General features: G+C 39.5%; 3 protein-coding genes and 1 pseudogene across 4 annotated transcripts; 2 read left to right on the plus strand and 2 right to left on the minus strand.

The window, feature by feature from the left end:
• Nucleotides 1–6577: 6577 nt before the first annotated feature.
• Nucleotides 6578–8484, plus strand: LOC120461606 (P2X purinoceptor 7-like). Its single transcript, XM_089122669.1, has 3 exons — nucleotides 6578–6775; nucleotides 6881–7225; nucleotides 7783–8484. Exon 3 carries the CDS (start codon nucleotides 7798–7800, stop codon nucleotides 8287–8289), a length of 492 nt encoding a protein of 163 aa, XP_088978795.1. The 5' UTR covers nucleotides 6578–6775; nucleotides 6881–7225; nucleotides 7783–7797; the 3' UTR covers nucleotides 8290–8484.
• A 128-nt stretch (nucleotides 8485–8612) lies between these two features.
• LOC120461605 (uncharacterized) lies at nucleotides 8613–12981 on the minus strand. Of its 2 annotated transcripts, XM_089122541.1 has the most exons (14): nucleotides 12694–12973; nucleotides 12042–12143; nucleotides 11824–11880; nucleotides 11667–11735; nucleotides 11478–11579; nucleotides 11058–11403; nucleotides 10654–10936; nucleotides 10313–10546; nucleotides 10131–10222; nucleotides 9952–10056; nucleotides 9663–9862; nucleotides 9398–9562; nucleotides 9008–9252; nucleotides 8613–8899 (listed from the first exon to the last, which is right to left on the minus strand). In XM_089122541.1, exons 1-14 carry the CDS (start codon nucleotides 12903–12905, stop codon nucleotides 8856–8858), a joined length of 2256 nt encoding a protein of 751 aa, XP_088978667.1. In that variant the 5' UTR covers nucleotides 12906–12973; the 3' UTR covers nucleotides 8613–8855. The 2 variants fall into 2 exon arrangements, 1 of the variants encoding a protein (XP_088978667.1); XR_016147210.1 differs by lacking the exons at nucleotides 8613–8899; nucleotides 9008–9252 and having other exon boundaries at nucleotides 9425–9562; nucleotides 9966–10056; nucleotides 12694–12981.
• A 9434-nt stretch (nucleotides 12982–22415) lies between these two features.
• Nucleotides 22416–35044, minus strand: LOC120464224 (serine/threonine-protein kinase pim-2-like; annotated as a pseudogene).
• A 204-nt stretch (nucleotides 35045–35248) lies between these two features.
• On the plus strand, nucleotides 35249–37012 carry LOC120464179 (serine/threonine-protein kinase pim-2-like). Its single transcript, XM_089122742.1, has 4 exons — nucleotides 35249–35414; nucleotides 35511–35687; nucleotides 35801–35889; nucleotides 36558–37012. Exons 1-4 carry the CDS (start codon nucleotides 35249–35251, stop codon nucleotides 36567–36569), a joined length of 444 nt encoding a protein of 147 aa, XP_088978868.1. The 3' UTR covers nucleotides 36570–37012.
• Nucleotides 37013–60948: the final 23936 nt, after the last annotated feature.

Consider the following 60948-nt stretch of genomic DNA (forward strand, 5'->3'; position numbering starts at 1 on the left):
ACTTCATATAAAACTGTGAAAAGGTATTTGATTAAAAATTTAGAAGTTGTCCTGCATCACGGGGTGTGAGTAACTGAGTGCTAGTGCTCCTTCTTGGGCACACTACTCAAGGCCCAGGTACCCAAGCAACATGCCACTGTTCAAGTTATGTTCCATGTTCAAGTTACTTAGCATCATAAATTAAACTAAAGTGTACCTTAATAGGTGGGACCTGCAACATCTGCTTAGATGTCAGCAAAGCTAACCACTGTATCTGTTATAATGCAGTGCAGGAAGCAGGATCCAAATGCAGCAGTTTTTATTAAATAAACTAGAACAATGACTAAGACTAAGAATAAACTTGAACTATGACAAAGGCTAAGACTCCAGAACAAAACCGACAACATGCAACAGAACAACATCCAGAAAACACAAAGACTGAACTAGACGCATGGCTTAAATACAAAGGCAAACAAGCTAAACGAGATAATGAGGGGAGTGGCTAATCAGAGACACCTAGGAAGACTAATAGACATAACGGGAACTGCTAAACATGGAAAAAGACGGGAACACAGACAAGGAAACATGACAGAACAAATAGTGCCAATGGGCTTTATGCCCAGCTGCACTACTTCCTGAACTTCAGCCAGCTCCTTGTTTCCTGTCTGCCATTATTGGACAAACTGATTAATTCAGGTGTGCCTGACCTCAGTAGTCATGGCAACAATAATCAGACACCTGAATTAATCAAGTTTGCCCAATAATGGCAGACAGGAAACAAGGGGCTGGCTGAAGTTCAGGAAGTAGTGCAGCTGGGCATAAGGCCCATTGTATCACCAGGGAATTCTTAGTTGTCCCTTTGATAAAATTTGCCCTTGATCCATGTCTCTAAATATTTATTTTTAAATGCCTAGAAATATCCTTTAAAGGGCATATTGCAGGTTAGAGGACCCAACGAGTCAATGCATAGAAAACAATGTAGGAACTAGATTTTCTTTAAAATATACGTATAAACACGCTACAGAAGCTTCTGCAGTCGTTTTTGTGAGAAAATTTTACTTCCGCGTCTGAAAATGGGCGTGGCGGGCGTGACGCAATGAGCGGGAGAGCCGTCGATTCACACAACAGGAAAACAATGGATCGCATGACATTTCGGACGCTGAGGAAATACTCGTATGACGGATCAAGCCAGAAAGTTATGAGCCTGCTATGCTAAAGAGATCAGGGACAGGCCAGGATAATGTCAGACAGAACGGTCAGAGAAAAATTGAGCTGTGATGTGAGGAGAACCAGTGGAGAACAGGACAGGTGCCTTTTAGGTGAGAGACGTGCATATAGATATACACGTTCGCTAACGATATACACTGTGCTCACAATATTGTACAGATTCTATAACAGGCCAGCAGACATTAGTATGTTTAGGGTAGATTTATATACTATTAAATGTATAAAAACTTTACTTGAGTATATTTCTATACTAAAAGTATACTCGGGTAAATGTTTAATACATATTTTTCACCTAGGTTATAACATAAACAGAACATTAAAGATTTGAGTATTTAAACAACCAATTTTGTTTTTCAATTACAAGTTTTATTTAGGGCATGACATGACTAAGTTACCTATATAACACTATTTGATGCCATTGGTAGTATACGACGATCAATATTCTTGTTTCGGCATACCATGTTGAACTCCATCATATCGCCGGGATGCTAATCATTTGATCTGAAGTGAACGCTACACACGACCGCGTTTTCCGAGCCGATGCAGAAGAGAAATCCCGTCTCTTCACCTGCTCAAACCGCACCAGGAACGAAAGATAGGCTATATAGCACCGTCCCTTTTATTGTAATGGAAACTTGTGGACTCGATCTTGAAGTCCTGACAGGCTGGAGTTTTTGCAATCTCCACAAACACAATAATTTACCATGACGATGATAAATTAAAATGCAAAAACTAACGATAGCACACTGACTGACGAGCGCTCTCACTGAACACCAGCCTCCTCTCCACTGAGCCGAGGCTGCGGCTCCCTGATATGACGTCAAATGACGCGATGTTGAAAAAAAGCCGTTTTTACTAGCAGTCCAAGAAACGCTCACTTTATCTTCTAAATTAGTGCCCTTATGTTGTTTTAAAACATTTTAAATCCTGCATTAACTTTTCATATGGCATTTTCATACAAGGTTATCTATAAATTTCGATTTTTTTTTTACCTGCAATATGCTCTTTAAAGGTCCTTATACAGTATTTGATGTGGAGAAAGGAACCCTCTTCCCCGTTAACTACATGATGTTTGCTATCCTGACAGACTATTGCTTGCAAGTAATCAGAATATGGACCTGATTGTTGTTCTGGGAAATATTCTCGTTCCTATTATCTTTACCGGTAGTCGTGGAAGACTGGAAAAAACTGGTTAAAGAATGACCACTGCTCAGTAAGACAAAGGACCTTGCTGGAAATGAACATTTGACCTCCCCCTCATACAGTCTCACCTAATCTGCATTTCATTCTCTCTCAAGAAACATATGGTTATAATGTGAATGATTATCATTGAGTATTATGTTTAGTATCATTTAAAATGTCTCAGAGTGAATGGTACAAATGTCTCATTTCCAAATAAGTACAACAAAATGTAATAAGGTTTTTAGAAGTTTTTAGAAAACTGGCACATAAAGGAAGATGGCAAAGGTTTTATTAGATAAATTATTGAAAAGCACACTAAATAGGGTCAGAAATTGTTTGTGTAGGGAAACCCTTTTATTGGTGCATTCTCTATAACAATCATGTCTAGTCTAGTCAATCACTAGTAACTTGGATCGGCGCTCGTAGATCGACTGATAGAGACTATTTTTCAAAGATGGCTTCTTCCTGTATTCGCGATGTTGACTGTGTATAAAATATCTTCTTATTAAACTGTTTGGACACTGACAAAGTTCTCAATGCTTTGGTTTGAATGTAGGGACCCTTGTTATGCTGTCGTGTTGGTGTGGGGCTATTTTGAGCCTTGTTAGTGGTAATAACAAGCGATTTTTATTTGTCATTACTCTATGCCCTATATACTAGCATTATACTAGCGTTATAGGCTAAACTGTTTTTAGAGATACAACTATTTACATTCGGCAATCATGAAAACAAATCTCAGATAACGGTTGACTAGGTAGCAATGTGTAATTAGACCAAAGGTTCATTTTGCGCCGGAGTTGTCCTTTAAGTGATGGCTTGTTGATTGCAATGGTTCTGAAGGGCTTACCGGACTCTTTTAAGCCCTTTTCCATTCACATAACCCAAAGTGATGAAACGATAACTTTCACAGAGTTCAAAACAAAGCTGAGGAGTTATGAGAGCACAGAAAAGTTTAGTGCTGCTTGCTCAGAGGATGACATTGTGATGAAGGTGAAAGCAAGAGATGGGTGGAATACGAAATTGACCTGTTTTAACTGCGGACAAAAGGGACATAAAGCTGTGGAGCGCATTTCTACTACGAGTGAGAACCGAGAACAGCGACAGTGGTGTAATTTTTGTAAAAGTTTCACGCACAGGAATGTGAATTGCAAGTGGAGAAAGCGGGACAACGTGAAACAGGTGATGGATGAGGAGGACCACACTTTTGGCCAAGCGGATGCCGTCATGGCCAGCGGGGTGAAGGAAAAAGGTCTCATGGTTGATACAGGAGCAACGTCGCATATCATCCGGGACATTACACAGTTCAAGGACTTTGATAAAAGTTTTGAGCCACATAAGCACATCTTAGAGCTGGCTGATGGAGAGAGGACCAGCGGTATCGCCCTGAGGAAAGGTACGGCCCAAGTTCGCCTGAGAGACAACAATGGTCAAGTGGTGGACACGATGCTGATGGGGGCGCTGTACGTCCCATCTTTTCCACAGGACATCTTTTCAGTCAAGGCAGCGACGTCCCAGGCAGCGACGGTCATTTTTAAAGAAGGTCAGAACAGACTTGTTCATAACAACGGTGTGACATTTGACATTCAGGTGTATGATAGACTGTTCTATTTAAGCACGGTCACAGATGATGTTGATCAATGTCATGTATGTTACGATATTCACACATGGCAAGAAATTCTTGGTCACTGTAATTATGAGGATGTGTTGAAGCTGGAAAATGTTACAAAGGGGATGAAAATTAAAGGTAAAACGGAAATGTCTAATTTAAAATGTGAAGTGTGCATACAAGGGAAATTTGTTCAGAGCAGGAACAGGGAGGCAGATGAAAAAGCAAAAGTTCCCCTTGGACTTGTGCACACAGATTTAGCTGGACCTATGGAGCCGGTAGCAAAAGATGGGTTCAGATATATCTTGGCATTTACTGATGACTATTCAGGTGCAATCTTTACATATTTTTTGAGAGCAAAGAGTGATACAGTCAAAGGAACAGAGAAGTTCATTGCTGATGTTTCACCTTATGGTAAAATTAAATGTATGAGATCTGATAATGGCACCGAATTTACATCCAGGGAATTTCAGACCCTGCTCAGTAAAAATGCAATTAGACACGAGACCTCAGCTCCCTATTCACCCCATCAGAATGGAACCGCTGAGAGGAGCTGGAGAACTTTGCTTGACATGGCGAGGTGTATGTTAATCCAGAGTAGCTTGCCAAAAATGTTATGGACGTATGCAATCCAGACTGCAGCTGTTATTCGCAACAGATGTTATAACAGACGTGTAGAACAGACCCCATACTATATGCTGACTGGAAAGAAGCCTGATCTTTCAAGAATGAGAATATTTGGGTCAGAGTGTTATGCATACAAACAGAACAAGAAAAAGTTAGACTCTCGATGTGAAAAAGGGATTTTCATTGGTTATGACAAGAATAGCCCTGCATATCTAGTTTTCTATCCAGATTCAGGGAAAGTGAACAAAAGTAGGTTGGTGGAGTTTATCACAAAGAGTGGGACAGAATGCCACACTCAGACAGATCAGTTAATGTGTGAAGATGATGTGCGTAGGGAGAGCGCCAAAACTCACCTACCAAAACCCGAGAAAATAGAACCCCAGGACATAAGAACTGAAACGTGTGACCCAAGCCCCAACACAGGTGAAAAGGAAAGTGTTGAGAGCAGGCGTTATCCACAGAGGGAGAAGAGGCCTCCACAGTATTTGAGAGATTATGAGTGTGGAATAAACAGTGATGATGATCATGCACTAGCCAGTATTGATTATTGTTATAGAGTAGCATGTGATGTACCCCACACTCTAAGAGAGGCTATAAGTTCACCAGAGTCAGAATTGTGGAGTAAGGCCATGCAGGAGGAGATGAACTCTCTTAAGGAGAATAATACGTTTACACTTACAACACTACCTGAAGGTAAAAATGTAGTGGGGGGTAGATGGGTCTACACATTGAAGGAAAACCCAGTTGGGACAACATACAAAGCTCGGTATGTGGCGAAGGGGTATAGTCAAGTTGCAGGTATTGATTACAATGAAACTTTCTCTCCAACTGCTGACATGACATCAATACGTAGTTTAATGCAAATTGCAGCTCAATATGGTTTAGAACTGCATCAAATGGATGTAAAGACTGAATATTTGCACGCCCCCATTGATACTGAATTATATATGGAACAGCCAGAAGGATTTGAGGTCATGTCAGAAACAAGTGAGAAGCTTGTCTGTAGACTTAACAAATCACTCTATGGTTTGAAACAGTAAGGGCGGAATTGGAATAAAATGCTAGATGATTTTCTGATTCAAAATGATTTTATTCAAAATCCTGCTGATCATTGTGTCTACAATAAACAAATTGGAGGTGAGAGAATCATACTGATAGTCTGGGTTGATGATCTCCTTATTGCAGCAAGTGATAGTCAGATGCTCAGAAATGTGAAAAGAATGTTGGAGGAAAGATTTAAAATGAAAGATCTTGGTAAACTTACACATTTCCTGGGTATTGATTTTGCACAAGGAGATGGTGAGATAAAAATGAACCAGAAAAGGTTCATTATTAAGATTTTGGAGAGGTTTGATATGATTAATTGTAAACCAAGGTCAACTCCATGCGAAAACAGAATGCAATTTGATAATGAAGGTGAACGTGTTGATCCAAAACGGTATCGAGAAGTGGTTGGTAGCTTGATCTATCTAATGACTTGTACTAGACCAGATCTAGGCTTCATTGTCAGTAAGCTGTCACAACACTTTTCTGAACCAAAGAACCAACACTGGGTAGCTGCTAAGCATGTATTGCGATATTTAAAGGGAACTGTGAACAAGGAATTGTGTTATAGGAGAAATGATGTAAATCTTAATCTCTTTGCATTTAGTGATGCTGATTGGGCAGCATACCAGAATGATAGAAGAAGCACAACTGGTTACTGTTTTAGTTTGTCTGCCACTGGTCCTGTTATTTCTTGGAGATCTAAGAAACAATCCACAGTTGCTCTTTCTACATGTGAGGCAGAATATATGGCTTTGGCAGCTACTGCACAGGAAAGTCTGTATCTTGTCCAGTTATTAAACAAAATGGACAATGAATGTATTTACACACCAGTGACAATTTATGAGGACAATCAAGGGGCAATTGCTTTGTCAAAGAACCCTAAATGCCGTCAAAGGTGTAAACATGTTGACATTAAAGGAGCAATGTGTGATTTTTAGCGGCATCTAGTGGTGAGACTTGCGAATTGCAAACGGCAAGTCACTCGCGGCCTCTCCCTCCAATTGCAAACTCTATTTTGAAGCTACGGTGGCCAACGTAGGATAAAGTCAAAGAGAATAAACTATGTCGTCGTCTGAGTCTGCAGAGAGTAGCAAGACAAGCAATGAGGTTAGGGTTATATTTATTAAATTCTATTTTCTTTATTTTACAGTAAATCAACATGTTTTTGCGATTGTTATTTGATCATCATTGTGTTGGTGTTTTAATTCACAGACTTTACCATAGTTTCTATGCTATTTAGTTAGAACAAGGTAAGAGCTAAGGGTAAGAGCATCAAATCAGCTACGTAAGGGGAAATAGTTAACGTTATGATTTCCGAGGCATCACTCGGACAGCATTGTTTATACACGTTTTCAGAGTCAGGAACAACCTGAATACGCACCAGAGGTAACTGGAAGAGGGAGAGGGAGAGGAAGAGGAAGAGGACGGAGAGGCAGAGGTGTTGTAGGTGCAGTCAGGGAAGGGAGAGGCAGAGGAGGACCTACCCGCCGGATCGATGGCTCAGAGGATGAAGAAAGAGTGTTAGCCCTCCAAAGGAACCGGAGAGCTGTTACTGAGGTTTGTATTTATAAAGTTATTGTAACGTTATTATATTCTGACCTGTCTGCACTTTATAAAATCCAAGCACACAATGATAACGTTATTTACATAGTAGCTCTGTGCACATGTACCCCTGTTACTGTAACGTTAGTTAATAGTTTAATGATTTCATAGTTTAACCTGTCATTTACTGAGCAACAATGATTATATGAAGCAATATTACACAAGTTTAGCTAATACTGGCCAGACTTTAAACCCCATATGGTACCATATTCTCAACATATGTAATATTTAAAATATGTACATCATTTATCAGAATCAGAAATTGTGTATTGATAACCTATAGGATATTCTGGGTCAAATTTGCTAAGCTTGCATGTCAAGATACTAAGAAAAAGAAATCACTATATAAAGTAGGTAACCAGAAAATATAATACAATAAACAAATTCTAAAATATAATAGTTAATTTTGAGTGGATACTATATTAAAAACAACATTATTGAGACAGTAACCAGAGTATATAAATTGAGAATATTGCATATTGATTATTTTTCCCTGTGTCCCTTTTCTTCAGAGACTTCTACAGGAGATGACCCTAGAAGAACACCGAGAGCTCTCCACCCTTCTGCTTGAGAGACAGCCAGGCCTGGTCTTTGATGCCTTGATAATGCATCAGCGCAGACACGGTGCTCCACCTTCTGCTGGAGTCCCAGAAGTACCTTGGTGTACTTGTGGTAACTGTCGGGAAATGCCTACGGACCAGGAGAGGAAATGCTGTGGCCAGGATCAAGCTAACTGTGTGAGCCTAATGCCTCACTTCTCCCAGTACTGCCTTGAAGAAGGCTTTATTCGCATTCACAGACAGTACCGGGAGGACATTACGGCATTAGGCAACATCAGGGAGCCTGGGGATGACAACCGAGAGTACCGTTATGGAGCCTATAGACACTTTATCTATTGGCAACATGGAGCTTTAGGCCAGGGAAACCGACTTGTCATTCCCAGCTGTTGTGTACGGAGGATCAGGGACAAGTTCCCTGATCCTCAAGGACACTACACTGGTTTTATTCCTGGACTATGAATTTCCTTCCAGGCCCTCTGGCATGTTCATACAGTTTCCACAAGTACTCCCAAATCTGCCTCAGCATCATCAAGGCATCAAACCAATGTACATATTTACCGTTTGATTTATTATTTTTCTATATATATTTATTACTATTGTTCCCATTTTTATGTCATTTTAATTTATGTTTTACAGTTATATATATTGTTATAGTTGTTCATCTGTAGTTCTATGTTATTGAAAAAATAAAAGTTAAGAAATAGAAAAGCATGGTGTTTTATTTTCCATTATATACATTTGAACATGTTTTTTTTAAAAGTATGACAATTTCAAAATTTGCCTTCAAATTATCAAAATCAATTTTATTTTTACATATTTTCAAAACATTATACATCTGTAGCCTTAATTCTCATTATTGATCAAAATTGAACACTTTAATTTGAGCTACCACTGAGAATAATATGCGCTGTTAACACTGTTTTTAACTCGATAAAATGAAACTAGTTGAAATCAATGATTTTGACGTTGAATTGAAATTATTTCCTTTGTGATCCTGCTGACAAGGACACATGCAAGGTGATCTCCTATGGGGATCCTTCCATATCGGATGCTGGTTGGAGTAATGGTCCTGTTGAATACAGTGCAATCACACAATTACAGACTATATTTTAAACCAAATATCATTCATTGACACGTAATAGGGTACAACATAGTAGTCAAATATTTTATTACTTACCTAGACCTCTTCTGACTTGTCTCTGCAACAATTCAGATGTGGCTGGTGCAGGTACAGGGGGCACCAAACCAAGCTGTCTTGGGTCATCTGGTCGAAGGCTCCTCCTTCTAGGCATCCCCACTCCGCTTGTGATTCTGTTATTTACAATCCTTCCTTGCAGCTCGGAAATGTATCTGTATGTTTTTTCTGTTTTCATGGCATATACACTGTATCTTCTAGCGTTCTTCTTATACAGTTTTTTGAAACTGAAAATACACAAATTATAACCATAAACCATCAAATTGTTAGTAGATCAATAGCCAACCAAGAGTGTAAAGACAATCCATTGCTTAAATTATTTTTTCAAATATTGTACTTTCAATATGACTTTAATATTATTGTAAAACATACATTTCTTTCCCATCCAATGTTTTCAGTGTTGGTCGGTTCAGGTGGTAATTGTAGTCCAAAGCAGCAAGCAGAATTCTTGCCTCATAAACTGGAGGGCTGAATGCATAGCGCTTGCTAGCATACATCAGGATGTGGTTATTGAATGACTCTAGGTCTGCAGTCGATCTAATAGAACAAACAAATGTATAGTTCTGTGTAAATGAACAGTAAAACACAAACATTAATAAAATACATTGTTCAAAAAAAAAAAATATAGCCACACTACCTGAATTTCAGATATTTGTGGACATCTTTCTGCCACCTCTTATTTAGGACTATATCCACTAAAGCTTTGTGGGACTGTGAGTCTCTCTGGATCCACGCCTTTTCCCGTATTTGCTCTGATTCAAGGTGACCGTGTTGACAGCTTCCCATAGTCCATGTGTGAATGTTGCAGACATGGTGAAGGATGCCTACCCATAATGCCTTCAAAACATAAAAACGCAATTGTAAGATGTCTTTAATATAGCAATTAATGAGAATACTCAAAGATAATTAAAATAAAGTGTGCTTACAAGAAATTTCTCACGTGTGTCGGCAGTCTTGCAACACCACCAAAAATGGTTGACTATGTCCTTCAGCCAGTTCAAGAGGATGGACTGTCCTTTTATCTTTGCTGCCTTGAAAAGAAAAAAATATAACCGTTTAATACAGGAATTCAAATATAGTCTTTATGTATAGTTAGTACACTTACTGCTGCTATTTTTTTCGCTATGTTCTTTGCACCATGCCACATGTCCAGACTGTGATGAATCCCTAGGGCCTTGTATTTGCCTTTCTCTGGATCTATGAAGTGGTAAATAATGTTATTTTATTGTATTATTAAAATTAATAATATACTTATGCATTCATAAAATATATCACTAGAATACTTACTCATAAGGGCACCAATCTGGGCATGGGCATCCGTGCAGATCTCCACAAGTTTTATCTCTGATGTAAGCTTGTCCACAGTCTGGATGAAACCCTCCTTCTCCATGACGACTGAGTTCCATGATGTTTGCCGCTTGTCTATGGTGGCAACATGTATGATCTCCTTGGTATCATTCTCCATGGCGGTGTAGCTGCAGTATTGTGCACAGTGTCCAGGAGAGTCATTTCTGCCATCCGCTGAAACATAAATATAGTACAATGAAAAAATTAATTAATTGCTTCCATAATGTCATTGCTTAGTGTATTCAATAGCTATGTTACATTATACAGTATCAACTACACACCAAGGACAACAACATCTTTTCCTTTAAGCCGACAAAGAGTCTCTTTCCTTCTCTCTTCCCAGAAGTCCTTTATTGAATTGACGCAGTAAGTGTCCTGAATGGAGAAGAAGGTGTTCCTGTTCACCATCCCCATGTTCATGAATTTGAACAAGAGGGCAACTTTTGCAAAATTGTTGCCAGACAACAAAATGTTGGTGGATAAGAGAAAATCTCCAGCTTGCATTCCAAATTTCATCACAGGCTGGGAATTCCACCTCCACAATCTGTGTCCATTAGGACAGTTCTAAGAATCACACAGAAGAAACATTTTGTTTGGTAATGTACGGTACTGGCTTCGCTTGTTGATTAAACTTTCATTTTATACTATTTGAAATTTGTTGTATTCTGAGATTTTTTGGATTTACCCATTCGATAGAAACTGATGTGCCCCTGGTGGTGATGTTGATCTCAAAGGGTGCAACAGAGTTGCACGGCACACCAGTCCTCAGAAGTCCAGTGCATTTATCCACAGGCAGAACCAGAAATGTAGCCAGTTGTCTTAAGCAGTTCTCATAGACTATGGAGGCTCTGACACCTATAATGTCATCTTCACAAAGGACATTCGGAGGTTCTGGGAAAACAGGGTCATTATCACAAGTAAAAGGCACATCAAGAGGGTCTTCATGTGCAGGCATATCATGAACAGTCTCATCGATTCCAATAACAGGAAGTCCATCGATAGAGTGTGGTTTCTTCAGTGCTCCACCCATTCTGTTGAGGCACAAAAATCTGTAGTAAACAGACAACACAAAACAATTGCAAATAGAGAATGACAAATAACACACCGTATCGAAATTGGTGGAAGATACTCTTCATCCGAGCTGAAACCATTCTGCCCATCATCTCTTTCAAAGGAGTACGGGGAAGCTTCATCTGCCCAATCAATTCTGTACATAATGACAATTTTCAGTTAAAAAAAATAATTAAATAATTTACATGAAAAATTATCAATTTAAGTATAAAGTAATACTCACACACTATTCATTGGGTCATTGAAAACACTTGGCTCCAAATTCTCCTCCAAAATGCTCATGTCATGTAAGCTGGAAAAAAATATATATATGTTAAGAACATTTGGAGAAAAGCAATACATGACTAAAATATTAAAATGTTATGATGTGTACATGTTACCTTTGTTCAAGGCCCTGAATTTCAGTGGCTTCAACAATGACATCAAGATGCTCATCTCTGTAAAGAATTAACAAAGAAAGTTGTGTATATCCCACATATGCACATTCAACACTAGATATAGACCAAATATAAATTCAAATTACACAATAATCATAATGATCTCTTTTATAATTAAAGATAATAGGAAAAAAATCGATAGGACATAATGCATATTTCACCTGTCTGTTCCACTGGAAGCACCTATACTGGACAATGCTGTAGCTGGGACTTGAAAAGGTTTTGTCTTCAAGGGAGTTGATGTTGTAGGACCTGTCTCGTACCTGGAGAAACAACAGCAGCATCAATAAATGAAGTGCTACTTGACACTGTCGTATACGACTGTAATACATTACTGTATTGTAATTCACAATGTGTAGCATCTTTTTATGGTTTGCTCATCGGGCCTTATAAACTGAACATCCCCAAAAATATGACGTCTGGTGCAAGTATGATCACCGACAGACAACATAGCAAACGTAAGCCAATTGTGTGTAACATTATGATTGTTTCTATACAACAGTACATTATAAAAACACATCCTAGATAATGTTTACAAATCCATAATCAGGTAAGGATCAAGGTCCTTAATATGTAGAATAATTATACTGATCAGCTAACTTAATTGTCTCACGAACGTAACCAGCAAATTTCTTCTCACATAGCAAACACATAGCTAATACAGCTAACTTTAGGGAGAAGCACAAAGTTACATGAAACAAACTAACTAACGTTACATATTTTACTATACTGTCTGAAACACGGTGTCAATGACTATGCTCACATTATCAAACAACAGTTTTAATTTTGATCGTTAAAGTTTGAATATCTTACCTGTCTAGCAGAAAACAGGCAACCTCGGCGTCGCTATGAAAGCCCTTTTCCCTCATAAGATCCTTCCATCTAGGAAAGGCCACACCGATGTTGACCCGCGATTTTTGTCTACGATTCTGCCGTATTTTTCTAGCTTCATCATGCTTTCTCTTCTTTGAAGTAGATTTACCCGGCGATATCGGATCTTTACCTGAACAGTAAGTGTGGTCCATCGTTATTCCGGAAATTCTGCAGCGTCTTTTTCTGCTGCTTCTGATTCCGGTTATATACGAAACGCGCTCTGTAAGGATGTTTGTCCGCTGTCGGCTACAGTAGAAATATGACGTCACAACATGGCTGCCTTCATAGAAGGGGATTCCCACCCCTATGTAGATTTAAAAGACTCATTCTAAGGTAATACAAACTTTACGGTTCATTAAGTAAGGTCTTTATACACTACTAAACACATAGTTATGGATTTTATATTGCATTTCTGTCAATAGATCCACAGAATTCTTACACATTGCACCTTTAACTATCATTTTGTTCGATCTGCACTTGAAGATGGAAAGATAACTATTGAATATTGTCCCACAGCAGCCATGGTTGCAGATATTCTGACCAAACCTGTAACCATAAGCCATGCTTGATAGATTTGTGTGTTTATTTTTTGGTGTGATGTAAATGTGCATGATAACTGTATGGTATTCAGCCTAAGAGCAAGTGGGGGTGTTGAATATTGGTGACCTTGAATGTGCTCTTATTATGTATATTGACTAAGGGAGTGTGAGTCTAAGGGGTGTGGTTTGTTCATTATGTTCTTCAGGTGTTGCAATTTAATAAATGACTGCATGCTCGTGTGTGAGTGTGCACGACAGTCAAACGAAATCTGATGGCTACGTGAGTTTATTCATCCATCATGTGTTTAGCCGGTTTTCTACCCTTTATGTTATGATGGCAAAGTTAACACTTCCACACTCCGTCTCTCGCAACTTGCGAAGAAAATTGAATAATGATTGACCGCGGTCGTGAGCTATTCTGGAGCCTCCTTCCAATGTGGTGAACTGTATCGATTTTGTCTGCTAGTTTTCCTCCCTCAGGGAAAGTGGCTTCACAGATACGGATGGATTCTGCCCTCACGTCATCTCTTTCCTTCTCAGTAACACCGTGTAAACGTAGATTCCATCGACGGGAGTATCGTTCCAAGTCAGTGAGACGCTGTTCACAGAATCCCATCTTTTTCTCTTCAGTGTTCAACCGTTTCTCTACGTGAATGACTTGGCCTTTGACATCGTTTAGTTCAGCACAGACGAAGTCCACTGTTTTCTTTAAACCTTCAATTTTAAGGGCATTTTCACTCACCATTTTCTCTATCGCGTCAGAGTGAGTGTTAATCAAGTTAGAGAGCGTCGAAACAGCAGACGAGATTTCATCATCTGCCAATTGCCTTTCTTAGATGGAGGTTTAGCTGGGCTATCTGGAAGTGGTGTTCTGGCCCCAGGCAGAGTTTCTTCCACAGCTACATAGTTGTGAAAGTCCATCTTGTCAGATTGCCGCGAAACACGCGACATGTCTTTCCTTTTGTCAGCGGTCGACTTCATATTTCACATATCAGAGACAGCAGAAAGAAAGATGTGGGTGATTTTGCAAAAAAAAAAAAGTTACTTTAAAAAGTGATATTTATGCCGTTGTTCAAGTTTGTCAGCAGAGCTCGGCGAAAGTTAAGTTAGCAGGACGCCATCTTGGACTCCCCCCCATAATCACATGACTGAAACTGGCACTGGGTGCGCGCTGACGTCACGCACCGTGTCACGCACCCATCCGGGGATATATATATATATATATATATATATATATATAATTATAAAAACAAGAAAACAAGAAATACACAATAAAAACAAGAAAAAGCACAAAAAACAGTATTCTCAAAGACAAAGTAAGCAAGGCAGTAAATAAGGGACAGTCCAATAAACAATAACAAATCACAAAACATGCACATAAATACAGGAGGTGATATTTACAATGAAATCATAAACAAAGAGAGTCATAAAACAATTTTAAATCAACACAAAAAAGTTTAAAGTTGGGCTTATAGATTCAGTTACTTTACATTTATGAAGATGAAATTCACCGCATTAAGTAAGCAGTTTTAATCTGTCATCCATCTCCTTTGACCCTGAGTCCCAAATCAAAAACAACACATTAACAACCTCAAAAGTAAAGAGTTTGTAATAAGCCAGGCTCAAAACTCCTTTACATAATCACATTCAAAAAACAAATGTGGTATTGTTTCAAGGTTAGAGTTACAGAATGTGCAGTGTGAAGAGACGTCCAACTTAAATTTAGAAAGAAGAGAGTTACGGGGATTTTTGTCGAATTTTAAAGTGAAGCTCTTTCCACTTTGGCGTTTGGTCAAATGTAATTTTATGATGCGCTTTATGATGTGCTTATGTTATGTTTATGTTGGTTGGAGTATTTATGTATTTTTTATATTTTTGGAACTGACTGTACAGCACTTTGGTCAGCAGTGGCTGTTTTAAACGTGCTTTATAAATAAAAGTGCCTTGCCTTGCCTTTGTTAGGTAACAGAAACCTATTAATCCCAGTCCATGTTTTAATGGTAGAAAGAGAAGGATAATTTAATTTCCATTTGAAAAAGGCTTTGGGATGACAGCTGATCTTCCTAATAAGAAATCTTCTAATCCAAAAATTGTTACATTTGCCATTGGAAATCTCCAAACCCCCAATAGATAACTGGGGCATTTCACAAATGGATGCTCTGATAGCTACAGTATGACCGTATGCAAAAGTTTAGGAGAAATAGAATTAATAACCCCGTTATAAACTGCAGGTGAGGAATTCGCTCCCAAAAGATTGATAAATTCATTGTAGGAATAAAAGCTGCTATCCTTCTTAAACAAATCCAAAACAAAAATAACACCTTTGTCAACCCAATCCTTAATAAAGATAGATTTTTTTTCCCACGCAGCACATACTGATTATTCCATAGAATACTGGGGAAAAATTGTGGCAAAAGGAAAGCTTACAGGCCTACCATCCGGGGATATGACACACACTCCTTCTCCAGCATGGCGGCTGCAGGTGAGGATTTTTTAGATTTGTGCCTGATGGGCCGGTTGGAAATTTTTGGGTGCGACGTGTCATTTGTGTCGGGGAGATTTCCTTGAGTGTCAGATAAAGTGTGTCCGAGATGGTCTGATTGCAAAAGCTTGCTCTTGAGTCTTGAGTTATGAAGGGACGCTGCGTCGAAACTGCACCAACAGCTGTACGTGCAAATGCGAAAACATATTGATCAGCTTATTTACTTTCTGTTCAGACAACACGCGAGCGCTGTTTCAACGCACACATGAACTCAGAAAACAGAAAATGAAGGACATGCAGCCAAGCCCGTGTCTGCTTTGTGTTGTTTTTGTTGCATTGCAACTATTTTGTTTTTCCTTGTGTGAATGCAATATATATTTGGTTTGTTGACAAGAATTGAATTAAACCGTTGGCTCAAGCGCAGGCGCAGATTTGAGGGAGCTGGGGTTGCTGTAACTTATACATTCACTGAGTTTCTTCACGCGTTTAACTGCAGGTCGCCTTGCATGAGCAAAAAGATCTCATATATGTGGAGCAAAAACATGTTCCTCGTTGAATCGCAAGATTAACTTGTTAGTGATGCTCTCATTGGTCTTCTGCACTGTCCCGGGACAAACGCTCAGGACTGACATCTTCTGCTGTCCCGGAACAGGCAGTTGTCACTGTTTTGAACCCTCTGTTGATTTATTACAATGTTCATTTTACAAATAACTGTCGTTTCCCTCCCTAATGCCTACTTTAACTGTTATATTAACATTAATACACCAACTTAATTTGATTTAATTTTCATTCTTTGACTTTTTAGTACTTTTTTATCATTATTGTTTTGCTTATTTAATTACCGTACTTTATTTTTGCTACTTTTTGATTTTTCTTATTGTTTTTACTTACGTTTATAGTTTTTTCCCGACTTTTATTTTATTTTTTGTTTTTACTTATTTGTATATTTCTGTTATTTGTATTGTTGTTGTTTTTTTTTCTTATGGAGTTGTAAAATCGTCGTAAAATTCGTTGATTTTAAAGTATTACTGGTATATAAATTATTTAATGGGTTAGGACCTCAATATATTGCAGATATGCTCACTGAATATAAACCCAACAGATCACTCAGATCATTAGGATCACATCAGCTAGAAATACCAAGGGTTCACTCAAAGCATGGAGAGTCTGCTTTTAGCTATTATTATATTATTAGCTTCCAGAAGAGATCAGGTGTGCTCCTACAGTAGTCACATTCAAATCCAGACTCAAAACACATCTGTTTAGCTGTGCATTTACTGAATGAGCACTGTGCCACTGTTCGTCCGACTGTTACTGTACTTCATTTTATTCTAAATTGTTTTAATTTACTGTATTTTATTTTTATCATTATTTTTCATTATTTCATATTTTTTATTCTAAACTGTTTTAATTATTCTGATTTCTTTTGATTATTTTAATTTCTTCTATGTAAAGCACTTTGAATTGCCATTGTGTATAAAATGTAAATAAACTTGCCTTGCCTGGTCTATTTTCGTACAACTGATACTTATTTATTTTAAAGAGGAATATCTGAAAATGCTCAATCAGCTCAATGGCAGAGAACATTCCTGTCTGAGTGCCATAAATATGTCTTTTCCAAAGTTTGCATCCCTGCAACTAAAAAAGTATTAAAGATAATATCTCATGATTCTCATTCATAATAAACGTTTCTTATGGAATCTTCATTTTAAGGCCCTATATGCCACAAATCCATAGTTATGGGGATCTCAGTGCGACCCCATGTCCAAATTCTCGAATTTAACCATTTTCAATGGTTGGAAACCATGCAAATGGTTGGCTTTTATACATGTCACGTAGTGATTTTGTGTGTTTTCGTTATTAGTTATTGCCCGTCCATTATTTATCCCAGGTGTTTCTCATTTCTCACGCCCCCTTGTTATCTTGTCTAGCTCGTTTGTCATTGATTATTTAAGCCCTGTGTTTCTGCCCTGTCTTTGTTGGTTGTTGAATTTATGTGTGTTGCGTTGGTGCTCTCAAGTTTCTTGCTTCTAGTGTCTTGTTTTAAGTTTCTTTAATAAAGCTACACTGCGTTTGGACCCAGCCTCAGCTCTGTTTCTCCGCACGACGTCACAGAACAACCAACCTCAATATGGGTCCAGCAGTCGTCAGCAACCGGGCTATGACAGAATACCTGTCGTCGGTCTTGCAAGAGGGCCAGTCTGTCCAAAGGTACGCGAAGGAGTTCCTGTCCATTAGCAGTCTGGGAGCGCTAGATGATATCCAGCTCATGGGCCTGTTTCTGAATGGGCTGGATTATGAGATCGCTCGATGGATGCCGCGGGACCTTGCCAACTGGACTCTTGACGGGTATGTCGCTCGGGCTCGTTACTTGCAGGACCTCTTCACTACTGCGCGCTTATTCTACTCGACACCTGCCGAGTGTACTTTACCCGCGAAGCCCTCGTCGTCTTCACCGCTGGTTCACGTCAGTCACGATGAGCCCGCGCTTCACGTGCGCATTGACGAGCCCGCGATTCACGTCAGCCCAGCCGAGCCCGCGCTTCACGTCAGCCCAGCCGAACTCGCGATTCACGTGAGCTCCGTTGCATTCCTGCCTCAAGAGTTTTCCACTGAGCGCGTGCCAGCCGAGTCAAGTGAGTCAACGGCCGAGTCAAGTGAGTCAACGGCCGAGTCAAGTGAGTCAACGGCCGAGTCAAGTGAGTCAACGGCCGAGTCAAGTGAGTCAACGGCCGAGTCAAGTGAGTCAACGGCCGAGTCAAGTGAGTCAACGGCCGAGTCAAGTGAGTCAACGGCCGAGTCAAGTGAGTCAACGGCCGAGTCAAGTGAGTCAACGGCCGAGTCAAGTGAGTCAACGGCCGAGTCAAGTGAGTCAACGGCCGAGTCAAGTGAGTCAACGGCCGAGTCAAGTGAGTCAACGGCCGAGTCAAGTGAGTCAACGGCCGAGTCAAGTGAGTCAACGGCCGAGTCAAGTGAGTCAAGTGTGTCCAGGTCCAAATCAAGTGAGTCAAGTGTGTCCAGGTCCAAATCAAGTGAGTCAAGTGTGTCCTGGTCCAAATCAAGTGAGTCAAGTGTGTCCTGGTCCAAATCAAGTGAGTCAAGTGTGTCCAGGTCCAAATCGAGTCAAGTGAGTGAATCTCCTCTTCAAGTGAGCGCTGAACCTCCTCTTCAAGTGAGCGCTGAATCTCCTCTTCAAGTGAGCGCTGAATCTCCTCTTCAAGTGAGCGCTGCATCTCCTCTTCAAGTGAGCGCTGCATCTCCTCTTCAAGTGAGCGCTGCATCTCCTCTTCAAGTGAGCGCTGCATCTCCTCTTCAAGTGAGCGCTGCATCTCCTCTTCAAGTGAGCGCTGCATCTCCTCTTCAAGTGAGCGCTGCATCTCCTCTTCAAGTGAGCGCTGCATCTCCTCTTCAAGTGAGTGAGTTGTCCAGCCCAGCGAGTGTGTCTAGCCCTGTGACGCGCCGCCGCAGGAGGAGGAGAAGGAGGACTCGTTTGGTTCGCCAGGCCCCGGTGAGCGTGCCCAGACTCCTCGCTCTGCCGGCCCCGCCTCTGCGCCTCGCCCTGCCGGCCCCGCCTCTGCGCCTCGCCCTGCCGGCCCTGCCTCTGCGCCTCGCCCTGCCGGCCCCGCCTCTGCGCCTCGCCCTGCCGGCCCCGCCTCTGCGCCTCGCCCTGCCGGCCCCGCCTCTGCGCCTCGCCCTGCCGGCCCCGCCTCTGCGCATCACCTTGACTGCGCCCTTCAAGCTCCGGGAGACCTTTCCTGAACCCGTTTACCACCCAGAGGCTCCTCCCGTGAATTTCCCCAAGTATTTTTTGGGGGGGGGCAGTAGGTACTCTGTGGGGGCCATGGAGGCGAGGCTGTCATGGACCTTGCCTGTGTCTGCTCCGCCCTGGCCTCTGCCACGTCCTGCTCCGCCCTGGCCTCTGCCACGTCCTGCTCCGCCCTGGCCTCTGCCACGTCCTGCTCCGCCCTGGCCTCTGCCACGTCCTGCTCCGCCCTGGCCTCTGCCACGTCCTGCTCCGCCTTGGTCTCCGGCCCAGTCTGGTAGGCCCATGCTCTGCGGCCCAGGCCCGCCTTGGCTACCTCCTGGTCCTGTTCCCCTGCACGGGCCTGGCCCTCCGTCCCTCCCCCAAGACTGTCTCCGCTTCACCGCCCTCCTGAACTGTTTGTTTTTTGTATGGGCGTCGGGAGCCGCCCATAGGGGGGAGGCTATGTCACGTAGTGATTTTGTGTGTTTTCGTTATTAGTTATTGCCCGTCCATTATTTATCCCAGGTGTTTCTCATTTCTCACGCCCCCTTGTTATCTTGTCTAGCTCGTTTGTCATTGATTATTTAAGCCCTGTGTTTCTGCCCTGTCTTTGTTGGTTGTTGAATTTATGTGTGTTGCGTTGGTGCTCTCAAGTTTCTTGCTTCTAGTGTCTTGTTTTAAGTTTCTTTAATAAAGCTACACTGCGTTTGGACCCAGCCTCAGCTCTGTTTCTCCGCACGACGTCACAATACATATGTGATTGAATAAAAAAGTATTATGGAAACTTTGATGACGGCCTCTTTTCATTTTCCTTCCACATTCGGCATCAGCATGTCATGCTCACAATCTGGTGATCTATCACAATTATTAAAGGGTAGTTGGGATGACATGCAGTGCAGATTTCATGACCTTGTATTAAGTCTTCATGGAATATTTGTTCTTAGAAAAAATCATTTGGAATAAGTGAAGTGCATAAAGTCAAAACCTGGTTAAAATGGTGTAAAACACTGATCGATTACTGTACGCAAAACATTTTATTTTACACATTCATTAAAATTTTACCACATAAAACATTTTATTTGTTATCCTAAAGGAAATATTTAATAAAGGAATATCTAGAATCATTTGAAAACAATCCTAAAGGATATTAGTAGGAATTTTGTTCAGGATTAAAGCATGGAACAAAAAGACTAATGTACAGTCAGACAATCTTACTGATTCCAAGAGACTAATAATAATATCTATTTGTGTGTATAGATAGATAGATATGAAACGTCATGCTCACTGATCTCCACTAGATGGCAGCACTATCATCAGTTCAGTTTCAAGTCTGAATAAATTTAAATTAGTTCAAACTTTCATTAGTAGAAAGAGCAGAGTATTTAGACTAAATTAATTCATTTTTGACTTTCAATGTTGTCTCTTTAAAAAAAAAAAAAAAAAATTTAACCAATTTACCAGTAGTCAGAAAACAACAAGCAGTCAAATGAAAAGTTACTTTAATAAGTAAATGTGTGCATAAAAAACAAGCAATGGATTTCCTTTATAAGTTTTAAATATCATTTTTTATTAAATTCAGCTTCTTTTTTAACCCATTATTAGTTTATTTGCCTATATAAGATATTGTTTACATAGAATCTTTAGTTATAAACAGTCAATATTATATAAAAAAATCTTAATTTGTCACATAAATGTTCAACTGGTAGTCTACAGCAGTTTCATTTACAGTATTAAAGTCATCAGCTACTGATGTTACCAATTCTTGTTACCAGATTACTTAGTTTAGCAGTTCACAATAATGTCTCCGTCATAACTGAGAGATTTCATCCATCATGCACTCACATCTATATTAGATGGAAGAGATGTTTTGCAATTATTCATAGTATTTCTGTCTTTCTTTCATTAACATTATTTTTTTGCAGCTTCCGTGCCAGTGAATCTGACCTCATTTGGTTTTCATTTCTTTTAATATAGCGGAGTGCACTTTTAAATCTAGCATTAGAGAGCATTTCTTATTTTCAAACGAGGGGCCCTGCCTGCTTTTACCTGCCCCAGCCCATCTTTAAAAGCATTACGGGCCTCTTCATGAAGCTCTTCTACATGATCCTTCCATCCTGGCTTAGCGTTGCACACTTTTGACCTGGGTTTATATAATGGCCAACGCGAGATACCAAGGGACTCCACAATAGCTACATACAGGGAACATAAATCTTACAATGTTGTACATTCTTACAGTTCATATCCCGACACAACAATCCATCTTTTGGGACCTTAACGTTACCCAGCAAAGCATCGGACTGATATACATTAACCACGATGAAGTTTAACAATTCATCCTCCACTATCACCTTCCCATTATCTGTTTTATAGATTGCAGGTTTTGTACGGGGACAAGCCGAGCCCCCATCAGCCGCACACGCCGCCGTGACTAATCTCTGTTTATTAATTATTGTCATTAATGATTTATCAATAAATTATAACCGGAGGAAGAAGTGAAAACAAGGTTTTAGATGTACGGCAGAAGAAGAACTGTGCAGACTTTTGGTTGACACCAAGGTTGATCCACACAGGTCAACTGCTCCGCAGCACCTTTCCACTCTCGTTACAGAACCTACAGGACCACAATGCATGGAGCTCCCACTCTCTGAACGTTTTGGGTGGATCTTCAATATCCAGCCACACTAAAACCGTAAACCTAACTAATTTCAGCTCCAGCCATTAGGTCCCCTGAGATCTCTGTCCCACTCCAACTCACCCCAGCCAGGGAAGGGCTTGTCCTGCCTCCCTCCCGGACTCGCGTCGGGCAACCACGAGAAGCTGAAGTGGACCCCATCCGACACCCACCTAGCGAAGCCTTCACTATTGATCTTCATTCACCATGAGAGATATAAAGCAGCTACTCGCTGTAGTAAGAGTGCTTCACCTGGTCGAAGGCGCTGAGGGAGTGAGGGCGCCACACCACCTGACGCCGTGGGTCATTCCCATAGATATGGTGTGGAGTGACGACACCCACCACCACCCAGCACCGTCCAAAACAGCTATCCCGCGAGAAAGCACAACACAGAGACCCTCTATCACCCTCTGAGCAAAACTCTTCCCGGTTATCTGGTGATCTCCTATTGGTCTTCACTGCAGATATGAAGCAGTTTCTCAAGACGGGTGCTTCATTAGGCACTGTGGAGAGTGGTTGTGTTCATAGTGCGGCAATCTGACACATTATAAGACACTGTGTGGGTTTTCTTCCTTTAAATCTTCAAAATCTTTCTTCAATCTTCCCTAGGCCTGCTATATAGTATGCGAAAAACAGTACACCAACAGAGTAGTCTGTTACGAACATCGAAAAACAGTCCCCGGATGACCTACTTCTTCCAGCTTCACGCACATTCCATGGACACTTTACATCCATGAGGCCACAGGAGAGGATTAACGGATGGCAGTGAAGCGACGCAACTGAACTAAAGCTGCTGGTAGATCACATGACGTATAAAACATGATGGATGTAGAACGTCCGAATTACATTTATACTATACATATTCATAGCCTACTATATTGTGAGTGACATTCACGGCTGTTACTCTATGTTAGACAACAAATAGCTGCGATTTCTTGCCACAACAAACATTTTGGAAGGAAAAGTCTAAATATAAATGGAATCAGTACATAAAAGCATAATATTAAAGCCGAACGAGAAACAGTGAGCGCCCCGCTATTTAACTACAGCAAACGGGCAAATACGGTTGAAAGCGAGTGTATGTAACGTACACAGAGATATATCATAAATTATAGGACAGTTTCTGACTGCTAAAATGAGCTTCTCGTTTAAATTGCCTCGGTCAAACTCAGCACTGCACTCTACTGACTTCAATCCTGGTTGCCGCTCCGAAAGTCCCTCTTCACTTGCAGAAAGTTAAACAGATCTCAACTTTGTCGCATCACCAGACGCGCCTCACCGGTCGCCAACGGTCCCTGCCTCGCGTGTCGTCCGAAATCGCGCGCTCCACATTGAAGTGAATGGTAGACTTTCAACAGCTGCTTTTATAGAAGTTCTGCTTGTGACGTCATGACGAGGAATTTACTGCAAACTTGCTGCACGTGACGTCAATCGCATTCTCCGCTGCCATAGAGACAGAACAACAGACGCCACTTCTTGGAATTTTGCGCGTCATCATAATCACATGACTTTTTTTTTTTTTTTTTCATAATCACATGACTGAAACTGGCGCTGGGTGCGCGCTAACGTCACGCACCGTGTCACGCCGTGTCACATATATATATATTATAAAAACAAGAAAACAAGAAATACACAATAAAAACAAGAAAAAGCACAAAAAACAGTATACTCAAAGACAAAGTAAGCAAGGCAGTAAATAAGGGACAGTCCAATAAACAATAACAAATCACAAAACATGCACATAAATACAGGAGGTGATATTTACAATGAAATCATAAACAAAGAGAGTCATAAAACAATTTTAAATCAACACAAAAAAGTTTAAAGTTGGGCTTATAGATTCAGTTACTTTACATTTATGAAGATGAAATTCACCGCATAAAGTAAGCAGTTTTAATCTGTCATCCATCTCCTTTGACCCCGAGTCCCAAATCAAAAACAACACATTAACAACCTCAAAAGTAAAGAGTTTGTAATAAGCCAAAATGTCTTGATTATGAACTTGACATTAACCAAGAAATCATAACCTGTCACAAATGTCATAACAGGTCTAATTATCAAACTTAAAGAAGTTATTTAGCTTTGCGTTAACATTACATTACTGTCATATGAGTCATTCTCTAATTTAGGGTACATTTCATGTCAGCAAAAAAAGCACAAGAGCACTGTCCTTTCTCAGTGGAATATTAAGTGTCTCAATATAGTATATTAATTCAGTGTTACATATCTGTCATCTGCAGAGCTTAAATATTAACTGTTTTTAATTTTTTTTTAATTAAAAACATGTTTTTACTTCAGAGTTTGTCAACTATGTTACGGACAAACAGGGTGTCATACAAACCATTCAATTCAGTCTTGCACTTGGAATTTAATGCAATTTAGAAGGCTCTTGAGTCTATTTCTGCCACACATACAATTGTTATTTAAAATGATTTTCATAATTAACCTTTTTTTAAAGATTAACATGCAATGCATTTATAACGGTCCTTATGGACAAGGATGTTTTTCATCATAAATCTCCATTAAAGTTATTTTTGATAATTAAAAAAGATGTTATAGTAAACTACAACCTATGCAAATAAGTAGAATGCTAAAAAATGTCAGAAACATCAATATTGGCTATTTTAACTTTAAGAATCTAAGTGTAATCTAGGTGACAATGAAAATCACACGGTTGACACAAGTAACCTAGTTGACTGGACATATTGTTAACCATGGACAACATTTTATTTATGAGACAGAATTGAATTAGCAAAGTTGCTTTAGGTAATAACCTCTTTTATTTTAAATGTAGAATTAATAAACTGTACAGAAATGCACATAATTCCACAGAGAATACATGGATTCTGACACATGCTCTTTTGAAGTGCTATTTTATCTTTTTAGTTTCTTGCGAAATTTATCAGATTTTCTTTTTTTGCTTTTCAAGCAAGTCTCTCAGTTTCTGTATTTCTCTATGTAATTTTGAGTTTCAAATATAAGTTATTTATTTAAATACTTAAAATATATTAATTCATTCGTGTCCACAAAATGTTGGTCAACTATGTTACAAACAAAACCTCCCCCAGCAACTCAAAAATGGTTTGTCCCAAGACCATGTGACCAGCACTATGTGATGTCACACCATGTGAGGTGCACTCTGGGAACAGCCTATTTGTTCAGAAATTTCTTACTGTCTCTTACCCTCTTAGGGCTCAGTGCTCTACCCTGCCATAGAGCACTGATGTAACTTAGTTGAAAGATAGTTGACCATAACATAGTTGACCATAACTTAGTTGACAATTTCCATATTTTTTCCCCATAACAGAAATGGTGGACCTAGCCTAGCTAACCACATGTTATTTTTTTAAGCAGGTTAATGTAAGAATTCAACAAAAAATTTCGTTATAATAAATAAAACTGTTTAGCCATGACAATGTACATAACATAGTTGACGGTTAATAATACGGCCGTTGACAATATGCTTTTCTACATCAAATATTGAAAAAACTGATAGGAGAATCACCATGGTGTGTTTGAAATGGCCTCCACAGAGAAAATGACATCACATGGTGCTGGTCACATGGTCTTGGGACAAACCATTTTTGAGTTGCTGGGGGAGGTTTTGTTTGTAACATAGTTGACCAACATTTTGTGGACACGAATAAATTAATATATTTTAAGTATTTAAATAAATAACTTATATTTGAAACTATTATTTTCCTTTAATATTAAGACTTTTGTAAAAGAATGCAAAAAGAATTGATTTATTTATTGATTTTAATGGATATTTTTGGACCCTCATCTTTCTCACATTGAAATCGGACATGGACAAAACTGTATATTTAGGGCCATATTGACACATTTTAAGTAAAATGAAGAATATATTGCACATATTGTCTGTGTGATGTTATTTCAGGAAGCAAGTTTACACATAAAATGCAATTTGTTTGAAGAAATTTGATTGTATAAGTATATTTAACATCAGTGGACATGCAGTGTACCCTAAATTATAGAATCACCCATATGTGGTTGGTTTTGACTTTGGCCGTCATGACACCATTATAACTGTGACATGAATATTTTACTTGTCCTCAAGTAAAGTGGAACACATTGTACTAGTTATAAAGATGTCATTAAGGGTTATTACACTGTCAAATGTTTTAACAACAGTGTCATTAATATTTCCCCTTACCTCAAGTAAAGTGGAACACGTTGGACTAGGTATAAACATGGCAGGTTGACAGGTTATGATTTCTTGGTTAATGTCAAGTTGTCATAACAAAGACATTTTAAACAATGTCAACTTTGCATTAAAATTGTCATAATTTACCGAATGACACTTAATGACAAAAGTCATAAACATTCATAAAGACTCCTTCATGTTCATGACAGGTGTTATGTCATGTTTATGACAGTGTCATGTCAGTCTTATGCACACCCCTTCAAATAAAATTTAGACCCGCAAAGGAAAACAAGCGCTCTACAGGAGCTGAAGAGGGAATGATTGTGTTGAACCTCACAAACAGCTGTCTAATAAGTGGATACTGGTTCAAGATGTCCAAATCCTTCCTCTGATCTTCTAGGATTCTGGCTCAAAGTATTTTGAGTATTTTGAAAATACAAAAATACTCATCCTAAATGTATTTAAATACAAATTACATTTGATTTTTTCCAAAGGCTTTAAAATACAAAATAGTATTTTGTATTTCAAATACATGTATCTGAAATACTGCCCATCCCTGAAGGTTAACAGAAATGAGATAATTAACAGCAGTGTAATGCACACAATTCACCACAGGAGGGCGTTTAGACGTTTAGAGTCTTTAAATTGATATGACAGATATAAGAATATATTTCCATTAAACAAAAGCGAACTTTTCTAGATTTTTTTTTACTATGTCGCTTTAAATTAATAATTTATCAAACAATGTGAAATAAATGCAAAGTAAGTGCAGAGTTTAGTGCAGTTTTCCTCTGGCGCTCTGAATACGGTTCAGCAGTGTAATTCACACAGTTCACCACAGGAGGGCGATTAAACTCCATTTTCAACAGAATATCGCAGACAGGGGCGGCGCTAGGGGTGGGCTAAGGGGGCTGTTTTCAGTAAAGCCCCGAATGTTTTTATTTCCTTGCATTGTACACACCATCACTGAGATAATTTAATTAATTAAATGTATATTTCTCGACTCTCGCATCACAGCGTCCGTCAACATACGCATTGTCATTCACAACCGACAAGAACCGCCCACTCAGGCTAGTGCTTCTGACTGACATGTAAACTGGCCAACCATCGATGAGAAGCTCGGCGGTCTTGTACGATCCAGCCAATGAAATTAAATATTTTGGAGCCAGGTGTTTGTTGATGTGCAAGAAGTTAGTAATGAACGAGTAAAATGGATGCTATCAAAGTTCTTCCAAAAAAGAAAAAAAAGAAAAAAGAAAAAGGAATTAAAACAACCGCCAGCCATTACTAAAACAAGATACAACAGCTTCAGCAGGTATCTGTAACTTTTAATCGAAGTATTAGATTTCTTTCTTTAGATTGTCAGATACAGAACAATTACTCTCAACAACTTTCTTCAGTTAATTACATAAAATTCATCCGCAGACGAGTGGTCAGGTTTTTCTTTGAAAGTACATCACTGCAGACATTAATACTGATAAACTGTTATTTGTTAGTGTAATGTTTTAATTGAAAATATACTGGAAATGTTAACAAACGGCTGTAATGTTTTCCATTCTATGCAATAAAACTGTGGTTGTTGGTGAGGAAAGTTCTCTGAATCTTTAACCTCTTTGTTTATTCCTCAGTTTAAATACAAAGTTTACATGTGACTGGTTCAACTGTGTCTGAAATAATAAACAGCTTTCCTCAGTAACTTTTATATACGTTTATATATATTTTTTTTTTATGAAATTCATGCATTGTAATGTTTTATAAAAAAAATTGGGGACAGTATTGTCTACAATGTAAGCGTAACACAATGTAAGTCAGTCAGACTATAAACACGTTTCAGATAAAAAAGGATCTTGTAGTTTTTACAGTAATGTCCTGATCTCTTAAATGCATGTATAAGTTCAGCTTGATGTGGGTCACTTGGAAGTTTCAAATGAGAGTCAGAAATAATAATGTTCAGTTCATTTACATCTGGATCGCATGGTATGGGGCGCGGGGAAGTTCACTCATTCTTGCAAATGTTAATAATTTCAGTGTCAGCCGAGGCGAGGAAGACTCTGGTGAGTTCCTTGGTGGAATGAAGAATGTAATGAAGCTATAAGAAATGAAAGGAAAGCATTTAGGAAATTGAAGAGAACACATAATTTCCAAAATTTAGTTAAGTATAAAGTGACTCAAGCAGTAGTAGGAGAATGGTATTGTTCAATACCTTTATTTGTCCCCTCAGTGGGGCAATTGATTTCACATCATACACTCAAAAAAAATAATATGTTGGCTTTAATTAATTTTAATTTGTCAACAGGTTCCACATAACTGGAATAATATTAAACAAACATGTTTGTGTTTTGTTTATGTAACTTCAACATAATGGAATTATGTAATTTTAAATTACCCAATTTATGTAGTCTCAACATGAATTTTTAAAGGCTTCCTGACATGATTCAAAGGCATTTTATTATATTAATTATCCATTTATATTTCATTTGATTCAGTGACATTTAATTGAGCATGTGTACTTGCAAACATCGAGCCCTTGGACCTGTGCATGTATCGATACATTTATACACACGCTACCCAGACACATACACGCGTTAAAACACACAAGCTTTTTTGAGTATTACACACATTCTTTTCCACAGAGAGAAATGATCCTCCCCACTATTTTCTGAGTCAAAAATCTGATGAATAACATCATGTGCAGAGAGCTACTTTGCCATTGTGCTGCCACAAATGAATGACAAGCAAGGTGCTGTGAGGCATTTATATATGCCTGTGCTATCACATGATGTATATTTGTAAATATTGTCTAGTTCTGTGTGAGAACCACTGTCTATGGTGAGAACCTCACAGTTCCAAAATAAAATGTCATAATATGTTTTCTGGAAGCTGTGATGAAACAAGAACATGAAAGAAAGATTATTTTGAAGCCGGATCACTGCAGTCACGGCCAGTTTGTGTGTGTGTGTGTGGTAAAGTCAGATGGATAAATGTATATTAGATGCAGGAAGAATCAAATTTCTCTCTGTGGAAAAGAATGTGTGTAATACTCAAAGTTTGTGTGTTTTAACGCGTGTGTGTCTGGGTAGCGTGTGTATAAATGTATCGATACATGCACAGGTCCAAGGGCTCGATGTTTGCAAGCACACATGCTCATATGTGTACATGAAAATAATGAACATGCTCCTGAAAACTAAATTGTTCTGTAATTTTTAGTCTCTCCCATTCACTTTCAATGGTCGCCCATTGTGACAATTTTTGACCATGCCTACTCTCAGATAAATGAGGCCCACGATTAATCAGATGCAAACAGAAATATAAAACCAGTCCTAATTGAAAGAGAACAAGTTGACAAAAAGATTGAATCCAAGATTGGGTGAAAATATGGTATAATGAGTGATTTATAAGCTATTTTTTATAGGCCGGTCATTTTTGACCGGGAACACCACAAGTGTGACTATGTTCCATATTTTTTACAAAACAAAAGTCTTTTACAAAACATGCATGTCTTGATCTTGGCGTCTCGGCATCATTCTGCTCTGAGAACTGATCGCTCCTGGAAGAAGATGGATGGACTTTAGCGGGTCAGGAAAAAAACAGTTTCTAGACACACAATCTCTGGACTTGAAGTCACTGCACTGAAGGAGACACTTACCTGACATTACATCACAGTTTAAAGTCCACAGAGGCAAACGGTTCCAGTACCAATGTGTTTAATAATAAAATAAACTCAGATAGTGTCAACTGAATTTGGCAATAATACAGTAAATTACAGTAAAGTTACTGAATATTTTTCATAATAAAAATCATCAAAATGATATGAAAATATGTTATTCCCAGAATAAGTGTTGTAGTATAAGCATGAGGACAGCAGTGTGTGTGTGAACTGAGTTTGTGACACTATAGTGTGTGTGACAGTGAAGTTAACTGTTTGGCTTTTCGGTTTTGCACTCTCAGCCTCTGCTCTCACACACACACACACACACACACACACAGACACACACTCCTGCGCATATAGACATCACTGTATTTTGGCCACTGGAATACACACTGAAATTAATTAATTACTGATTGATTTTAAAAGAAAGTTTTGATTTTAAAAGAAAGTTTAATTCATTTCATAAGACACCATATTTGATGATACATCATCAAATCATTGAAAATCATAAAACATAGAATCAAGAAAAATATAATAAAATATAATATAATTTTTTTTAAAAAAACACGCACACTTTATGGAAAAATAAAACAATGTTGGGCCCTAAATTAAAAGGTAGCTTACTCTGTGTAATGTATTCCAAAGGGTAAAGGATTTAGGAAATCGAAAATAGTTCCTTGGTGGAATGAAGCATGTAAATATAAGAAATGAAAGGAAAGCATTTAGGAAATTGAAGAGAACACATCATTTCCAAAATTTAGTTAAGTATAAAGTGACTCAAGCAGTAGTAGGAGAATGGTATTGTTCAATACCTTTATTTGTCCCCTCAGTGGGGCAATTGATTTCACAGCATACACTCAAAAAAATAATATGTTGGCTTTAATTAATTTTAATTTGTCAACAGGTTCCACATAACTGGATTACATTAAACAAACATGTTTGTGTTTTGTTTATGTAACTTCAACATAATGGAATTATGTAATTTTAAATTACCCAATTTAAGTCTCAACATGAATTTTTAAAGGCTTCCTGACATGATTCAAAGGCATTTTATTATATTCATTCATCCATGTATATTTCATTTGATTCAGTGACATTTAACTAAGTTAATTGACTTTAGCTAGCTATTTGTTAACAGAAGCACATACCTTGAATGGCCATCCCCAAAGATCCACAAGCATCAGTGAAAATGTACAACCCCAATACAACAAGATAGCGCACTTAGTGTAGAATGTTTTTAGCATGATATTTTTGCTCACTAAAACAAATATTGGTTACTAATCAGTTTGTTTTCTCGCAGTTTATAATATTTTCATAATAGCCATCGTCCAGCCCTAAAACTTTATAGTTTTTTGTTGTTTTTTTTTGGTCAGTGTTTAATTAAAAACATCCAATAATGCAGAATATGCAATGATAAATATTTAATTGATGAGTTGTTAATATATATAACAATACATAATATATGGGTATGCTTTTACAGCTAAATTCAGCATATTGACTCAAAATGATAACTGCAAATCCACCTTTCGCTGACTGGAGTCCAGTTGTTTCTGTGAATTGCAGCGATCCATTTGCTTTTTTGTCAAATCTAGTTGTACAGTCAATCGCAAAGCTCTTTCCCACTTTGTATTGTGTTTTATTTATTTATTTTATTGAGAAATAAATCAAAATACAATAAGTACAAAATACAGTATATACAGTATATAAGAGGAATGCTTCACATGACAGATATCATATTGAAACATGTTTAAACAAATAAACAGGAATAACAAAAACAAAGGAGAAGAAGAAGAAAAAATACAAATAAAAACTAAATAAATATACATAAAAAAGCTCAATATTTCTTTCTTTTCATAGACACTTTTAATGTTCATATAATTTGGTAAACTAAGTGGGGGCATTAATTACAATATGAAGAATTCCTCCATAAAGTTTAACTACATTTCATTCTTTTTATTTTTAACTAATTTAAGTGACTTCCTCAGCGAATGTTGTGTTTGTTTTTCGCGGCATTCAAACTGAAAACATGACGTCGCGATAGTTCGCGCTAGAGCGCTCAGAGCCGTTGGAATGCACGTGACACGTCACTTTTAGAACTTCATTTTACGTCACAGTAGACTGGAGTATATTGAACAATGAAAGTCACTTTTTCAGTTTGTAGGTAGTAGAAGATTTGGATTATCTGTTATCAGAGTGAATTTTGTAGGTAGAAGTTTTGGATTATCTGTTATCAGAGTGACAACGTATTTATCATGGGACAGCTAAATTCACGACCGAACACGGAGTGCGTACGCGAACCCTGTGTACTTCTCAAATACACCACCAACACGGCAGAAAACCATTCTCATCGGCTTGATGAGACTGTTGGGACTGGTGAGATTGATGGAGGGAGAGAGGAGAAAATGAGCTGGAGGAGATGGCCCACTCTCCACTTTCGTCGTCGAAGAGCTGCAAAATACGACCTGGCTCAGGCTGAGAAAGACTTCCAGAATAATTCGGGATTATATCGGAGATTTGGCCAAGGTAAAGTCACGAACATGTCACCGTGATACAACTTTTCTGCCCTACAAAGGCAAAGCGCAGTAACTATACAATTGGTCAAAGAACGCCGGGCTTTATGACATGTGTTCTGTCTTGTGAAAAAAATATCTGGGTTAAATTATGACCCGTTTCGGAGATGTTTACCACATAATCTACCCATAACATGTTTGACTGGCTGGTATAAAAACTTTAAAGGCCCTTTTCTCCGTTGCTTTGTTTGCGTAGTTACTGCACTTAGCCTTTTTAGGGCGGTATTGATTAATGGATGATTCTTCATAATAAATGAGAACTATTTGCTGTCATTATGACATCCATTTTAAAGGAGCAGTCCGTAACTTTTGGCGCTCTAGCGGTTAATAAACAGAACCAGTTGGACAGTTGTCCTTCTTTGCTCTTGGATGAAGATCTCACCTTGTGATAGGCCAGGACTGCTCCAGATGTTTGCGTTGACCATGTACAGGTCGCTGTCTGAGGGATAAGCTCCGCACACCATTGCAAACAGCAGGATGCCTAGAGACCACACTGTCGTCGGCTTGGCGTAGTACTTGCCGTAGAACTCGACCTCTGGAGGACATACAGCTCTGTGCCTGGAGGAAAAAGATCATGTCTGATATTTAATACATTTCCACAGCATGTTGACCATACATAATGAACAAAGCGATCATAATGTTCATAATACATACCACTGAAGACATCGAAGGCAGTGTTCTTCATGAGTGCACCGCACCCAAAGTCAATCAACTTGACCTCCATGGTGTCCAGGTTCACCAGGAAGTTCTCCAGTTTGATGTCACGATGGAAGACACCACGCTCGCATGAAATTTGAGCAGCACGAACGGCCTGCCGCATAACATGCCGCGCAGTCTGCTCTTAGAGGATCCCTCCATGGAGCTCCACGAAACTAAACAAGTCCATGCAAGGAGATGGCCGTTCCATGACCATGATGTAGTGGTCTGAGTCGTCCTCCCAGTCCAGTAGTTTAATGATCTCAGGAACCTGGTGACCCTTGTTGGCCATCAATGTCAGGCCGATTTCATTGGGGAGGGGTTTGCGGTGACCAGGCTAAAAGAAAGACAATGTGACCGTTAGATGGAGGTGGTTTCCCAATTAAGGACTTAGTCCACAAATTAATAGAAAAGGTTATAAATAGATAGATAGCACAGCATACTCACCACTTTGACGTATGGCATTTCTGGAAACTTGAGTGAAAACTTCACAGCCACCTGAGCAACAAAACCAAGATTTACCAATTAGTGTGTGCACAGAAATTAGTCATATCATAGCAAACATAAATCCTGAACAGATATGTAGAAAAAGGAATAAAAAGAAACCTTAAGTCCATCCACGCGTCGAGTTCCTTCGTAGACCGAGCCAAATCCTCCTTCGCCCAGCTTCTGGCCAATTTCATAAAACTCGCAAATGGGGCCTAATAAAAGAAACAATAACAGTTAGTATGAAATTAAATTATATCTATACATTTTATTTTATAAGTTATAATTTTTTTAAATCTGATTGACTTGTTCTTACTCTTGAGCAGGACATTCAGCTCTGACTGTTCCTCCTCTGGCTGTTCCTCGGCAGCAGGGAGGACTTCAGAAGTTGGAGCTATATGTTAAACAAAAATAATGAACAAAATTAGAGAGGTTCTTTATGTACACTTAAAAAAAATGGAGTAAATTCAAAAACTCAGAAAATGCTAGTAAATTTACAAAGATTTGCCAAGTAAAAACCTAAACAAATTTATCAGTAGCTTTAATTAGAGATCTTTAAGTTAAATTTACATGGAATATGGAATTAAGTAAACTTTACGGAAAATAAGTAATTTTAACTCGGCTAGTTAAAGGTTGATTAATACCGATTTCCTTTGCATTACATTTCACTTAAACAATAATATTGAATTTTATTTGTCATTTATAGTATGTGTTCTAGATCATCTACGTAATTTATATTACATCATCAGATGTTAAGCATCATGTGAACGCAAAGACCTCAATACTTGGTAGACAATACACATTTCATGGGTCGTTTTTTGTGTTTGAATGCGTCATTTTGAGCAAAAAAAATACTCAAAATATCACAAAATGGCAAGTTACTAATACTGACAACAAAAATCAATGATAAAACAGTGTAACTACAGCTGGAAAACGGTGAAAAATGAACCTCAGTAATTATTCAAGGTCCAGTGCATGATGGGAACCCCAGTATCAGAAAAATTTAGTCAGTTTTACTTAATTTTAATGAGTTGATTTTACACTTTAATTTCTACTAGCTTGAATTAAGTACTGATATGGAATTTACTTAGTTTTTTTTTTTTTTTTTTTTATTCTTGCCTGAACTAACTTTTTCATGTAAATTACATTGTTGTTTTTAGGATTTACTTCACCAAAAAAAAATCATTTTTTACATTGTAGGGGCACTTGAATTCAACTTCTCTAAAAATGCAAATCTATTTGTTGCCGAATTTAAATTCTCACATACTGACTGGTTTTGTAATGGCATCTAATCAAACTACTCTCAAATCATGCCATGATCAAAATCTTTCTTTTCATTTTTGATTTGCAACTTTAAAGCTACTGTCCGTTCAAAATTAAAACAATCATGAACCCTTTTTCCAAACCGTGTTTGTGTCTTATCCCGAATTGAATCACTATGGTACACCAATAAGTGTTTATATTTGGACTATTCTAGACTGGTTCGGGTGTTATGCGGCAGGCCGTTCGTGCTGCTCAAATTTCATGCGAGCGTGGTGTCTTCCATCGTGACATCAAACTGGAGAACTTCCTGGTGAACCTGGACACCATGGAGGTCAAGTTGATTGACTTTGGGTGCGGTGCACTCATGAAGAACACTGCCTTCGATGTCTTCAGTGGTATGTATTATGAACATTATGACCGCTTTGTTCATTATGTATGGTCAACATGCTGTGGAAATGTATTAAATATCAAACATAATCTTTTTCCTCCAGGCACAGAGCTGTTCTGTCCTCCAGAGGTCGAGTTCTACGGCAAGTACTACGCCAAGCCGACGACAGTGTGGTCTCTAGGCATCCTGCTGTTTGCAATGGTGTGCGGAGCTTATCCCTCAGACAGCGACCTGTACATGATCAACTCAAACATCTGGAGCAGTCCTGGCCTATCACAAGGTGAGATCATCCAAGAGCAAAGAAGGACAACTGTCCAAGAGCTTTAAAATAGTGCATATATGTAAATGACATGTTAAGGTTCATAATGTAATCTCTCTTGTCTTTTTGCACAGAGTGCTGCCAGATGATTTGTGATTGTCTGCAACCTTGGCAACAGCAAAGACCCATTCTGAAGAAGATGCATCTCCACGACTGGTTTAAGGTTAGGTTAGCTTAAGTTTTTCAGGGCCCGAGCACCGATGGTGAGAGGACCCTATTGTTTTGGCTCTAGTATGGTCATTTTTTTTAGCTAGCAGATATCAACATGAAACTTTCCCAGTTGATTACCTACATTAAGATGAGAAAAAAAAATTCACAAGTTTTGTGTAATTTTATGTTTAAATATGCAAATGAGGCATTATCTAATTAAATGTGCACTAATTTGCATATATTTTAAAAAACGAAATCTGAGTATTGGATAAAGCCAGGTTGAAAATTATTTTTTCATTGTGTTCACATATTAGATGAGAAAAAAAGCCCTAAAAAAATTATTTTTGCCAAGTTTTTTGGAATATAATGTTATATAAATTAGGCTAGGAATAATATATTTACAAATCGCTCTGTAAATGTCTTCTTAATATAATTAGGTACAAGACTGGAAAGTTTGGTGAAAAAGTTCATTTTGAGAAAACTGGCTTTGAAGATTTAGCATCAGCCAATGAGATCACGCATTTAGAGTTAAAATCCCCCCTTTTACTTTCACGATTGGTTGCTGAAAAAAAGGAAATGACCATATTTGGATCCGACAGCGTTTTACAGGAGAATTTCTTTTTTTTTTTTTTTTTGCATTTGCATTTAGACAAATAAGACTGATTTATGTTTTTATTTCAGGTCATGGAGTAGTTGATTCCTGTCTTCAGTCAGTTGTGGTGTCGAGGGCTGTGGGAGTGGAGCGAGGCAGGTGGAGCAAAGACTAATAAGTGACACCTGTCCCATGAAGGAGCTCCGGAAGGATAAAAGGAGGAGGGATGACAGAGAAGACCACACCTGGGAGATTTACATTCTGTTAATAAATTTATGCCACTTACTTTCTTTTTGTGGTTTATTTGGCTTGAAAGTCATCTTGTGACAATGGATTGTTGAGATTTGACTGTTTATTGACTTGATAATGCACATTGACTTGATTGTTGACGCTTCTTAATGCACAACTTACTTAACAGCACAATTTTCATAGTTGTTTATTTATTTATTTTTGATACATATCATAATTTTATATTTATTTATTTATATATATAATGTTTTATCTTTTACTTGTATAATATGTGTGGCTTTTTAATAATCTAAAGAACACTTGTGGAAGTTCTTTATGGAAACATCAGATCCTTTCTTTTCAAGAGTGTATTATCTGATGTGAGCTTCTTCTTTTTATGAGAACAGAAATGTTGGGTGGGACTTGATGGTTTGCTAGTAAACATATCGTCAGAGAAGAGATGTCATTGCATAAGGAAAGAGATCTTGTTTTGATTAAAGATTATGAGGACACATGAATTTAAAAAAAAAATGATGTGCAAATAAATATTCCATAAAAAACAAGATTTGTCTCTTGTAATTTCAGGGTGACTTTAACACGTGCTTGTTTTATTGTTTATGCCACAAGAGTAAAACGTTTGTATACGTAAATAAGTAGGCTACTTATGGAAATGTTATACTATATATTATCTTGAAAAAGACTAATTCAATTGTGTACTCTAAATGTTGTTTGGACCCCTGAAAATAGCCAGAAATTAATATGTGAAAATAATATTGTAATGTGCCCTGTATTTATGATCACTGTAAATGCATTCAAACTAAATAACTTTTATTTTTAAAGACAAAATATCTGGCTTTTAGTAATGCGTATTTAGAATACATTTTTGTATGATATGTTGTTAGGGGTTAACAATTAAAGGACCCAGAACCAGATATGAAGAATGAAGACCCGGAGTCGGAATTATAAAAATTAAAGAAAGTTTTACTAAACATAGTTTGCCATTTCATCAGCAGAAGTCAGCTTCAAGACTCACTCAGGAGTTCGTAGGCCGCCCCCTTCCAGTTACAACAATCACAGCAGTTATACCATTTTCAAGGTCTAAGCTACGTCATTGCTTACACGTTGAATGATTCTCATTGGCTAAGATATAGATACACAGTAATTTTCCACACATATACAGATAGACGAAGCATATCTCCATCGATGAGGCACGTCATGACCTTCCAGGTCATAGATTTGGGTTGCTGGCGCCAGTGTGTCTAGAACAACAACTCATTCAACCTCCAATAATGGCAGTGGTTGCTTAACCTGCAACCAAGAAGACTAGCACTAAACTTTAGTCTAACTGGAGTAAGACTTCAACAAAGAAATGGTGCCTTAAACTGTTGGATTCAATGACCCCTTTATGTTTTAACACTCAAACATAAACCAAAATCCCTATTTCCCTATTATTTTCACTGTTAACGCATTCACCTAGGACACTAGCAAATAGGAGCTCCCATCAAGGCTGAAGAGAGTCTGAGCGGCTTATTATCAGTTAAGTGTACCAAAACATAATGGTAAAACATTCACTCGTTTGGGAGAAAAACAGATAACATTTGCTTCTCAGAAAGCAAATATAATAGAAAGAATACAGTTTAATATAACAATTAAAGTTCAATATAGCAATGCTCAATATAGCTTGACCATATGTATAGAGAAGTATCCTATGTGTTGGATATATGTGTTCATGACGCCTTTAGGATCCATAAACCTTTCTCCTGAGACCAGAGAAAGAGACAAATGGCCTTGTGCACCTAAAAGAAGCTGGTGACTTACATCAACATGCATTTAAGAATATTGTGAACTCGAATAACATATCAAAGTCCAGAAACTTCTTTTCGATCAAGTTTAATAACAAAATTAACTGGAAAATGTTACACGGTCAAAAAACTGTGTCGCTCCAACATTGCTTCACAAAAAACTAACCGTCACTGCCGGAAATGACATCATCGTCAATACAAAAAATATTATATTACACAAATCAAATTATTTACTCCTATCTATTTATTGATTGCTTAATGTATACAATATTTATTTCACATCTATGTAAAGAAAAGTGACTTGGCTCTAACACATCCGGCCCCTAATTGGTTGGTAAGGAGACCAAACAATTACTACAAACATCCTAATACTAAAGAGCCCTTAGACTTGAACATGTATAAGAATTAACTTCCAACCTTTCCTTAGATTATCATACTCTTGATAATTCTATGTTAGTCTGTTAGTCTTAAATTGCCTCTTGAATTAAGCACAATTTATTTACCGGTCTCTCCAGTGTACTTGTTTTGGTCTTTAGTTTTACACGACGTACAGTTCCACTGGAGTCTGGTAAAGTTTGAACTACTCTTCCCATTATCCATGAATTGCGAGGGGAGGAACTGTCCACAACTAATACCACATCACCAGGTACAAAGTTCCTTTTTAATCTTGACCATTTGCTGCGTTCCTGAAGAGTGGGCAGGTACTCACGAGTCCATCTTATCCAGAACAAGTCTGCTAGATACTGTACTTGTCTCCAGCGTTTTCTTACATATTGGTCTTCCTTGTTAAAGACACCTGGTGGTAAGCTTGGTTGTGTTTTCAACAACAACAAATGATTAGGCGTCAGAGCCTCAAGGTCATTTGGATCTTCTGATGTACTAGTTATTGGTCTGTTGTTGATGATACTTTCCACTTCACACATGATGGTATGAAGACTGTCTTCATTGATAGTCTGTTCCTTTAAGAGAGCGTTGAGTATCTTTCTTATGGTGCGGATTTGTCGCTCCCAGACACCACCTTGATGAGAAGCAGTTGGACTGTTGAAGATCCATTCGATCCCTTTTTGTAACAGTGTATTTTCGATTTTGTTATGGTTCAAATTTCTCAGTGCTTCTCGCAACTCTCTTTCTGCGCCGACAAAATTTGTACCGTTGTCTGAGCGCATGACTGACACCTGTCCTCTTCTACTTATAAAACGCCTTAAAGCATTTATGCATGAATCAGTGTCCAGACTATCAGCAATCTCAATGTGTACTGCTCTGATTGTTAGGCAAGTGAACAACACTCCATACCTTTTCACAGTGTTCCGGCCCCGTTTTACATCGAAGGGTCCAAAGAAATCTACGCCCACATTCGTGAAAGGGGGTTTGTCAGGTAGCAAGCGGTCTTCTGGCAAACTTGCCATTTTTTGCTCTCCAATTCTTCCATTGAATCTGCGGCAAACAGAGCATTTATGTATAAGCTTCCGAATTGCTGAGTTGGCTTGCGGGATCCAGAATTTTTGTCGGAGAGTAGATAACATGTAGTTTCTACCACAGTGACCACATCTTTGATGAATGTCGTTTAGAATGAGAATTGAAACCCTGGAGGCCTTTGAGAGGATTGCGGGATGTTTAGATTCCTCCGGCATGGCTGCTCTGTTAAGTCTCCCACCCACTCTTAGTATCCCATCTTGAAGCACAGGATCAAGCTTGTACAGCTGACTTTTCCTTTTAACAGGAATATTCTGTTTCAGAGCCTCAATTTCATTCTGAAATTGTTGTTTTTGACTGTATTGAATTAACTGGATTTCAGCTTCATTCAAGTCCTTCAGTCTCAGTGACTTTTTCTCCATAGTTGATCTGAATTTTCGCATCTGCTCCTTTAAGAGGAACGATTGTTTTTCTGGGTCTTTTTCTGATTGTGCAATGGATTCTTGAAACTGTCTTCTTGCTTTAGACAATTGTAACAGTGTTTCCTTGAGTCTTAGCATCCATGCCACTGCCTTTTTCAGACGAAACCAGCTTGAGTAGTAATGAGTTAACTTACTCAGAACATCATTGTTTTCTCTCAAGTCGAGAATATTGACCTTGAACTCTTTTTTGATTTCAGGATCTGATTGAATATTTTGACACAAACGATCCGGTCTTTGTGGCCATTCTTCTTCTGGTTTCAACAAAAAGTCGGGTCCTTTAACCCATGTTTCCTCTTGTATAAAGTCCTTTGCTTTAAGACCTCTGGTGGCTTGATCTGCAGGGTTTTGTGATGTCCTGACATACCTCCACTGTAATGGAGTAGTAGCATCTCTTATTAGTGAGATCCTGTTCGCTACAAATGTTTTGAAGCGTGCACTCTCACTGTCGATGTAGTTAAGCACGGTAGTGCTGTCTGTCCAGAAAACGGACTGCTGTAGTGGGATTTGAAGCTCTTGTCTTAGTATTTTGTCCACTTTGACAGCTATGGTTGCTGCGGTCAGTTCAAGTCTAGGGATTGTGATTTGCTTGAGTGGGCTAACTCTTGACTTTCCCATCAACAAGGAACAATGTTTTTGATTTTGCTCATTGGAAAGTACCAGGTAAGTGACTGTGCCGTAAGCATTCTCGCTGGCATCAGAGAAATGATGCAGCTGTGCTTCTGATGTATTACCAAACTTCTCTGGTTTTACGCACCTTTTGATCTGGAAGTCTGAGAGGTGATTTAGGTCTTCTAGCCATTTGACCCACTGATCAGCACGCTTGCCCTCAATCTGTTCATCCCATCCATATCCTTGTTTGCACATGTCCCTTAAAAGGAGCTTGACTGGCAGGATGAGTGGCACCAGAAACCCAAGAGGATCATAGATTGAATTAACAACCGAGAGAATACCCCTTCTACTCAACGGCTTCTCCTGTACCTTGATGTCGTATGTGAAGGTGTCTTTTTCTGTACACCACTGCATGCCAAGTGCTCTCTCGATGGGCAGAGAATCCTGATCCAAGTCCAGGTCCTTTACCCCACTGGCCCTTTGTTCTTCTGGGATGGATAATAATACTTTCCTACTATTGCTTACCCACTTTGTTAAGCAAAAACCTCCTTCAGCACACACATTTCTAACATCCTTTGCTAAGTCAATTGCTTCTTGTTCTGTAGACACAGACTTCAAACAGTCGTCCACATAAAAATTGTGCAAAACTGTTTCGACAGCCTTTGGAGATGCTACCTCTTTTCTGTCCTCTGCTGTCCTTTTCAATGCATAAGAGGCACAGCTAGGTGATGAAGCGGCTCCGAATATATGCACCATCATCCTAAATTCTTCTATAGGTGCATCCAGCTTGCCCTCTGGCCACCAAAGAAAGCGAAGCAGATCTGCGTCCTCCTCTGGAACCCTCACCTGATAGAACATTGATTCCACATCAGCCATCATGGCTATAGGTTCTTCTCTAAACCTGGTAAGGACACCAATAAGTGTGTTTGTGAGGTTTGGACCCTGTAACAATTGACCGTTCAGAGACATGCCTTGGAATGAAGCAGTACAATCGAAAACCACTCGAATTTTCTTTTTCTTTGGGTGGTACACCCCGTGGTGAGGTATATACCACACTCTGCTGTCGCTGCGACCAAGCTGTTCTGTGGGAATTTTAACTGCATATCCTTTCTCTATTATGCTCTCCATGAAGCTACTGTAGTCTTCAAGCAAACTTGAGTTCTTTTGAAGCTTTCTCTTCAGGTTAGCTGCACGCAGTTCAGCAACATTTCGATTGTTTGGCATCTTGACTGCTTCATTTTTCAATGGCAGTTTCACACAGTAATGTCCATCCTCAAACTTAGTCTTTTCTTGCACTACTTGCATGAATTGCATTACTACTTGCTCTTTCTCTTCATACTGGCGCTCTGGATAATCAGTATTGTACTGCTGAATCAACAATTGCTCTATTTCCACCACTGAGAGCCGATTAACTGAATGATGTGGCAATTTGGACCTTTGTGAAGTGTTGCTTTCTTTTTTGATGGGTCCATTCACTACCCATCCTAGTGCAGTTTTTACAGCATACGGTCCATCTTGTTGGCTGTTGATGATGTACCACGGTTCCATTGCCTTTGAATTGTTGGCTCCAATTAGAAGATCTACATTTGAATCGATATTGGGTATGCTTACTTGACTTAGGTATGACCATTTTCTGATGTCTTCTTGGTTAGGAATGTTCTCATTTTGAACAGGAATACTGCTGTGTGTGAAGACTTTTGGTAACTCAAAGTACTTTGTTTCTTCCAACGCGCACACTTCCAAGTCTGTGAGGATGAAACTGTTTACTAATTTCTGCTCTCCTGGCTTGTCTTGACACATAGTGCTCAGCAGAATCTGAGTTGGTTTCCCCTTCAGGTTCAGTTTCCTTTGCAATTCCTCCGTACAAAATGTAGCTGTACTTCCTGCATCCAGGAAAGCATAAGTTTCTACAATTCTGTCGCCCTTGTTTGACTTAACCTTTACTGGCACAATTGACAGCACACAGTTATCTCCTCCATATTCTGTTTTATCGCTTGATTGGTGGTTAAGAGAGACTTGGGCACATGAGATTTTCCTGTCTGGTAGTTCAACATCTTTGGTTTCTTTTCGATTCTCCTTTATGTGTAGAATGTCTGGGTGTTTTTGGGAACATTCTTTACATTCCATTCTCTTTTTGCAAGATTTGCTGATATGGCCTTGAGTTAAACCACTTAACTGTCACGGTCCCACAGGTGGGACGTTTGCCACTATATTTTTAAAACAATAATATCTTAGTAAATACTTTAAATAATATTGACAAACTATATATCATTTGAAAGCTTACAATCTCTAGTTTCCATATTTGGTGACTGATTTTCAAAATATATTACAGAGGAGCCATAATTTATCAATATAAAACAAGAATATTTTCATACTCATAAGGCGTGTTCAGACCTTTATTTTAAAATAGCAGTAAACATGAAAAATCATAAAAAATGGTAGATACCTCAGTTTGTTTTCATGCCAAAAGTTCAAAAGATAGAATCCATTCAATTATTTTGGAAAAAAAAGGTCTGAAAAGTTTGAAATATCAAGAAAAAAATAATAAATTCACCATTTGTGACGTGGCAGCTAGCTATGACTTGCATGCGTGTTCTTTGTATGTGTTTCTTAGAGGTTCAATTCATATCAAAATCTGCCAAACTTCCCATGCTACTTCTGAATAGGATCTCTACTTCAGAAATTGTATAAAAATTGTGAAAATAATGGTTCATATCACTCAAAAAACGAATGGAAATGCAGGCGCCCTTATATGGGCAGTAATGGAGTCTGATTGTGCCCTAGTGAAAAAGTTTGGTACTGCGCTCAAACAAAATCTTACTGAAAGCTCATTTTTTGAGATATCAACCTAAAATTTGAAACAAAACTTGTTCATATTTTTGGCTTTGATCTTTCTGACATTTTAGAGTAGCCCAGGTTTTGAAAATATATATTTTATGTAAAATATGAATAATTAATATTTTTACATTGTACATTTCCATAAACTCAAACTTCTATAACTTTTTTTCTGTTTCACTTTCTTAATTTATTTCACTTCTACAAAAATCTGCCAAATGTCTTCTTTAAAACAAGACCAATCATATGTCTATATTCCAAAGCATTCTTGAATTACAACCATTTAAGTTCGAAATGTGCATTTTCATGTCTATTCAAAAAAGGGGGGGTGACAGTTAAATGAACACTGAAGCAGTGTTAAAGTTAATTAGATAATTAAGTGAATAATTGAGTGATGATTGAGCATTATTGAAGACACCTGATGTTAACAAGCAGAATCACTGAATGAGAAAAACAGAATTTTAAGTCACCATTATGGAGATTAGTGTTTGCTTTAGTTGGGCTCTTGACCCTTATTTCTTTAACTTTAGATTTTGTTTGGCTGCTGTACATGAGTTATAACAGCCAGATGAACAAATAGAAAAGGTGATCTGATGGTGATGTGTTTTAACACAATCATTTAACCCGAATCACTGAATTCATATAGAATCTAATTTCTGAGTGAGGTTTACTTTATTAATTATAGCAGCAGTGACCTTGTCCAGCATAATATTCTCAATATCTACAGAATATTCAAAATAATTTCTTAAAAGCTTTTATATAATTTTTTACTTCTTTACAATGTTAAGACACACAGACATCAATAATTAGCCTGTGAATCTCAACAATGGTAACAGTTATAAAGCATGTTGAATTCTTGGTGCCACCAATCAAAACTCATTCATGGCTCCCATCATGCATTGCTGCATGAATAAATAATGAGCTTATGTTCAGAGGTGATCTGTTTGCCACCATTGCTGAGATTAGTGTGTTAATTCTTGATGTCTGTGTATGCCTTTATAAAATATTTTTGGGATATTTTTTTATTTAATCATTTTTCATTGAAAATGTTAAAAATGTTATGTCCTAAAATGACCATGCTGCTAAAATCCTTAAGGTAATTTTAACTTAGAATTGATGCTCTTGACAAGTTTAGCAATTCAGGTCAATTGATGATTGTGTTGAAACACAACCAACACCATCATATCACCTTTTTTCATCTGGCTGTTTTAAGTCACAGACAACAGCCAGACAAAATCTAAAGTTAAAGAATTAAGGGTCAAGAGCCCAACTAAACCAAACACTAATCTCCATAATGGTGACTTAAAATTTCTGTTTTTCTCCTTCAGTGATTCTGCTTGTTAACATCAGGTGTCTTCAATGATGCTCAATCATCATTCAATTATTCACTTAATTATCTCATTAACTTTAACACTGCTTCAGTGTTCATTTAACACTCTGCTCAGAGTTTATATAATTCTCACTTCTCGGTGTTAATTTAACACTCTCAGTGTTAATTTAACACTGGGGATTTTGCTGTGAAGAAAGGTCAGAGCGTGGCAATTATAATTCTCCAAAGTAAACTAGGAATTCATTAGTAGCCTAACCATAGAAAATAAGGACGCATGAACAAGGAGATATTCATTTTAATGCAAAATATGCACCATTTATTTTAAATATATTTTTTAAACAGTTACAGTGCAACAAAACCCTATGTAATGTAACACTCAATTTGAAGAGCTCTTTTTCAAAACGCGATAAACGCCATTTTTAAAAAAAAAACGAGTTTGTCGTGTCATTTCATGCCAAATGAAAGCGCCAGCCCTGTTTTTAGCCTAAACACGATAAATCCTCAAATTCAATGAGCGTTCCACGCAATCCAGCACGGCGGCAATCTGAACAGAGGTTTATTATGTTCATTTATTCCTCAAAATGAGTCCTAGTTTTCTAGTCGACTAGTAGTAGATCATTTAAGCCATTTGTATTATCAGTAATCACATATATTGATTTAATTAAATGGGAGAGAAACCATATGAGCGTTTTTAATTGCCTATTCCGCATTTCAACGTATGCATAAAGCTTGCCACAAAGAACCGGCAAAAGTAATGATTATGCATGAAACATTTGAATTGTTTATTAATAAACTAGTGTTTTCTGTCAGTGTCAGCAACAAAGATAAAGTTGATGATGCTTACTCGCCATCTTCGCAGTGAACGCGCATAGGCCTATAGAAACGCATACTTCGAATTAGCCTACATACGCAGAGAGTTGCCAATTTATTTTAGTTTTTAATTGTTTTGTTTAAAAGTAGATATTTAAAGCTTTCTGTAGCCTAGTTCTCAGGCCTGTGTGAGGCAAGCATCGCGGTGTTTCGGTTCATATTATGAGACGCGCTCCGGTTCACCTGCGCGCCTCTGTGTCCTGATTATATTGTCTGATATTTACTTCTAATGTATTAATCTAGTCAATTTGTCGATGAAACATTTATTAAAATGAAGATACAATTTATATGAAACGAAATTTACAAGCTTTCTACAAAACAAAACTTAATAAGTGGTCAAAATCATGTCTGACGCACTCCAAATATTTTCCGATATTGGGCAGCTTTTGAATTTTGATCCTATCTTACTCATCTCATGCGGTTCCCTTTTCATAGCCTACTCAACATATATGAAATAATAAAAATAAGTAATTTAATATTATTAAAAACAAATGTGAAACGTATATTTTATGTTTATTTTGTTTTTTGTTTTTTTTAACTTATATTTAAGCGTCATGCTGCTCCGCTTTGCTCACATGTTATGTAGCCTGTGTGTTTGTGTGTGCATGTGCTGGAGGGGTGCCCATCCCTTTTTTGAATATCGTTATCATATATTGATCATTTTCAATAATTCGTTTTTTTCATGCATATGTTGAAATTGTTACTATTTATTTGAGGTTGCTGCCTCGAAACAGACAGATGCGTTAGGGCGAGTTTATCCTCCGCTAATTTCTGACACAGAGTGACGAGTGGATGAGCGATTGTAAATGACAGATCGAACTCGGCAATGAAGGAGCACAAGCGAATTTTTAAATCAGCCACACGATCGGTCATTGAGGGTCGGATATCTGCTGTGGCTGTTGCCCCCGGCAAACGTGAGGTGTGTTGAATCGCTCGGACAGCTGCTTGATGACTAGGGTCTAACTCGTGCCGTGGCAGCACTTTTTTCCCGCTAGTTCCATATAATATTTTCCTTGCACACAAAGTGCAGAAACATGCTCCTGGTTGCCGGAGTTTTTGACACCAGCTTCCAAAGGGCTTTTCGTCTCTACCCACCTCTTCTATCCAAGACCAGCGCCATTTATTCTTTATGCCTTTATCGACAAGTTTGGTGTCTTCCCCCGGCTTCATAAAGTTGCGCTCCATGACTTCGGCTAGATTTCGCGCTGCCAGTGTGGAAAACGCACAAAAAACTGATCGCACGTGAAGTGACTACTGATTCAATTTGATTGGCCAAAACCCAAGACCAGCCCCTACCCTATTGCCGATTGGCTGAAGTAAGGTTACATATGTGGTTTAGTGCGCAAACCTGTTTTTTTTTTTCCCCAGACACGTCTGAACGCCGGAAATCCGGCGTGGCGCCGGAGCGCTATCAGGCATGCACTGGTGCAACTGGAGAATTTGAGCTCACATACTCAACTTTAAACACTCTCTCTGAGAGATACGATCTAAACCATTTTAATGCAGTGCCCTTAATCCCCACGCTGTACTCAAGACGCGAGATAAGAACACTGTGGTCAACCGTATCAAATGCTGCTGTAAGATCTAAGAGCATCAGAATTGTAGGATCACCAGAATCTGTTGAAATCAAAAGGTCGTTAAAAACTTTTAAAAGTGCAGTCTGTGTGCTATGAAAAGTTTTGAAACCAGACTGGAACACCTCAAGAATACCATGCAGATCTAAATAGGCTTGTAACTGCACCAGAACTACCTTCTCTAAAATCTTGGACATGAAAGGAAGTTTAGAAATCGGACGATAATTTGAGAGAACTGAAGTGTCTAGATTTTGTTTTTTAATAAGGGGCTGCACCACAGCCTCTTTAAAACAAAGTGGCACATAACCAGAAGTAAGGCTACTGTTTATGATTGTTTGAATATATAATCCAATACTGTTCCATACCTTTTTAAATATACGTGGTGGAATAATATCAGTGGAACAGATTGACGGTTTTAAATGGTTTAAAATATCATTAAGGGCCACGATGGAAACAGGCTCAAACTCACTGAAGACTGCAGCACACTCAGTAAAAATGGAAGGATCAGAGGCTGGAGGTGAAATGCTAGCTCTAATAGTGGTGATCTTATTCACAAAAAAGTGGAGAAATTTTTCACAAGTCACAGTAGATTCTTCCTGCATTACATATTTAGGGGTATGAAGAACAGAATTTGTTGTTCTAAAAAGAACATGAGGTTTATGGCCATTTTTATTGATAACATCAGAGAGGTATTTAGCCGATCTGTACATAGGGAGGCAGATGGCTCTGTAGTCTCTATAACATTAGTAAATGCTTCAGAAAATTGTGCAGCAGTGGCAGGTTTAATCATCCTGTGGATACGAGGTGGAGCACAAAACTTAACAGTGTTATTTGAAAGAAAAACATCAAATAAAATTGGTGCATGATCAGAAAAAACTGGCTTTTGTATCTCAATATTTAAAATAGGCAAACTGCATGACAAGACAAGATCTAATGTGTGGCCATGGATCTGTGTTGGACCACTTAAAAACTGTGTAAGGTTAAATGAATCAATTAGTTTTAAAAAAATCTTTAGCCAACAGATTCATGGGACAGCATACATGAATGTTATATCTCCTAAAATTAAAATCCGATCATATTTTGGCATAATTTCAGACAGTAAATCAGTAAAATCCCTAATAAAAAGCTTGTTATATTTAGGAGGTCGATAGATAAGAGCACACAGAATGGGCTGAAATTTGCCCAATTCAAACATTGTTAACTCAAAACTCGAAAACGTTATCGTTGACAACTGCCTGCAGTTGTATTTTTCCTTAAAAATAACGGCAAGTCCTCCTCCTCGACCAGTAGACCTCGGGGAGTTAAAATATGTACAGTCCAGCGGTAGAAGTTCAGAAAAGGGGGTCAGCTCACTAATATTTAACCAAGTTTCAGTCACAAATAAAAAATCCAAATTATGCTGGGAAAAAAAACTCTTTTAAAATAAAGGTCTTATTCACCAATGATCTGGCGTTGATCAAGGCAGCTCTGACAAGAGCAGGGGAACTGGTCGTACGAGTTACATAACTCAAAGACCGAAGGTTTCCATGGTTAACACCGCCTTTCCTAGGGCGAGGTGAGCGTTGACGAGAAAACTCCATATCTGAGCCGACAATCGGTATCAACCAAGTCCCAGCAGGATCCATAACACGCCAGGATATAAAGTGAACCGAAGGCGAACCAAAATGACGCCGGGATCCACAGGCAGAGTAGTCCGCTAGGTAAGCTTTCCACTTCACCAGCTGGCCGCTGCTGTAGCTACAACCCTTTTAAGCACATCCTCCCAGTACTGACGCTCCAATTTGAACTGATCCCTAAGGCCCTCATCAATCTGTCCCTTTTCAGATGTCCTTGTCACCCAAGTTACCATGCACTCTCTGTGATGTTCAGAGTTCTCATGATCAGGAATGCGACTGTGTCCAGTCACTGTATCCAGACGGTCCAGAAAATGATGAAATGCCTCCAAACAATTTGCAAACAAAACAAAACACTGATCCTTTGATTGGAGAGTACAGAAGCCAGTCACGTGGAACAGACTCACCATTCGCAAGTTTTCGGCTCAGAAGGGTCTTTGAAAACGCCCGTTTTTGGTGTTTGTATTGTTTTTCAGAAGCAGAAAAATCACAGCTGCGATTCTGACATGTAACTGGTCCTTTTTTGATCCAATAATTTTGGCCTTGTATGCTAATGTCAGCAGGCCAACATCCCGGATCAGTACTGTAGATGTAATTTCCCCCTGCATTCTGATCCGTTATGATGTCTGGTGGTGGTGGTGGTGATGATGATGGCCCCGATATTTCATCGTGCACCAGGCTATTACTCTTATTTTTATCTAAAGGGAAAAAGCATTAATAAAACGTTTGCTTTCTAAAGCCCTATTCAGATGGTAATTGTTTCTCATGTGGATATGTAAAAAAAATAATACATTTACACTGCATTTGCAATGACATAAATGCTATGATTGTTATTTTATTTAATAATTAAATATAAAATGATTTCTAATTTTTAATTGAAGGGAAGGCTACTCTAATTGTGAAACTAAAACTAACAGTAGGTGGCGGCAACTCACTGTCTTAATAAGCGAGTCATTCATTCAACCGATTTGTTCAAACCAGTTCAAACCGCTGTTTGATTCAACGATGAAGCAAACGAGGAGTCATTTAATCATTAAATGAAACCATTCGTTCAAAACGGGGATTCAGTAATGAATCGCCACTAACAATATCAGAGATTGTTTCTGCTGTGGTTTCATTTTGGGATTTTCATCGGCGAAGTGACGATAAACCAAAACATAGCTCTCAATGTTAACTTATTTGTAAACTAATTTATTGTTGCATCACATTACCAATTGTGCTGAAATTTGGGGAAAACTACGCTTTTACTTGTGATTTATTTATTTTATATTATGTAATATTACAATAAGAGTAAGACAAAAACTCATCGGGGCAAAAATGCCCATGTAGACCATGGATATTGGACTGATGTTCGTCAAAAAAAATAATTCGGCCGGGTATTTTTACACGGGTGAGTGGTGGGAGAAAAAACACTGACATTCTGGATTCAGGCTGCAATAAATCACCGACTAGCCCCTATAAATACTGAAAATACCTTACGACTCCACGTGAAACAATTACCATCCAAATAGTGCTTAACTCATTAACTTACTTCAGCTGCTTGCTTACCATCTTCGACGTGTAAAACACACGGTCGGTCGGTGACGACGCACACAGCAAAATCCCCAGTGTTAAATTAACACTGAGAGTGTTAAATTAACACAAAGAAGTGAGAATTATATAAACTCTGAGCAGAGTGTTAAATGAACACTGAAGCAGTGTTAAAGTTAATGAGATAATTAAGTGAATAATTGAATGATGATTGAGCATCATTGAAGACACCTGATGTTAACAAGCAGAATCACTGAAGGAGAAAAACAGAAATTTTAAGTCACCATTATGGAGATTAGTGTTTGGTTTAGTTGGGCTCTTGACCCTTAATTCTTTAACTTTAGATTTTGTCTGGCTGTTGTCTGTGACTTATAACAGCCAGATGAAAAAGGTGATCTGATGGTGTTGGTTGTGTTTCAACACAATCATCAATTGACCTGAATTGCTGAACTTGTCAAGAGCATCAATTCTAAGTTAAAATTACCTTAAGGATTTTAGCAGCATGGTCATTTTAGGACATAACATTTTTAACCTTTTCAATGAAAAATGATTAAAAAATAAATAAAAAATATCCCCAAAATATTTTATAAAGGCATACACAGACATCAATAATTAACACACTAATCTCAGCAATGGTGGCAATCACCTCTGAACATAAGCTCATTATTTATTCATGCAGCAATGCATGATGGGAGCCATGAATGAGTTTTGATTGGTGGCACCAAGAATGCAACATGCTTTATAACTGTTACCATTGTTGAGATTCACAGGCTAATTATTGATGTGTGTGTGTTTTAACATTGTAAAGAAGTAAAAAATTATATAAGAAAAGCTTTTAAGAAATTATTTTGAATATTCTGTAGATATTGTGAATATTATGCTGCACAAGGTCACTGCTGCTATAATTAATAAAGTAAACCTCACTCAGAAATTAGATTCTATATGAATTCAGTGATTCGGGTTAAATGATTGTGTTAAAACACATCACCATCAGATCACCTTTTCTATTTGTTCATCTGGCTGTTATAACTCATGTACAGCAGCCAAACAAAATCTAAAGTTAAAGAAATAAGGGTCAAGAGCCTAACTAAAGCAAACACTAATCTCCATAATGGTGACTTAAAATTCTGTTTTTCTCATTCAGTGATTCTGCTTGTTAACATCAGGTGTCTTCAATAATGCTCAATCATCACTCAATTATTCACTTAATTATCTCATTAACTTTAACACTGTTTCAGTGTTCATTTAACACTTTGCTCAGAGTTTATGTAATCCACACTCTCAGTGTTCATTTAACACTGGGGATTTTGCTGTGCAGCAGGGTGAAGCCGGGCTGCTGCCGCTGCACTCGGGGTCTTCCACGGACACGGATGAAAGTGATCGCGAGCCAAAATATTTTGTTAATTTTGGAAGTTTTGCATTCCTTTTCTGTTTTTCGAGTCTGTTTTTCCTTTTTTGTGCACCACTGTCACTTTTCTTCATGTTTTTTGCACTTGAGTGGTTTACCCATGTTCTATCTACATCAAAGCAATGAGCATAAAGAGAAGAGGCGTTTCCCAACATTATGGAGCAAATTGTATAGTTAATTTGATTGGGCGGTGAATTATATCAGTCAGGCACATTTTCCAATAACTTCTTTTTATTGTATTATGCACAAATGAACCTCCTATGATTTGACAATCTCATTTTCTCCAGCCAATCACGGGCCCCCTAATCCCGCGGGCCCTGGGGCTTCAGCCCCACCTAGCCCTTACGTTAATCCGGCCCTGCATACAGTTGACAAATATGAATGTGGTGGTTGACAGATTTAATGATTTTTTTGTAAATGTGGGCCCTAAACTGGCCAAAGATATAAAGCACACAGGGATTAAATACTCTGTGATGGATCAAGTGGATAGGAATCCACACTCATTTTTTTTGGGAACTGTAGAAGGCAAAGAAATTATAGAGATCGTAAGTAAATGCACGAATAAAGCGTCAAATGATTGTGATTACATTGATATGTCACTAGTAAAAAAAGTAATAGATGGAAGTGTAGATCCATTAACATATATATATAATTTATCATTTAAAACAGGAGTATTTCCTGAAAAGATGGTGGCAAAAGTCATCCCCTTGTATAAAACAGGTGATTCACATGTTTTTAATAATTATAGACCAATATCCCTGCTCTCTCAGTTCTCAAAAATACTCGAAAAATTATTTACTAAAAGGCTAGATAATTTCATAGATAAAAACAATTTATTAATGGACAGCCAGTATGGATTCAGATCTGGTATATCAACGTCTATGGCACTAATTGAGTTAGTAGATAGATTAACAAATTGTATTGAAAATAAAAAATATGCTGTAGGGATTTTTATTGATTTAAAGAAAGTTTTTGATACCGTTGACCATGAAATTATGTTAACAAAAATTGAAAGGTATGGCATCAGAGGTGTGGCCTACAATTGGATAAAAAATTATTTGGATAATAGGAGTCAGTTTGTACAAATGGGCAATCACCGGTCAGTAAGCCTCAGTATTTCATGTGGTGTCCCACAGGGATCAGTTTTAGGCCCCAAACTGTTTATTCTTTATTTAAATGATATTTTCAAAGTATCAAATGTACTTAAATTCACTGTTTTTGCAGATGATACAAATGTTTTATGTTGTGGGGACAATCTGCAACAGATGATGGAAATGGCAACATTCGAAATGGAGAAATTAAAACTTTGGTTTGATTCGAATAAATTATCCCTCAACTTAAACAAAACAAAATTGATGGTATTTGGGAATCGTAATATAAATATAGATGTTAGATTGGTAATTGATAACCAAATACTTGAACGAGTTTATGATTGTAAGTTTCTGGGTGTTGTACTTGATCATAAATTGTGCTGGAAGCCCCACATCAAAAATGTGTGCATGAAGATGGCCAGGATTATTGGTATATTGAGTAAAACCAGATACATATTGAACAAAAATACATTACATACTATGTACTGCACACTTATATTGCCATATATGTTATACTGTGTGGAAGTTTGGGGAAATACCTATAAAAGTAATTTACAAAAAATGTGCATACTACAAAAAAGAGCAATCCGGATAATAAATCATACTGGGTATTATGAGCACACTAATCTTCTGTTTTTTAATTCACAATTGCTAAAATTTATGGACATTGTTACATTTAAAACTGCGCAATTAATGTTTAAAGTCAAAGAAAATAATGTACCAAGTAACATAAGTACACTGTTTAATGAAAGAGATGGGGGTTATCATCTAAGAGGATATTGTATGTTCAAACAACCTCTTGTACGAACTGCTACTAAAAACATGTGTCTATCAGTTTGTGGGGTAACTACTGTATATGGAATGGACTGGATAATGACATCAAACAGAGCCATAATCTAATTCGGTTCAAAAACAGATTAAAGAAATCATTATTAGATCAATATAGGATAGACTGAAACACAGGACTTAATCTGCAATGTGAAAGTATTGTGATTAAGGTATTGTTGTGAGCTATATAAGATCTGAGAAAAGTGTATGCTGTAACCGCGTTTTTATTTGTTTTGTAATATTACTATTTCTGTTAAACAGGGGCAGGTTTAAATAAGCTAATTGCTTCTGCCTGCTCCTTCTCAAACAAATTTTTATTTTTATTCTTATGTTTTTTTTTGTTGGGTTTTTTTTTTGTTTTTGGTATAATTACTACTATTATTTATATGTACATACTTATTTTCTGGTGGTTGTGTTTTACTTTGTGGTTTTAATTATTGTTTTGTTGTTGTATATCTATGTTGATTGTTTGAGACAAAGAATAAAAAAATAAATAAATTACTTTAAATTGCACTCCATTTTTAGGTAAGTGTACATTAAATTACTTTAAATTGCACTCCATTTTTAGGTAAGTGTACATTAAATTACTTTAAATTGCACTCCATTTTTAGGTAAGTGTACATTAAATTACTTTAAATCGAACTCCATTTTTAGGTAAGTGTACATTAAATTACTTTAAATTGCACTCCATTTACAGGTAAGTGTACATTAAATTACTTTAAATTGCACTCCATTTTTAGGTAAGTGTACATTAAATTACTTTAAATTGAACTCCATTTACAGGTAAGTGTGCAGCAAATTACTTGATTTTGGACCCCATTTTTAGGTAAGTGTACATTAAATTACTTTAAATTGCACTCCATTCACAGGTAAGTGTGCATTAAATTACTTGATGTTGGACCCCATTTACAGGTAAGTGTGCATTAAATTACTCTCGATTTTGGACCCCATTTACAGGTAAGTGTGCAGCAAATTACTTGATTTTGCACCCCATTTTCGGGTAAGCATACGGTTACCCCTGCAAAAATGCCAGCGGAGACCTGCCCACTTTGTTTGCAGTCGTACGCCCGGCTCGGGCAGCACCTGGTGGTCACCCACGGCGTCAAGAACCCGGAGGAGAGGAAGCTGCTCCTTGCCATGGAGTCGGGGCGAGTGAACGCCCGTGCAGGCCTCTGCCCGCTTCCTGCGTGCGGGAAATTCTCCAACAGACTCGACCGCCACATCCGCACCCACTCTGAGGTCACGGCGGGGATGCAGGACGAAGCGCTCCGCTACTTTAAGAGGAGGGTGTGCCTTGAAAAGCTGACTGCCCAGAGGGCCTCCAACCCCGCTCCTCCGATGGTGTCCACCCTCGACCTGGAGCAGCAGCAGTTCATGGAGGAGGCCGCCTCTCTGACGGTTTTTGTCTCTGTTCGCAGCTGTGTCAGCTCCCTCTGGCGGGCGAAGATGACCGTGACCACCATACAGCACTACGTCCTGAACGTGGGATGTTTCATGCGTTTGAAACATGTCGGAGACCCCTCCGCAGTCCTGCCGCTTGACCAAAAAAGCCCTGGTCGGCCTCCGCAGGGAGAGGGGGGCGCTCCGCAAGTCTCTGAAAAGGGGCGTGGCCGTCCACCAGACGCAGGTCGAGGAGGGCAAGGAGGTCAACATCATCCGAAAGCCCACCCTCCGCAAGTGCAGGGAACTCGCCGCCAAGGCCATCCCGGACCTTTTGAGTGAGTGGTCTTTCGTCTTCTCCCCGCGCTCTCACCCGCCGGCCGACGGACCTTTGAACTTTGTGCTTTTCTCTCGTCTTTAGCCCTCCTGGAGAACAAGCCCACCCAGAAGACCCTGTGGAGGTTCTACGAGCACTTTGCGGCGCTGCTCGCCTGCCTGTACGACCACAGAGGGAGGGTTCTCCAAAACATAACTATGCAGGAGGTTCTGGGGGCCCGCAAATCGACCTCGGAGAAGGCGTACCTGATAAACGTGAGCGTCCGACTCTTCTTTCCCCGATGTGTTTTTGTGTGGATTTTTTTTTTTAATTGATTTGTTTATTGATTGATTTATCTGTTTATGTTTATTTCTTCCCCTCGTGTGTCCACAGGTCGCCAACCACAAGACGAACATGGCTTTCGGGTCGGCCCAGATCGTTTTGACGGAGGAGGAGTTCAGTTGGGTCAATCGACTCCTCCGAGTCAAAGATCAGCTGCCCGGCGGACCCTCTGCCAAGTTCCTGTTTTTCACTTCGACTTTTTCCTGTCGGAGACCCCTCCGCAGTCCTGCCGCTTGACCAAAAAAGCCCTGGTCGGCCTCCGCAGGGAGATGGGGGCGCTCCGCAAGTCTCTGAAGAGGGGCGTGGCTGTCCACCAGACGCAGGTCAAGGAGGTCAACATCATCCGAAAGCCCACCCTCCGCAAGTGCAGGGAACTCGCCGCCAAGGCCATCCCGGACCTTTTGAGTGAGTGGTCTTTCGTCTTCTCCCCGCGCTCTCACCCGCCGGCCGACGGACCTTTGAACTTTGTGCTTTTCTCTCGTCTTTAGCCCTCCTGGAGAACGAGCCCACCCAGAAGACCCTGTGGAGGTTTTACGAGCACTTTGCGGCGCTGCTCGCCTGCGTGTACGGCCACAGAGGGGCGGTTCTCCAAAACATAACTATGCAGGAGGTTCTGGGGGCCCGCAAATCGACCTCGGAGAAGGCGTACCTGATAAACGTGAGCGTCCGACTCTTCTTTGCCCGATGTATTTTTGTGTGGATTTTTTTTTAAATTTATTTGTTTATTGATTGATTTATCTGTTTATGTTTATTTCTTCCCCTCTTGTGTCCACAGGTCGCCAACCACAAGACGAACATGGCTTTCGGGTCGGGCCAGATCGTTTTGACGGAGGAGGAGTTCAGTTGGGTCAATCGACTCCTCCGAGTCAAAGATCAGCTGCCCGGCGGACCCTCCGCCAAGTTCCTGTTTTTCACTTCGACTTTTTCCTGTCGGAGACCCCTCCGCAGTCCTGCCGCTTGACCAAAAAAGCCCTGGTCGGCCTCCGCAGGGAGATGGGGGCGCTCCGCAAGTCTCTGAAGAGGGGCGTGGCCGTCCACCAGACGCAGGTCAAGGAGGGCAAGGAGGTCAACATCATCCGAAAGCCCACCCTCCGCAAGTTCAGGGAACTCGCCGCCAAGGCCATCCCGGACCTTTTGAGTGAGTGGTCTTTCGTCTCCTCCCCGCGCTCTCACCCACCGGCTGACGGACCTTTGAACTTTGTGCTTTTCTCTCGTCTTTAGCCCTCCTGGAGAACGAGCCCACCCAAAAGACCCTGTGGAGGTTCTACGAGCACTTTGCGGCGCTGCTCGTCTGCGTGTACGGCCACAGAGGGGGGGGGGGGATGGTTCTCCAAAACATAACTATGCTGGAGGTTCTGGGGGCCCGCAAATCGACCTCGGAGAAGGCGTACCTGATAAACGTGAGCGTCCGACTCTTCTTTGCCCGATGTATTTTTGTGTGGATTTTTTTTTAAATTTATTTGTTTATTGATTGATTTATCTGTTTATGTTTATTTCTTCCCCTCGTGTGTCCACAGGTCGCCAACCACAAGACGAACATGGCTTTCGGGTCGGGCCAGAACGTTTTGACGGACGAGGAGTTCAGTTGGGTCAATCGACTCCTCCGAGTCAAAGATCAGCTGCCCGGCGGACCCTCCGCCAAGTTCCTGTTTTTCACTTCGACTTTTTCCTGTCGGAGACCCCTCCGCAGTCCTGCCGCTTGACCAAAAAAGCCCTGGTCGGCCTCCGCAGGGAGATGGGGGCGCTCCGCAAGTCTCTGAAGAGGGGCGTGGCCGTCCACCAGACGCAGGTCGAGGAGGGCAAGGAGGTCAACATCATCCGAAAGCCCACCCTCCGCAAGTGCAGGGAACTCGCCGCCAAGGCCATCCCGGACCTTTTGAGTGAGTGGTCTTTCGTCTTCTCCCCGCGCTCTCACCCGCCGGCCGACGGACCTTTGAACTTTGTGCTTTTCTCTCGTCTTTAGCCCTCCTAGAGAACGAGCCCACCCAGAAGACCCTGTGGAGGTTCTACGAGTACTTTGCGGCGCTGCTCGCCTGCGTGTACGGCCACAGAGGGGGGGTTCTCCAAAACATAACTATGCAGGAGGTTCTGGGGGCCCGCAAATCGACCTCGGAGAAGGCGTACCTGATAAACGTGAGCGTCCGACTCTTCTTTGCCCGATGTGTTTTTGTGTGGATTTTTTTTTTAAATTGATTTGTTTATTGATTGATTTATCTGTTTATGTTTATTTCTTCCCCTCGTGTGTCCACAGGTCGCCAACCACAAGACGAACATGGCTTTCGGGTCGGCCCAGATCGTTTTGACGGAGGAGTTCAGTTGGGTCAATCGACTCCTCCGAGTCAAAGATCAGCTGCCCGGCGGACCCTCTGCCAAGTTCCTGTTTTTCACTTCGACTTTTTCCTGTCGGAGACCCCTCCGCAGTCCTGCCGCTTGACCAAAAAAGCCCTGGTCGGCCTCCGCAGGGAGATGGGGGCGCTCCGCAAGTCTCTGAAGAGGGGTGTGGCCGTCCACCAGACGCAGGTCGAGGAGGGCAAGGAGGTCAACATCATCCGAAAGCCCACCCTCCGCAAGTGCAGGGAACTCGCCGCCAAGGCCATCCCGGACCTTTTGAGTGAGTGGTCTTTCGTCTTCTCCCCGCGCTCTCACCCGCCGGCCGACGGACCTTTGAACTTTGTGCTTTTCTCTCGTCTTTAGCCCTCCTGGAGAACGAGCCCACCCAGAAGACCCTGTGGAGGTTCTTCGAGCACTTTGCGGTGCTGCTCACCTGCGTGTACGGCCACAGAGGGGGGGTTCTCCAAAACATAACTATGCAGGAGGTTCTGGGGGCCCGCAAATCGACCTCGGAGAAGGCGTACCTGATAAACGTGAGCGTCCGACTCTTCTTTGCTGTGTGGATTTTTTTTTAATTGATTTGTTTATTGATTGATTTATCTGTTTATTTTTATTTCTTCCCCTCGTGTGTCCACAGGTCGCCAACCACAAGACGAACATGGCTTTCGGGTCGGCCCAGATCGTTTTGACGGAGGAGGAGTTCATTTGGGTCAATCGACTCCTCCGAGTCAAAGATCAGCTGCCCGGCGGACCCTCCGCCAAGTTCCTGTTTTTCACTTCGACTAGTGACCACTCACTCAACAGACAGACCACAGACCACTCACTCAAAAGGTCCGGGATTGCCTTGGCGGCGAGTTCCCTGCACTTGCGGAGGGTGGGCTTTCGGATGATGTTGACCTCCTTGCCCTCCTCGAGATGACTTCGGGCAGCACGACTCCAGAGGCGACCAAGAGCCCGGAGTACCAGGAGTCTGGGACGTCCAGCCCCGAGTCCAGTGGGGTGAGTTGACTTTTTCCTTTGACTGCAGAGTTACAACATCCCTCTTGCGACATCACAACCGATGACTTATCATGTCTTTGTGTGTGTGTGTGTGTGCGTTTTTTTCCTACTTTGCGCAGCACGAGGAGCAGCAGGATGAGGAGGAGGAGAAGGCCGAGTCAGGCGCAGCGGCGGTGGGATCCCAAGAGGAGGAGGAGAAGGCCGAGTCAGGCGCAGCCGCGGTGGGATCCCAAGAGGAGGAGAAGGCCGAGTCAGGCGCAGAGGCGGTAGGATCCCAAGAGGAGGAGGAGGAGACGACCACCCCAAAAAAGTACCCGCGGCGGAGAGGGGAAAGCTACGGTGCTCCTGACTCCCCTGAAATGTTTGGCGGCGACTCAGAGGCACGTGTCCCCGCTGAAAGTCAAGAAGGCCATCTTTTCCCCCACCTCCACGACCCTCGTCGGCCTGACACGCCAAAAGGAGGTCTCCAAGAAGGTCAAGGAGGCCATTAAGAAGCGCAGGCAGCGCAAATAGACGTTGAAACTGAGTTGACGTTTTTTAGACGTCGAGTTCGTGTTCATGGTCGCGTTTTTTCCGAGTGTTCGTGAGTGTTTGTTCCGCGAGAGATTTTTCTTCTTCTAATTTTAAACTGTTCAAGTGAGTTAAAGTGTGTTTTTTTAGAGTGTTTGTTCCGCAAGAGACTTTTGTTAAAAAAAAAAAAAAAAGTTCAAGTGTTCGATTTTTTAAAGACTTTGAGTTGTTCCTTTGTTTTTTTTACCCATCACCATTTTCATTTAAATTTCACTTTTTTCCTGTATATTTGTTCAAAATAAAGTAGTTTTTGTTGTTTGGAATTTTAACTTCTTGTCTGTCCTTTTTTTCCAAGTATTGTTTAGATAATTCAAATTTATTTAGGCGCTTAATTAAAATGGTTTAAACTGGTCAAAGTGTTAATTGATCTGTTCGTGTAATCAAACCCTGTGTAATTAGTTTGTTATAACACCTATGTCTACTGACAGTGTCCCCAAACAGCCTATAGGGACCCTGTCAAATAAGTTACAGGTGGGCACAAAAGAGTCCCACCCGCAACTTATTTGACGGGACCTCAGGGACATCAGATAAGTTGCAGGTGGGACAGCATCCCACCTGCAACTTATTTGATGGGACCACTTTAGGCTGTTTGTGGTCAATGCATTATTAGGTCATAATTCATGATTGTTAGTGGTTTATTACTAAAAACTTGCAGCACAGTGGACAGGGCAGACAATGCAACATGTTGGGGTACTTAGCATTTCATGATAATGCATAACTAGCCTTAAAATGACATGTCCACGGACAGCTTATAGGGACCCTGTCAAATAAGTTACAGGTGGGATGCTGTTTTCGACTTTGAGATTTTCGGCCGGTGAATCCTGGTCAGGAATTGGGCATTTCAACACATACGGTGAAATGCCCAATTCCTGACCAGGATTCACCGGCTGAAAATGTCAAAGTTAGAAACAGCATCCCACCTGTCACTT

The sequence above is a fragment of the Pimephales promelas genome, chromosome 2 (genome assembly GCF_988280905.1).
Source record: "Pimephales promelas chromosome 2, fPimPro1.hap1.1, whole genome shotgun sequence".
Taxonomy (NCBI): domain Eukaryota; kingdom Metazoa; phylum Chordata; class Actinopteri; order Cypriniformes; family Leuciscidae; genus Pimephales; species Pimephales promelas.

Coding starts and splice junctions, on each gene's coding strand:
- LOC120461606 (XM_089122669.1), top strand. CDS start 7,798: ATGACCCTAGAAGAACACCGAGAGCTCTCCACCCTTCTGCTTGAGAGA.
- LOC120461605 (XM_089122541.1), bottom strand. CDS start 12,905: ATGGACCACACTTACTGTTCAGGTAAAGATCCGATATCGCCGGGTAAA. Junction 11,404..11,477: donor CTTCCACCAATTTCGATACG/GTGTGTTATTTG, acceptor GTGCCTCAACAG/AATGGGTGGAGCACTGAAGA. Junction 10,937..11,057: donor CATCAGTTTCTATCGAATGG/GTAAATCCAAAA, acceptor TGTGATTCTTAG/AACTGTCCTAATGGACACAG.
- LOC120464179 (XM_089122742.1), top strand. CDS start 35,249: ATGCGGCAGGCCGTTCGTGCTGCTCAAATTTCATGCGAGCGTGGTGTC. Junction 35,415..35,510: donor TGCCTTCGATGTCTTCAGTG/GTATGTATTATG, acceptor TTTTTCCTCCAG/GCACAGAGCTGTTCTGTCCT. Junction 35,688..35,800: donor CAGTCCTGGCCTATCACAAG/GTGAGATCATCC, acceptor CTTTTTGCACAG/AGTGCTGCCAGATGATTTGT.